This window comes from Malus domestica, chromosome 01 (assembly GCF_042453785.1).
Source record: "Malus domestica chromosome 01, GDT2T_hap1".
In the NCBI taxonomy this organism is placed as follows: Eukaryota; Viridiplantae; Streptophyta; class Magnoliopsida; order Rosales; family Rosaceae; genus Malus; species Malus domestica.
Window position 1 is genome coordinate 26888782 of NC_091661.1, and position 57792 is coordinate 26946573.

Genomic DNA, 57792 nt, shown 5'->3' on the forward strand with positions numbered 1-57792 from the left:
ATTGGTACTAGGGGTGGGTTCAGTTTCAATCGGTTCTTTTTTTGCCGAAACTGAAACCAAATCGAAATTTCTATTTGGTTCGGTTCGATTCATTTTTTTCGGTTTTTATTCAGATAATTTTTTTTTTCAGCTTGGTTTTGGTTCACTTTGGTTTTTTTTATTTTATAAAACCTGATTTTAAAAAAAAAATTGAAAATTGGTCTATGCTCTACAACTTTGCTTCCAGTTTTTCCATTTCAAAGAAAGTAAAGGAAGAAAAAAAGAGAAAGAGAAAGAAGATGCAAGAAGGAACAAAGAGAAAGAAGATGTGGGGAGGGTCGGGTGGGGAGAAAAAAAAAAGGAAGAAAGAAGAGGGTCAGGTGGGAAGAAGAAAATGGAAGAAAGAAGAGGGTTGGTGGGGGAGAATAAAAAGGACTTGGATTATAGGTTAATGGTTGGCCTAAAATAAAATCTTAAAACTTGGGTCTATTTAAAATTGGGCTTTGAATATAAACACTCAAATATTAAATAAATATATAAAATTAATTATATTTAATTCAGTTTGGTTCAGTTTTTGAATCATCAAAACCGAACTAATAACTTTCGGTTCAGTTTGGTTTTCTTAATTCGATTCGGTACTTGGTTTCGTTTTTTTCGGATTTCGATTTTTTCAACCCACTCCTAATTGGTATGGGTAGAGAGGGGGGAGGAAGAGAGAGAGAGAGAAAGTGATGTGACAGTTAGTTTTTTTTTTTAATTATATTAAATTATTTTGTCATGTTTATTAAAGTTTAAGTCTTTTTCATTAAAGTTTAAGTCATTTTCATTAAATAAAGTTACTAGATAATTTTTTGTTAATAAAAAGTTTAAAGAAGCTATTTTCATTAAGCTCCCAAAGATTATTGTTATACATATTTGTGCAGCCACAACTTTGACAAGCTGGCATCTTTTAGTCAGCTTTTGTTCCCTTCACACGTGGCTTTAATGATGAAATTCTTTGAGCACAAACCCCTTGATCAAAAGACAAATCTGAGCCTGGGTTTCAATTCAGTTGGCTTTTATCAGCTACATTTGTTTCGAGATCGATCATGCTTAGGTCTTCAAATTTCCCCTGTAGGGAAGTTAACAAAGATTTGCATGCGTGGTGGCGAACACTTTAAGTCATTAATTTACATGACCTAATAGTACTAATAGCAGCATATAGAGCTGTTAGAGAGCAATGACAATATTATTGGTGCAAAAATTCTTCACCCTTCTGTCTCCAATTTGAACAGGTGTCCATCCCGCTGTTTCTTCATTGGTGTTGATTACAAATTACATTAAATTGTCTTTGTTCTCGTTGATTACAAATTACATTAAGTTGATACATCAACAATTAGATTCAAGTGAGGAATGCCGGATGCATAATGAAATAGTGTTACTATTCCTAGGTGCCAAGAGAATATGGTTCAATTATGCACGCATTTGTAATGCAATTTTATTGTATGTTATATACAAAGTAATTGAATCCTTTAACTTCTGAGTCTAGGGAGAGATTGAGATTCTTAATAGATGAAAGCAAGTCTGAAGGGACTCGCTTTTTGCAGAGGTGTCTTTCAAAGACTTGCCCGATTAGAGAAAGAAGGGATAACTCATGGAATATTGTATCCTTCACAAAGAAGTATTTACCAAGGGTCAAAAGTGACGATATTCAATGAGCCTAAAGAAAATGATATTAGCCAGGAAAGCTTTAAAGGGCAGATAAACGTGTTGGCATCAGAAACTTTTGACTACCCTGGAGCACCGCGTACTTTAGAGTGTAATGACTTCCTCAGACAGGTAAGGAATGATCGAAATGGGTAAGAACAATAAATGAACAAACTTTGTTTTATTTTTGTTATTGTTTAATAGTATTTTTTATGAGGGTGATTTTGTATAAAATCAATAAAAAGTTACAATATTAACAATATATCAACAATATTTATATTAATAAATAGGTCAATAATGTATTATGATACTTGAATGCATTTAAAATAAACAAAAATTACAAAATCTACCACTACAGTTGTCATTCACTTCAATTGACACCCCATTTCTCATATTTTTTTTTTAATATTTTGGAATAGATGAATATGGATTCAGACACTTTGTTACAGTGTCGGTTTCCTGATTTTGTTTTTTAGATTTGGATTCAGACAATGCGTTGCAGTGTCCGTTTTCTGGTTTCGTTTTTTTTTTTTTTTGTCACTCACACGCCTCATATGCTTCACACCTTGCATGACTCTTAATTTTACATTTAGATTTAGACACTGCAATGTAGTGTCCGTTTCCTCATTCTATTTTTTACATTTGAATTCAGACATTTTAGTGTAGTGTCCGTTTTTTGGTTCAGTTTTTTACATTTAAATATCTAGGCTCGAAATATAGTATCGTTGGCTTCCTTCTCATCATGGTTAAGTCACTTTTATTTTGCTAGGAAAGTAATAAATTTTTTTTTCTGCACCATTCGGACGTAATACTCAAGAAAATAAATGCCGTCTGCATATACTCTCACTGGATTATTGTTCTTCTTTAGCTGCAATATGTACTGTACAAAACATATTTCTTCCAGGATGCTGTATCTATGAAATGACTTCTCATGTCACTCTTAATCTGTTTCTGTTGTGTGTATTTTCTTAATCTGTTTCTTGTTGGTCTCCTCCTCATCATGGTTAAATCAATTTTATTTTCATTTACTAGGAAAACAATAAATTTTATTTCTTTACCACTGGGCTGCACAAACTGATACTCAAGGAAATAGAGGGGGCAACAAGCAGCGATTATCGCCTAAAAAAATTTGGAAAAAAATAAAGGCGAATAATAACATCATTACTGTTGGTGGATACCCTACTTGCATTGCAAATCCATCCAAAGTGCTCCATAAAATATATAATTCCGTGGAGAACATGTCTTAGTGGTCAAAAGAGAGTACAATATAAATACGTGTAACATTTGTAAAGAATGTTGTGTTATTCGAGATATGTGACTTCAAAGTCATTGCATGTAAATTGTAATTGCTACAAGGAAGCCATCGTACGTAAAAAGATGCTTACCACCTTGTTTGAACCTGGAATTTACATTTTGGCCGAATCAATGCTTGATCATCGATGACTTGCAATTGAAATAAAAAAAAATATGAGGATGAAATGTTTTTAAAATGTATGAAGTTATCATTGCACCCAAATCTAAAGAGATAAAATGTAATTACCCTTTAATATTTGTGTAGTAAATAAACATTCATCTAACAATAATTAATGCAATTGTATGTAAATATTCAACCTTGGTATTACACGTTATAAGATCAAAACAAGGGGTTTTTGAACTTTAGCCCTTAAAATATTGAAATTTAATAAAAATGACACACCCCGACCCGGGAAGGTCGAAGCATGTTGGCCATCACTATGAAGTGACGTAACCATAGGGGTAAGTTACGTAAAAAGTGAATAAATTTAAATCGAACTAGAACTAATTCAAATAAAAGATAGTGATATAGTGCACATTCGTGGGAGTGACCCACTATAGTTATTCAGAGCTTAAAGACAGAACAACTACCGAAGAGTAGTCAAGCAACTAAAGTACACTTATTACACACGGTGATAAGTTTATACATCAAAAGCCGAAGCTAAAGTCATAAACTACCAAGATTCCTCGAGTGCCACGAAGGAACAGCTATCTAGGTCCTAGAGGGGCGAAAAACAAAGTTGAGTGGGTTAGCAAAGCAAAGCTTATACGAAAACCTTTAGTTTTGAATATACTAACCCCTCACCATAAAACAAGTATAGTTTCCTTTAATGAGAACGTACATCGTAAGTAAGTATGTATCCACAATACTAGCCAAATATAAATGATGATATGTATGCCAAAACATGATATAATCAATGTTGCGGTAGTATAATCATGTGATAAACAATATAATGAAGTACTCATCCATCTAAGCTGACACACGAGTTCGAGTAGACAATATCTGACACAAACAGGACTGGGTGAAATCAATACGCTCTAGTACTACGATCACGTGAAGGCTGGTGCAGAAGCACGATCACATACAAGTCGGATTGCCTAATGAAATCTACCCGACAGGACTAGCACCTAACTTGGATCCAAGACGAGCGAACAGTGCGATATGAACATACACGTGAAGGACTGGCCCTGGCCCTGGGGCGAGTACTAACACCGGTGCAACAGGATGAGCATGTATACATATATGTATGAATGTCATGACAAGTATATCTCAACCATATAGCAGCATTTATCACAATTATCCAGTACTTGGCAACATATACGTAAAGTGAAGCATCTATGTAATTTTAGAAACTATAAATACGTATAGGTATAAAAATAAACTGCTCACTCACAAGTACGTCGATGGGTCGTAATCCTCGAGCCTAGCTTGGCCTCGTAAGTCCTCGGGATAAGTTTCGCCTATATGTGAAATAACTAATATCGAATTAATTAAAGCACATATACATAAACTTAAATAAAACCCCCATAGTTTGCTCAAACCTAGGGTTTAAATATACCATCGTGACCTACTCGACGTCACGAACATCCCCATAATTTTAAAATAATTTTTGGATGGCTCACGCGCCCAAGGAAGAAAATATCGGTAATATCAGAAATATCGGTAGTCCGAAAACACGGAAATATCGATGGAAATATCGGGATAATATCGATATCGATAAAAATTACATGGAAACCACGGAAATTGTAAGAAAAACTTGGAAATTTTTATTGAAACTTTGCAGGATGTTTATTTAGTCAATTATCTATTAGTTTATCACAAAAAATTGGAAGGAAATGCATTGCATGATGGATTTAACATTATCAAGTTGATTATATAGCGAGCTGACAAACATTGTGAGTGTAGAAAATATGTAGTAATTAATGAAAGAAGTCTAAACACACCATAATCATTTATATATAATGAATTAGTACAATATTTTACACTTTATACATTGCATGGTAAGATACATGAGTGACTTATTACCCTTTATTTTTTTATTTAAGAATTATATGTTTGTGGGGGTTTTATTTAAAATTTATATTGAAGATGCTCTTAAATTATGTAAAATTGTGATTGAAAACAATATTTTATTTTATTTTATTTTCAAAATGCAAAATGGGCATTAAGAAAATTGCAAAGAAAGAGTCCCACTTAATTCCCAAAAATGCAAAAAATCCCAACCCATCATCTTTCTTCATAACCTATCAAAATCCCTATTGCCGTCAGACTCTTTCCCTTTTATTCCCACTTTGCCTTTTAGTCGCCTCTCTCTCTCTCCATCCATATTCTCTCAAATTCCTCACTCTCCGCATGTCCGACCCTCTCTGCCCTCCTCCGTTATCCCTCCATTCCTCTAGATCTCGGCACCCCCACCTAAGAAACCACCCCCACCCACCCACCCAACTGATCGTCATCTATGACGCTGGGCTTGGGAGGATCGAGTGCTCACTCTCCGCATGTCCGACCCCCTCCGCCCTCCTCCGTTATCTCTCCCTTCCCCTAGATCTCGGTACCCCCACCTGAGAAACCACCCCCACCCACCCACCCAACTGATCATCATCTATGACGCTGGGCTCAGGAGGATCAAGTGTAGTGGGTGAGTCTATCAAAACCCATGTCGTCGTTCCTCTGTCTTTTCTTCTTTCTCTTCTTCTTCAGTTTTTCTTTTTGCTTTCTCCTGTGTTTTTTCTTTTCCCCCTGCGTCCTTTCCCGATCTGGCCATGTCCTCCTACCCACCCCCAGCGGCGATCATCCTCCTTCATCTTTCAGATCCGGCATGCAGCTGTTTTCAAACCGCGTTTTATTGCGGTATTTCGAGAAGGTGCATTGAGATCTGGTGTTCTCACCGGCTCGGGTGCTCCACACCACCACCCTTTCAATGTCTCTCGTCGTCGTCGATTTCGGGATTCGGAGTTCTGGGTACGTTTCTTAATGGGTGGAGATCCCGAGTCGCCGCCGATCCGCAGTTCCCCTTCAAGGTTCTGATGAAGGAGGTCTTTTACAGTCGGCTGGAGCTGTAGAAGCTCCGGCGTTCGTCTCCGACTTGCACAGTTCTGAAATTTCGTGATAATATCAATAATATCGCAATATTATCGATATTATCGCGAAATTTTGACGAAAACCCCTTGGATACCACTTAAAATATCGGTTTAGGGAAAAACCGATTATATCGCCGATATTATCGATATTTTCTTCCATGCACGCGCCCCCACTCGCCGGCTATGGCACAGCCCAGACACGCCCCCACGCACTGGCACGTGCCGTCAGTGTGACTGACGCCGTTTGGAATATTCCACGGAATATTCCGTTAAAAGCTAACGGAAGTTAACGGCGTTACCTGACGCCGTTAGGAATATTCCGTCAACTCTGACAGAATATTCTGTCTCCTTCTCCGGCGAGCCGCCGTCTACAACTCAATTTTCGCTAGTTTATGGAAAATTTTCAAATCAACATATCTTCTTCATTTCTCATCCATTTTTAGCCCACTTTATATGGATTTGAAGCTTATGAAATGAAGAATGGCGTTATACCTATTTGGGGTCCAAAAAGTGGACAGAGGTTGTCGAAAAATGCCTCGAAAGTTCTGGCCAAAAGTGAACTCGTCAAGACTCGGTCATTTCACGTCGACCTTCTTTTAAAACAAGCCTAGGACCCTTAGAATGTTGTGTAGAAGCCTTCCCAAGCTTCAAAAAATCCTAACTCGTTCAAAATAATGTTGAACTCAACTTGCCCAAGTTCGGACCTTCCGAGTTAACGAGTCAAAACTCGTCCAAACTGGGTTTCATGAACATGGTTGTGATCATGAAGATGAGGGGAGTACAATGGTGTAGTTTTTGCGATCTGGGAAGTTTAGGGTTCATTCAAGGCATTTGCAGAGAGGGAGAGCATACGGGAAAGAGAGAGAGATCTTTTACTTTTCCTTTTCTGATTTTTGATTGGTGAATAGAAATGAGGGAGAGATGGGATTGGTTGGTGAGTGATGAGAGTTGATTGGTGAGTGGTAATAAAGGGGAAATGGGGTGCACGGGTTGGATAGGATAAAAGACAAGATAGGGTTATTTTGGATTTCCTACAGTAAAAGGAAATCATAACCCATCCTAAATAGATATTTCTTACACTGATAAAATCGTGTAATCTCGAAATAACGCGTGAAATTTAATTACGGAGCGAGAAAATAATTAAGGAATAAAATAAGCACGTCCACGTCAATTGCCATTAAGGGCATAATCGTCAATACACATACGCGGGAAGAAATTACATAGGAAAATTAGGGACGGGTCGTCATAAAAAATCCAGAGTTAGATTAAATATTGATTATATTCCCTAGATGTGTACTTTAATTCGTATTTATATTCTATTTTTATTTTATTATCTAATGTGTTTTATTCAATGTTCCCCATTAAATATTTTAATTTATTATGTTAATGCACAAAACCGGATGTCTTGGAACAACGTAAATCCGACCATGAATCTGCATGAAATGTAAATAACACAAAATGTATCGTGATTCACCCCAAGGTTTGGGCTACGTCCACACTGATTGTATTTCTCTGAGAGTATTTGTGAGGGAGAGAGTGTGAGAGCTTTGCTCTAGATAGGAGAGGCTTAGGGTTTGTGAGGGTGAGGATGCCCTTTTATTGAATAAGGGCGCATCCTCTAATTACATATTTTCCCCTTCCTTTATTACATAATTACATTTAAGTCCCCCGAGTATTTATACGAGGTCTAAATACGAGGCCCTAAATATGGTATAAACAGTAGTCCCCCACGTCTTCAGTCAAGAGAGTCTTTTGGTTGGAGACTTGAAATTTAGTCCATGTGTGGGCCGAAGTAACTAGATGCTGTCTTGAACTGATGCTCGATATGAGGCAGTGCTCAATCTGAAATGATGCTCAACTAGAAATAGCACACGCTGCGAGGCTGCTCGGCTCGTGGCTTATGTTGCCTTGGTTGGCTCGACTTGCGGCGTTTGAAGGTGAGGGAGTCCCTTTTATAGAATAAGGGCTCGCTCCTCAATACATGAATGATGGGCTAGGGTTGATGCTCTCTAATGATGGTGAGGGAGTCCCTTTTATAGAATAAGGGATCGTTCCTCAGTACATGAATAATGGGTGCTCTCTAATGAAAGTGAGGGAGTCCCTTTTATAGAATAAGAGCTCACTCCTTAATACATAAAAAATGGGCTAAGTCCCCCAAGTATTTTTCATGAGTCCTAGTTAAGGCCCAATAGATGGTACATAATGTAGGCTCCCAAGTCTTCGGTCAATAGAGTCTATTAGCTGGAAACTTCAAATTGAATCCATGTATGGGCCGAAGTGGCAGTTGTTTGGAGGCGGTATTTGTATACCCTGCACTGAAGCTTTGTAAGTGAAGCTTTAGAGCTGGAGCTCTGTAAATGAAGCTTTCGAAGCTGGAGCTTTTGTAAATGAAGCTTTTGAAGCTAGAGCTCTGTAAATGAAGCTTTTGAAGCTGTTTGACATGAGTGATGCTCATGAATGTTTATGTTAATTGACATGAGTGATGCTCATGGATGTTGTCATGAGTGATGGTCATGAATGTTAACATGAGTGATGCTTATGAATGTTTGACATGAATGATGGTCATGAATGTTTATGTATGATTTTCATGAGTGATGCTCATGAATGTTTATGTATGAATGACATGAGTAATGCTCACGTATAATTTGGAGTACTGGACGTACTTTTAATCACCTGGTTGGTGGCATGAAGGAGAGTACGGGTTGTACATTTCATCACCTGGTTGGTGGCATGAATGGCTAGTTGCCAAATGATATTGGAGTACGGGTTGTACATTTCATCACCTGGTTGGTGGTAATAGCGGCAGGTTGCTGAATAATTTTAGAGTATTGGGCGTACTTTTGGTCACCTGGTTGATGATAATAGAGGCAGGTTGCCGAATAATTGTGGAGTACTAGGCGTACTTTTGGTCACTTGGTTGGTGCTATTTTGGGCTTATGGGCCTTCACCCTCCACAACATGCCAGCCCATTTATTTTGGGCTTTTTTTTTTACTACCCTCTAATGGGGTTTATACAGATGTCTCCAAAAGATAAGAAAAATAAATTACATCATTCAAAAAAATACTGCTGCATAAGGTGGGTATGACAGATGGTTGTAGGAGCTTTTGCTTTTACTTTTTCTTTTCCTTTCTACTTTTCCTTTTCTTCTTTTCTGCATGGTCCACGAGTTCCCCGCAATTATCTCTAGTCAACCGTCTTTTTCTTTTTCTTACTTTTGCTTTTTTTTTTCTTTTTTTTTTTCACTGGACCTCTGATTTCTTAAGTATGAGGGCCTGGCTTGAGCACGTTCTCACCACATTCGAGAGGTAGCAGATAATCCCTCAGAATATATGCACAATGTCATATGCGACTGTCTAGAAAAGCACGAATGACGAAAGCCCACCCAGAAAGCCGTTAAGTCTAATCTGGCTCCAGCTATCAAAGTATGAATGAACTGTAAACTCCGTCTTGGCAATGAATCCAACTGAAGTGACGGTCATGATAAAAAAGTAAACAATAAATCCGGTGAGGCCAGTGAACCCCGAAATTCCAGCAGTGACACCGCCGATGATAGAAAAGCCATTGGGGTGATTATAAGTGAACTTAACGCCTGAGCTACCACCCCCAAGATGGCTGCAGTGCTCATGGAAGCTGCTGATAGGTCGCGCCAGGCATGCATCCCACCTGTCACTCTCGGGCATCGTCTCTGCCACTCAGCACCTTCTAGAACATGATCTTCGGGTCCGACGGCGGAGTCGCCGTAGACATCAACTCTGCCGTGGATTTCACCGGTCCAGACTCTGACACTAGAAATCACGACTGTGAAGATAACAAACCCCACCGCCACTGTCAGCTCATTCTTCGTCAACGCTTCCATGGCTCTGCTATCTCTGCTCTGTCGGGTTCTCACTCCGAGACGGCTGGAGCTGTTGAGTCCAACGTCTTTCGTACGGGATGATTTGACGAAGGAGAAGAGGCTCGGGGTGAGCTGTTCCTGCAGAGCCTGAACGACCAAGTCAGTGAGCTCGAGTCGCGGTTCGATCGGCCGGCGAAGGAGAATTCGGAGAAGGTTGGGGTTCTGCCGGTTTCCAGGTCGGATCCTGAGGTGGGATTCGGGTTCTGGCTGTTGTGAGCTAGTTGCTGAATAATTTTGGCACTGCCGCAAGAATCGTGCTGCACGACTAGAACGAGGGCAGCAACAGCAGCCTCAACAGGCCGCTGATCATCAACTTAGTTTACCCCTAACTGTAGCCACTTTATGCAGAAAGTTATCAACTGAATCAAAACTTGGGAGCTTGTATAGAGATTCGAAACCTGCATCTGGGCCAAACCCACCACTCTTTTTCGCCTGACCTCTCTCTCTCTCTCTCTTCTGTCACGCATTTAGTGAGGTTTCCCGTGACATAGAGGAAAGAGGGGAGTCATTTGATTGGCTGGGATGAGGTATCTTGTTAAAAGCGTTGAGATGTTTGTGCTCTGGGTTTGGGTTTCTACAGATCTACGATGGTTGGAAAAAAATGAAAGACGGCGCCAAATGTTGATGCACAAAATCGGAGGTCTTGGAACAACGTAAATCTGACCGTGAATCTGCATGAAATGTAAATAACACAAAATGTATCGTGGTTCACCCCAAGGTTTGGGCTACGTCCACACTGATTGTATTCCTCTGAGAGTATTTATGAGGGAGAGAGTGTGAAAGCTTTGCTCTAGATAGGAGAGGCTTAGGGTTTGTGAGGGTCAGGAGGCCCTTTTATAGAATAAGGGCTCCTCCCCTAATTACATATTTGCCCCTTCCTTTATTACATAATTACATTTAAGTCCCTCGAGTATTTATACGAGGTCTAAATACGAGACCCTAAATATGGTATAAACATATTAATATACACATTTGAATTTATTAATTTTATTTAACTTTCTTCAATTATGTTTTATAAATGTGCCTAAATGAGAAAATATTAAACTGCATTGACACATAAGAAAAATATGTAAATACATAAGTGTATCGAAAATATAATAAAATGAATTGATGTATCTAAATTTCTATATCAAAATATATTATATTGAATTAATATACCAACATTTTTCCCATTTAGTGGGAAAATGCTTTGTTGTTGTTATTGTAAATTAATATACCTGCTTCAGACACTGCAATGCAGTGTCCGTTTCCTGGTTCTGTTTTTATGCAGTATCTAATTTGGGCTTCAATTAAAACATGTCGAAATCCAATCTACCTTTCTTCCTCCATTCCAAAAAATCAACTTGCACGTTCCAAAAACAAGACCTGAATTGAAAATAAACTAATTTCAATATTGAAAATAAACTAATTTCAATTTTTCCATTCTTTCTCCTTCTGTATGCGAATTCAAACAACAACACCCTACCCTCTTGATCTCTCATTGCTATTATGAACTCGAATGACAGCGGCTTGTCCAGCCAAGAATTGATGAGATTAAGCATGGATTAATATAATGAAATTCAGTGGTAGATCGATGAGATGTAACAGTTGACCGACAAATTTAGTGGCGGCGATGAGATTTTCGTGCCCACTACTACAACCAAAGAGATTTTTATTGCTGGGCTTCCAATTGTGGATTCATGGCAATTATTTTAAGCAACAAGCATTAATCGCGGAGAGGAGAACAAGTCTTAGTCATGGTTATTCTTGTTGATCAAAGAGAAAAATTTACCACAGTAGTGGAAATGTGTAGTGTTCTTACATGATGACGTGAGTTCGAACCCTATTAGTGGCTAATCTGACATCTAACTTACTAACGCTATTGCTCGACTAAAAAAATTTTTAAAATGTGAGTATGTTATCTATATATAGTAAGAATCATTAGCTCTTGATCCAGGTTGTCGGAACTCCTAGCTATATGTCCTGAGCTTCTTGCTGATATACCTTATGGTTCAAAATCAGATATTTGGTCATTGGGTAAGCACCTAGTATGTGCGAATTTTTCGTCATTGATTATTGTTCTTCTTTAACTGCAATATGTATTGTACTAAACATATTTCGTCCAGGATGCTGTATCTATGAAATGGCTTCTCATAGGGCCGCATTTAAAGCGTTTGTAAGTTTTGTAACTCTTAATCTGTTTCTGTTGTGTGTGTTTTTTCAATCTGTTTCTTGTTAAAGAAAATGTTTTATGTTCCTCCACATTTATACCGTCGGTGGATACCCTACTTGCATTGCAAGTCCATCCAAAGTGCTCTATAGAATGTACAATTCCGTGGAGAACAAGTCTCAGTGGTCAAAAGGAGCGTAGAATATAAATACGTGTAAAGATTTGTAAAGAATGTTATGTTGTTCGAGATGTGAGACTTCAACGTCCTTTCATGTGAACTGTAGTTGACGCAAGGAAGCCATCGTACTTAAAAAGATCTTTGTCGCCTTGTCTGGATCTGGAATTTACATTTCGGCCCAATCAATGTTTAATCCATTGATGACTTGCAATTGAAATAAAGATGTGATATCCACACATCATTTTTTACTTCTAACATACATTTTTAATTTTCGACCGTCGAATTAGATGAATTGAATAAGATCAAATGACATAAATTAATAAAAGGTGTGTGAGAAGTAAAAAATGATGTGTGGATAGCACATCCCTTGAAATAATAACAAAATATATAGGGTTGAAATGTTTTAAACATGTATAAGGTTATAATTGCATCCAAATCTGAGGAGATAAAATGTAATTACTCTTTAAGAATAATTAATGCAATTGTACGTAAATATTTATCTAACAATAAATAATGCAATTGTACGTAAATATTCAACATTGTTATTACACATTATAAGAGAAAAAAAGGGGTTTTTGAACTTTAGCACTTAAAAAGATTGCAATTTAATAAAATAATCTATTGTTAGATTACATATTGATTATAGTCCATAGATGTGTACTTTAATTCATATTCATATTCTATTTTTATTTTATTATCTAATGTGTTTTATTCAATGTTCCCCATTAAAGAAGTTAATTTATTAATGTATTTTATTTAACTTTCTTCAATTATATTCTATAAATGTGCCTAAATGAGAAAATATTAAACAACAGTGACACATAAGAAAATATGTATTGATTCATCAATGAGAGAGAGAGAGAGAGATCTGAGTTATCTTCACGAGCATAAAAGAAGCATTTTTGGGAGAGATGATCATGGGAAATGGATCCTCTTTGGATCCATTATGTGGGAATCCTAGGGATCCTCGCATCTCAACGGTTCATCGTGTATCGTGCGGTTAGAAATTATTTAATTTTTATTATTTAAAATTAAACACAAATAGTAACTGACGAAAACTAGCCGTACAATATAAGATGAACGGCTGAGATGTAGGGATCCCTAGCATAAGGATCCAGAGAGGATCCATTTCCATAATCATGGACTTTTTTATGATTTAATTTGGGGCAAAAAAGTAATTTCATAACTATTTATATGGGCTTGAAACTCAAGTAACATTCCTGATGAAGATAAGAATATTTAAAGAGTAAAGTTTTTATTGATTTTTTACTAAATTTACTTAATTAAAACATTAAAATATAATTAATAAATGAGGTGAAATAATGTATAAAAGGCTGACTGATGAACAAGGGGCTCTTGCCTCTTGGGTGATAAATTTAATCAACTCTCTGCGCGCGAGATCACTCAGTATGAATTATATACATTTCGTCAAAGTTATATTAATATTTTTATCTGATTGACCACATCCTGTGGTTGCCATATATTTTTATTTTTTTGAGAAGTCCATATAGTTGTTTATTGTTCTTCATGTTCAAACACCAGTCTCCATTGTTCAGTAGTTTTAGTTTACATGAAATGAAGTAACGGTGGATGTTGTGCTTTAATTTCACAGCAGGGTATGTTATCTTTAGACTCTATTCTACAGAGAGATGGTCTGGAATCTATATGGGATGGCGATCGTCTCAGTGTTAAGTGCCGGAACATAACCAGGTGAGTGATTCAACCACTAATTTGATATCTTAATTAGATTATGATTATTGTATAGGTAATGAATATCATCTAATTGTTATTTTTATTCTCAAGGTTTGTTTTACAAGAATTGTACGGACGTGACAATGATCGTGGCTCCTTGGATCCGAAATGTATCTTTCTAACAAGTGGAGAAGCAAAGGTAAAATCTTTACCAAATTGGCCAGTGACATTCCGAGAAGAATTCATCCGTTTAATTGGCGACATGCTCCGTCCTAGAAATAACCCGGAAGAATCAGAGCTAACACATTTCATCGAGATGGTCAAGAACAGGAAGTAAGGATTTAGTTTATTAGTATTTACGAAATTTTTAAATATCTTTCTTTTCTTAATAGTAGTAATGACTTCATTTATTTTTACTTCAATTAAAAAAACAGGATAACATTCAAAAAGTTGTTCCATCATCCTCTGCTTCAATCAACTACCGAACGATTTCGTTTTCCAATCCGAGCTATACTTCACTTGAATGATAACAGAAGGAAAACTTGGGAACGAGAGTATGAAAAGTTCGACACAACAGTGGTTAACTTTGATTCACAGATCCAACAATCTATTTATAAAGACGCTTTCAAGTCGCTGCTTAATTATGGGCCGCAGCAGGGAACGGGATACAAAAATACCGTCGTGGGTGTCTTGCATTTCTCAAAGAATGCCGCTAATCACATCTATCAGCATTCGAAAACACGCATGGTATGCTTCTGTTCTGCTTGTCAAGGTGTATTACTGATTAATACTACTAATACTAGAAAAGTAGAAATTAAGTGATCTAAATCATATGTTATAATTTTTTTGTTTTTATATTAGGGGTTTTTAGCTTTAATCCTTGAAAAATATTGAAATTAAATAAAAACCTGGTGTTAAATTACTTATTGATTATAGTCCTTTGATGTGTTCTTAATTCAAATTATTTAATGTGTATTTTATCCAATGTCTTCCATTAGAATATTTGAATTTGTTAATATACACATTTATTTTTTTTTTTATCAAAAAAGTTTTTTTTTAATTTATTAATTTTATTTAACATTCTTCAAACTTGAAAAACTCAATTAATGTACCTAAATGTTAATACCGAAATGTATCATCTTGAATTAATGTACCTAATTGTACCGAAATGTATATACTAAAATGTATGTACCGAAATATATGCACCGAAATGTATTATATTGAATTAATGTACCTAAATGTGTTGTACCAAAATTGATGTACTAAAATATATTAAATGAATTAATGTACCTAAATAAAGAAGACAAAGTATATTGAAATATATTGTATAACAAAAATTAGTTTACCTAAATGTTTACAACAAAATATATTATGATGAATGAAATGAAAATAATAATTATAATTAAATATAATTAATACATTAAAATTAGGAAGAAAAAAGAGAAACAATTTTTTGAGTACATCGATATTTTTGCACTAAGGGGAGGAAGAGTTCGGCTAAGCCACACAATGGACAACCTAATTTAGTATCGAATTCGTCATTCACGAGATTCGAACCTAAGACCTTTCACTTCCAAGTGAAGAGGAATATCACCAAACTATAGTATAGAGTGGCAAAAGAGAAATAATTAAAACAATAGAATATAATTAATAAATGAGGTGATTAATGTGTCAAGGTATTAAAATTAAATTTTGATTTTATAGTTTTAGTCTAAAAGTTTTCTTTGCTAAGGATTAGAATAAAGTTTCCTATTTATATTATCATATTATTTGATTCATATGCAGCCTGAAGAGGAAATCGAGAACGAGCTGACCAAAATGTTTCCAACTCGACTGATCGATTTTGTACGAGTTTCTAGTTAACACGACTAGTAGCATGGATTTTCTTCTTGACTGAAATACTGAGGTAATATCTCGTATATGTCTATGCAGATTAACACCGATTGCATAGGTTTTTTTTATGATATCTATTATTATTTTATTGATACAATAAATAGAGATTAAAAATAGTTTTTTTTTTAATGATATCGATTATTATTTTATTGATACAGTAAAGAAGAAAAGAAGAGGAGGAGGAGGACTCTTATTGGGTGTTATCATTTGCTGGCTTCAATGGCATCTGAACCTAGTTTTCATGGAGTAACGTTCACTAAAGTCAGTAATATTGGATGTATCACTTGTTTTTGGCGTTCTTTTTGTTTGGGACTCAACTTTTGGTTGGGCTTCTTTTGGTTTGTTTGGTTGACCCACTGCCGTTTGTTTGTGTGGTTTTTTTTTGTTCTGTTTTTGGGCCTGTGTTATAAAGTTTGTTGTTTGTAATGAAAGTCACCTTTGATCAAAAGAAGTAAAATACCAACCCGGCCTTGTGGAAGAATGAAGACATAATATTCTTTTAGATCTAGGTCTAAAAACATAAGCTGTGTTTTTTATTTTTTTTAGTGAGTCTAGTTATCTAATTAAATGTTTTTATCTTTTATACTCATTTTATATTGAAAAAAATTAGAGAATTCTGGGCCTCCACTTCAAATGCTTGCCTAAGCCCTCAAATTCTCAAGGCCGGGCCCGTATCATACTACTCAGGGTGTGTTGTGTTTCTATTGGGATTTTGGACAGAAAACTAGAACAAGGAATGAATCAATGAGCACCTTAAAGAGAGAAAAAAAAAACAAAAAAAAACTTACCCTGCGTCCGATGGTGGCTCACGATTACTTCCCGGCTGCTTTCGAGACGCTGATGAGTGTATACAAAATTGGCGTAATTCCTTCTTTCAGCATTTTTGTTGGAATAGAATTGATTAATTCGGACACATCTCTATAATTGTAGCATGTATTATAAGAATGTTATTCTCAATTGTAATTAGTATCGGATTCTTACTTAAATAAAAGATCATATATATATATATATATATATAATCATAATACTACTGCATGCTAGTTTCCTAGCCTTGAAGATAGCAAACACTCATACCCAATCAAACAAACAAACTTAATTTTGGTGCATTAACTTTAAACTTAGTTTTGGTGCACTAACGGTATAAACTTAAAAAGCAGATAACAAAAAAGACATCCAATCTGTTTCGAACTCAAAACCTTTAAAAATAGGAAACATTAGTAATATTTTAATTTTATAGATAAAAATTTGAAAAATAACAAATAATAAAGAAAATACAACATTAAAATAATGAAGATCCTCAATTTAAATTTTGTCTCCTGAGAGCAAAAATCTACATCAACAATAACGAGAAAAAAAATATTACTAATGTTTTCCAATCGAAATGCTAATTTATACGTAGCATAACATGAAAAGGCAGTAAAAGCTAAGCTCACTCGTGTACATAATAATATCTTTGATCCAAGAAAACAAAAAAGGAGATCTCGCAAAGGTATCAGACTTGACGCCTCCTACAACAACCTCTATTTTCCCCAATTCAACACAATCCCAGAATAAGCAAATTTATCCCACCATATCGCAAAAGAACTTAAACCCATAAAGGAACAAACCGCTCTCTGTCACCGTCAAATATTTTCCTCTGCGGCATTTCATCACGACGACCTGTGCCGAAATCCGAGCATTTCGAATAGGCACGAGCTACATGGTTCAACACGTCCAGCAAGTTCTGGTCCGAAGGCTCGGATTTTAACGCCGACCCATGAACAGATTTCACTTCTACCACACAACCCATGTCGTCGCAACCATGCAAGATAATTGCTAAAAAAGCTTTGAAAAATGAAGCCAACTCCTTTGATTTGCTGGATACTTTTTCTAAGAAACTCCTTTTACGAAAGAAGCCAGAAAACTTCCTATAAAACTCCTCTTTCAAGAAGCCAACTATAAAACTCATCTTCATCTTTCAAGGCAAGAAAATGGCAAAAAGGAAAAAACTAAAGAAAAACAGAAGAAAAAAAAAGTGTTAATCTTTAAACAGACAAAATTTAGGGATAGGCATATCTGATAAGCATCTTTGATCCGGCATTGATGAACCATTCAATCCAACAAAAATCCACCTCTCAATTTCTCATACTACAAGAACCAGATTAAAAGCTCCACAAATAGCAAAACCAAAGAAAACCCATATCAAATTAGATGAAGATTCACTTAATTAGAACCCAGAAAGGCAGGAAGCTCAAATACCCATGAATAAAGCAAGCATTTTATCCAAAAATAAAAGTTTTGAAGGAGTCTGCAGTAAAAAGACCAAGTTTTTGGTGATGGCGAAGAAGAAAACCCAAAAGGCAGTGATAAGAATTTGTGAAATCAATCCAAAGAGAAAGAAGTAGGAGAAGAAGCAATACCTTCACTTGGGAGAAGCTGGCCAGAGAAGGAGAAGCAATGCTTTCAGTTTTAGCGTATTTTGAGAACCGACTAAATAATACCGAGGTTTTGGAGCAGAAACAGAGCCGTATAAATAGGCTTGCCCTAATAAATTATCCGGTGGCTATTAACATATAATAGCACCAAACACCGGAGTCGTATAAAACTCATCTTCATCTTGAATTCAAGGCAAGCACGGAGGTTGAAAATATATATGTATTAAACAATAAAAGATAAAACTCCTTTCAGTTAGAGAAGAAGCAATACTTTCAGTTGGAGAGACGATGGCCGCACAGGCAGATCTCCAGAGAAGGGTTGGGGAAAGACGCAATGCTTTCAGTTTTAGCGTATTTTGAGAACCCGGCTAAATAATACCGAAGTTTTGCAGCGAAGTTAAACGGAGCCATATAAATAGGATTTGCCCTGACAAACAAACCAATGGCTATTTAATGCGCAACAGCACCAAACACCAGAGTCCTATAAAACTCATCTTCATCTTGAATTCAAGGCAAGCACGGAGGTAGAAAATATAGTATGTATTAAAAAATAAAGGGGTTTTATTATAAATGATTTCTGAAATTGAAAATCAATCAATGTAATTCTTGAAAATAGATGTATCAAATCAATGTGGTCATTTCGTCACAATTCTGTTCAGTGTTGATGTGACGTAAATGAGCCCCACAAGATTTACGGGGTTTTATTACAAATGATCCCTGAAATTGAAAATCGATTAATATAGTCCCTGAAAATAGGTGTTGCAAATCAATATGGTCATTCTGCCATTCTGCCCCAATTCTATATAAAAAAAAATATTATGTACTGATATGGGTTTAATAATTTAATAATTAATTAAAAATTTGTCTAAATATTTTTTCCACAATAGATTTTTTTTCTTCTTATGATAGGGCCTATTCCAAAGAGATATCCTTTAATAAATTCTCAAATGCACAAGACTTAACCAAGGTCTAAGAGGGGGTTTGGAAATAATTTTTAACCAACAATAGATGCACCTTTGTTAAAACCTTATTATTTCAAGGCAGATCTCCTTGTTCCCTGTGTCACCAGACCACCAGGGAAGCGCCCAACAAGCTATCCAATATTAAGGTTGTGAGGATGTTAATCGTCTAAATATTAACAGTGATGTCACAGAAATCGTCACCAATCCAAGTTGTCACCAAAGGTAATCTCGATCTAGGTCCAATTAGGTGAAGGATGTCAAAGTGTGTAAATATGGGTGTATTAAGATTTCTTTTAGAGAATAGACAGCAAATGCTACCATAGATGGAGGTAGAGGAATGTGAACTGAGATCAGAGGTGATTGGGGGACTAGGTTTTTGGGTTGACAACATTTTTATTAATTATTAAATTATTAACCTATTTGTAATTTTTTTTAATTGAATTAGACTTGTGTGACATATTTATATGTCACATCAACACATAATATTTTTTTTTATCTATAGAATTGTGACGGAATAACTACATTAATTTGAGAGACTTACTTGCGTGACTACATTGGTCGATTTTTAAATTTAAGGGACCATTTTGATGTCTCGAGTCAATTTTAGAGACCATTTTGATGTCGCAAGTCAATTTCAAGGACTAGTTGTGATTAAAAAAAATAATACTTATGTGGCCCATTTATGTGCCACATCAACATTTCACATAATTTTTAATATAATTGTGGTGGACGGACCACATTGATTTGCGACACCTATTTTCAGGGACTACATTGATCGATTTTCAATTTCAGAGACCATATTGATGGTGAGAGTCAATTTCAGGGACCATTTGTGATAAAAACCTAAAAATAAATAAAAAAGCTCCTTTATTAAAGAAGCCAGCTACTTTGATTTCAGATATACTTGATTGAACTGCGAAATTAAATTGAACCGCTACAAAATAAACCATTAAAAATCGTGTTGACAAAAAAAAATCAACGTAGGTTCAAAAACCGGACCGAACCGTTCATACCGGTTGCAGTTCTTATGTTGGTAGAACCGTTTAAAACCAAACCGAACAGTGAATATAAATAATTAAATAAATTTAATAGTTATATACAGATGTCACTAAATGAGTGTGAAAATCAAACTGGTTTTACCTAGTGCGATGCCACGTGAGCATTTCTCAATTAGGTCTTTCACTTGCATGGTTCACTTATTGAGATAAGGCACATATTAAAAAAAAAAAAAAAAAAAAAAAGAAAGAGGAGGTAATTTTCTCTCCTACTTTGACATTCAGGTTTGGATTTCATATTTTTCCTAGATAGAATGACCTAAAGGTGTTAAGTTACATCATACTTTTTTCTTTCCCTTTTTCCTAGGCCTTCTTTTTTATTCTCTTGATAAGTCCCTTTTGTACTTATAATATTGTATTTATACTAACATTTTTACTGCATGGTGGATATATTTGTATGTGTGAATGTATATTTGTAATATGAATATATATGTACATTTGAATTGTGTTTTTATTTTTGTTTGCTTGGTGTGAAATTTTGGTTTAGTATTTGAAAATGATATGTTGTGTTTGTAACTTTGTATAATCATTTTAGAAGTCGTATTTGAACACTAGCATGCAAAAAAACAAGAAAACGAAAACAAGTAAACTTTAAAAATCATTTTGATTTGATATTCAAAGGATTTAGTATTCGAAACTGTAAACCAGTATAAGAGTGTCTAAAACTAACGAAATAAAATCAGAGTTTTCTAGCCACTTTCTCTGAAAACAAAAAGGAACTCTCGGTACCGTGGATAACTGACTAAAAACCAAAAGAAACGGGTAATAATCTGAAAATATACGAGACAAAGTATTTAGATTCAGAAGAAGCCCGTGAGTAAACCAAATTAAAATTACCACAAAATGCATTTCAACATTTCAACCATTGTAGGAAAGTGGCTTCTTTTTTTAAAGCCAGCTCCTTTGGTGTTTTTTTTTTTTGGGGGGGGGGGGGGGAACCATTGTAGGAAAGTGGCCTTTTTTTTTTTAAAGCCAGCTCCTTTGGTTTTTTATTTTGGGTTAACGCCAACTCCTTCCGATTTCGCATCTACTTTATGACAATGTAATCATATCCCACCTCTTTTACTGAAGCAAATTCCACTTTATTATAGGCAACTGCTCTATGGTAGTGGCGTAAAGTCGTACCACTACTACTTTATTAAAAATTCCACTCTCTATAAAAAAAACTATGATTATCTTCTCTTTTTTTTCATCTCTTTTCATTCATTCCTCTCATTAAAAATTACACTCTCAATAAAAAAACTATGATTATCTTCTCTCTTTTTTCATCTCTTTTTATTCCTACCTCTCATATTATCTTCTCTTTTCATTCATTTCTTTCACATTTTTATTATATCTTTCTCTTTTTATAAAAAAATTCATATATAATATTAACGTGATTTAATTATGATCGTTCAAATAAAAAAAAGATAAGAGGAAGAAAAAAAAGGAAGAGAATCCTTCTCCCATGAAAAAGCCAACTTCTTTGAATTCAGACCTACTTTATGACAATGTAGTCATATCACATCTCCGTTTATTAAAGAAAATTTCCCTTTATTAAAAGCAAATACTTTTTGGTGGTGGGGTGACGTCGTATAACATCTACGAATGCTCGATTACAATTTTCCCTCAACAAAGTCTAGATTTAACAATTTTTTATACGATCTGTTAACAAGATATGTAAATGGTACAAAAATAATAAGTTTCGAATCTACATGATAACTAATTGGGTTGTTATTGGGTCACATGATAAGAATCCGTTAATAATGGGTTCTTAATAGGTTTATATAAGAGTGACAAGCGGATAACCCGTTTCGAAACGTTAAAAAAAATTTTATTTTAATAGTTTTAATTTTTTAAACTACTAAAAAAAAACTTACTAAAATACAATAGGCACAGTGTATATGTGACATCCCACATCGCCCAAGGGAGTGATCCTTAAATGTATATTCTCATCTCTACCTAGCACGAGGCTTTTTGGGAGCTCACTGGTTTCGGGTTCCGTAGGAACTCCGAAGTTAAGCGAGAAGGAAGCCAGAGCACTCCCAGGATGGGTGACCCACTGGGAAGTTGCTCGTGAGTTCACAAAAATAAAACCGTGAGGGAATGGTAAGCCCAAAGCCGACAATATCGTGCTACGGTGGTGAAGCGGGTCCGGGAAGTGGTTCGCCCCGAGGCGGGATGTGACAGTATATGTATATATTGTATATTAAAATAATTAATATTCTATATAAATTTAAAAATTTTAAGTTTTATTTATTTTTATGATATATTATAGGCAAAGAGTGAGATTAGAAAAATTATAAAACACATTAAAAACAAAAATATCAAGTAAATTAAAAATACTAAACACATTAAAATAATATATAATAATTAATTTACAAATGCGAAAAATGTGAAAAAAATATGCAAACCATACAAAGCCTCATGAATAATATTTTTAAGGTAGTTCAAAATAAACCAATATTATTTTGAAAAAATAACAGCCAAGTGGTCACTCGGACTTGTCTGCTTCTGTAAGTAAGGCATCCGGATGCCGACCCTATGGTTAACAACTTTACAAAGATTCTACGCCAACACATGCGGCTGCCTAGGCTACGTGGGCATGTCTGCTTATAAAAAAAGTATCACGCCTGCCTCTAGTCTATAAAGTCTAAGGTTAAGGTACGAGCAAAAGAAGCGAAGATGGAGAAAAACGAAGGAAACAAGTTTATTAAATTTTCTAACAAAATTGATAAACAACTTGCAAAGACTGAAGGAGTTCAAGCAAAGCAAATGCAGCAAGGAAAACAAAGAAAATCCTAAAGACTACCTAGAAGATTACTATTCAACAGCTTGAACACTCCACAACTACTCGGTCGCCATACCTTCAGCAGTCGCGACCTCCTCAGCAGCGGCACCATCCGACGATTCACCCCCGGCTGCTCTAGCTTAGGTTTCAACTTCTTCAACTACTTCACCAATATAAGACTCAAAAGTAAAGGCGAGTAAGTCTTCCAGAGAAATAAAGAAGGTCTCAAAGTCTTTACCAGAAAACCCAAAGTTAGACGGCCGCCCAAAGAGATGGTCTACATAACCCAGCTTGTAGAAATCAACTTGACTCTGAGTAAATGAAGCCTCGAACCATTTCTTCTCACCCTTTAAATGCTCATTCTCCTCGAGCAGATGAGCACAGACGCGCTGCAACTCCTCCACTTCCTTCTTCAAATTGTCATTGATCTTCAAAACGCCCTGAAGCTCCAACACTTGAGGTTCAAGCCTATCAACGACCTTCTTGAAGTGGATCACTTGGTTTTAAGTAGCGATCAATTCTTCATCCTTTGTATAAGCAGCAGAGCGGAACTCAGAGACGGTACGCTCAAGATCTTGAATCTAAGGTACGTAACACTCAAGCTCATTCTCTGCACTTTCATACTTAACTTGGATCGCGTCAAGCCAAGTCTTCAAATCCACAATCTCTTGGCGAGCGGTTTCAAACTGCAAAGAAGTGGGGGCAGAGATATTAGACCCCTTCAAATCTTTTAAAGCTGTGAGCTCAGATTCCAACATTTTGACTTTTTCGATCAAGGAGTACGCCTTGGCTGCCACATACCTTGCCACTCCCTTGGCATCCTTGATGTCTTCTTGATTAAGGAGCATAGACTCGGTTGTATGCTTCGCAAATAAACTAGGGCCAACAACCCCTTTGATGCCATCAACAAACTTGGCACATGTCTCTATGTCCTCAAGCAGATCTGGTTTCAAAAGCGCACAAATCTCAGCTATTTCCCTAGAAACAGACTTGGTGGATTTCTCACATCTGCCCCGCACGAGCAGTTTCCTTCTTCTCAGCGGACGAATCAGACTCAACAGCAGAGGGAACGAGTTTTGACGCCACTGTAGTAGGCAGGGGCACCTTGTCACTCTTCATAGAAACAAGCCTCTTTAAAGGTGAACCAGATTTAGCTCTAGATGGACGTTTTGGCACGAATTTCGACACCAAAAGCTCGAAAGAGCTTCTACGTTGGGCAATCCTATCAACAATCGAACTAGCAGCCTTCGGAACGGCAGGCGTCACTGGCACAGATCTAGTAGTCTCAGTCGCAACTGGTACAGATCTAGCAGCTTCCTCTTTCTTTCCCTTGGAAGACGTCAAGTCAATCACAAGCTTGGGAGCAGCCGGTGAACCATTGCGAGCAGTAGAAGAAGTCTTTGGCTTCTTCTCAGCAAGCGTCTCTTGAGCAGGTAGGGAAGGTATCTTTTTCCCACCTTCATTTGCAGCAGGCTCCACCACAATGATAGAACGAGCCAATGCATCAGCCTTAATTCGTTTTATCTTATCTCTCGAAGGCAGCCTACCTTTATCCTTACGAAGAGGACTAAGCAGCCAACGTCATTCCCGGTACTCGGAGGGGATACCCAGAACGACATGCACTTTCTTCATGTCTGGAAAAGTCTTAGGAGTGGAGCCGAATTCTGAATTTGCAAAAGCAGCGTGAGACAATCAGCAAATTAAATATCAGCTTGGCACAAATACAAATCAGCCGAGAGATTAAACAGTTTACTTGTTGGATATGAGGACCGTTGGAACATGCAGCTCGGGGGAAGAATCAGACTCTCATTCTTCACTTATCTCCAAAGTCTCATTGGCCCAGTCATGATCTCCCTTGCTCGAGTTATCAAAAAGCCTATGGCGAGATCGCAACTGCCCAACTCCCTCAATGTGGCCTATGTCAAAAAAGTACCAAAATTAATTGACGGTTAGATCTAAGTAAAAAAATTGGCTTAGATTGTGGAATCACACCATTACACGGACCGCATTCAGAGAACATTGAGTAAGGGCACACCATCATCATTCTTGTCGCTTGAGGAAGACATGCTTGAAGAAATTCTACAAAGACACAAGAAAGATTCGTTATATGGCTGCAAAAAAATTAAAATAAAAAATAAAGATGAAGGCCTAAGCCGCAGGAGCCAAGCACCCATACTCCCACAGCGTGACCTGTCCTCCCTCGCCCGCAGGCCTCACGGCCCGACTCCAGCTTATCCAGCGCCAAGCTCAGACCACCAAGCCACCCAAGGCAGCCCTTGTGCTGAAACCTTTCCCAAGTTTTCTCAAGCCTCCTCAACCCCCGTCGAGCCAATTTCAAGCCCCGAGGCTCCCAAAAAATTAAGAGGACAATAAAATTAATTTTTTTCCTTAACTGGAAGTAATGAGAAGATAAGGCAAGCAACGAAAGATGATCATTTGCATAGACAAGATGTAGAAGATTGCTAGAGGAGGGGGAACAAATATCCTCTAAGCTCTATCTCTCTCTTGTAGAGTAGAATAAATCGCTCTCCAAAGTTGATTTAATAATCTACTTAAGGTGGATTTAATAGGCTTTGAGAGAAATTTATTTCTCTTTCCTAGACGGATCTAATTTCCTATTAAAGAGGGAATCTACATTAAAATAGGAAACAATCTTATGTTTCTTAAAGCAAGAAGATCTCTACACCTGCTGCCCTTTCCTACGAGCAGCCCAACAGGTGTGGGGGCATTTGTGGAGCCAAAAATAATCAAGAGGAATATGGAGGTAACACGTGGATTTTAGGGTAAATATGACAAAAATACCCTTGAGAAATACCGAAACTCCTATGCTCGAGCAGTTGACAATCATCCCTCAATCAAGTCAAAAGTGCCCAAAATAAGTATTTATTCAAAACCTATATCATCCATCCTCATCAAATCTTCCCTACAAGGTAACTCCCAAATTATTTCTTTCAAATTATATTAATTGGCTAATTAATTGATTTATTACTCAATTAATTCATTAATTAGCTAATTGATAACAATTAAACCCAAAAAATACCACATATGGCCGGTCCCTATTCTCTTAATAGGACTGGCCATATCCCTATATATAGCTCCTCATTCTCTCCAAAACATAGGTTCTACACTCTTGCAAAATTCTCTAAATTCTCCAAACACTTTTCCCTTAAAATTCTAACTTTGGCATGAGAGGTTCTTCGGCCAAAGCCCCCCCCAATTCATCGTGGAAGCGTGAGGCTCTTGGCCTTGACCTAAGGTGTTGTTTGTTTTGTAGGTGTAATTTTGTCCAATAACAAGAAGGAAGAAATTTGCATCTACAGCAACAACGAAGTATTATTTGACGTATTTCTTCTTAACATACTGCATTAAATATGATAGGCCTCAGATGATGGGATTGAAGGTTCTCCTTCCACCAAAAAGCTCCGGATCCTCTTTGTGAGGATTTCGAAAATCCGTGAATCGTGTCCGTTCATCGTACATCGTGCGGTCAGAAATCATTCTAAATATTTTTATTTAAAATTAAACATAAACAGTACCTAATAAAATCTGATGGCACGATGTATGATGAACGGACAAAATTTACAGATCCCCAAGATCCTCACCAAAAGAACCGGAGAGGATCCAACACTGTAAGTAGTACCAATTTTAATAAAATACAAAAAATACATTAGTTTTCGTTTCTGGTGGAACTTGCTTATCATACTAAGTTTCTTCTCGTTTCCAGAAAGAGAATGGACATTCTTCCCTTTCTTCTCCGTCTCAGCAGTTAATTAATGAGTTCATCAGCTCTAGTGTAATTATGGTGCCTGATGTTGACAGGGATTCGCTTCCTTGTCTTATTAAGGTACATGGGACAATCAATTGTACTAATAGAAAATTGATGAACCGAGATTTGTTCTCTATTTTCGTGAAAGCTTATGAAACTCTTGTTGCTTTTAGATAATATGATTGTCCAGTGTCTGACTTAAAGCTAAATGAGGTTTTTGAGTTTGTTGGAGTTTTCACTTTCGATTCAGAGTTTAAAGAGGACAAGGATGAATCAGATGATTTCACAAATGGTTTTAGCAAAGACGAGCAACGGGTAATCGTTAGTGAAGGTGACAGCAGCCGAATACTGGGCATACAGGGCCTCCTTCATGTTCACCTCAGCGAACTGGCTTTGATATTTGTCAGGATCCAGCAGCGCCCGCACGATGCTGCGGGGTTGAAAATACTACGAAAATTTTGTATAATTATGTACAAAAGATAATATACGTGATGTGTACGCATACTATTTACGTATAAAAGTATGTCAATAGATTTGGTGGTAGTCTTATTTACATACAAAGGATAAATACTCAAGGTGTATGCACACAATATTTACATAACTATAGATTTACCATATTGTCCTATTTGTACAGCAAACGTCTCTTTGACCGTCGGACTCGTGAAATTTAAGAGATCTGTCAATTGGTCCCTTACTTGGATTGCACACTGCATCAAGTTAAAGCTCGCACCAACAGGAGAAAGATACCATGCTACATCTTATTTGTGTACCACAGATACAGTCAAGCAGTTGGGATTTCTGCCATCTTCAATAAGGAAAATTGCAGCTTCTGGGACATGAGAAACGAGGAAAAAAAAAGTTGGACTCTATAATGTGTATTTGCTTAATGGTAAATCTGTGGTGCAACTATAAATAACAGCGGTACCTTGAGGTGCAATTATAAAATTACAGTAGAAATATAAACTTGCAATTCAAGTCTATGCACCTGGTAGAATTTAAAATGTTTACCTATTAATCGTCTACCATTAAGTTGTTAAACTCCAATTCCACCAAAACGAACACTACTGTTCCCCTTGGCATCAAATGAAAGCTGCATATGAAATCAACGTCGTATAGTATTATAACATTTAACCATATTGATGATGTTGAAGTGAATAATTAAAATGAAGAGTAAACATAGGCATACAATAGACTAGAAGTATCAATATTAAGGACATAGGTGTATTTGTACCCAATTTTGCAGTTCCTTGAGAAGTGTATGTATTGAAAAATAAAAAGCTAAATATAGAGAAACTATACATTACATGACACAGAAAAAGCGCCACTTTGTAATCACTTTCATATATAACTGGGAGAATTTACCCAAGAAATGGGTTAAAAAATTATGGAAAGATGAGAACATGAGAATAGGACTGATACCAATATGGACTACCCATTTCAATTTTTGTGCTTTGTTAAATTGCATACCAAAGTAGTATTTTAGTATTACTGCTTATTCTAATAAGTAATGATAAACAAATCACTGTATTTCCCAAAACAACAAATTAGAACAGAATGTAATCAAATAACATCGTAATGTCAAAGGGATGTCCTCCACCACTCAAACTCTCCACATCAAAATTGAAAATTTCATTGCTTTCAAACAACAACAAAAAAAAAAAAAGCTGAAAAGAGAGAAAAATAGTAAATCAACTTAATTCCGTAGAAAATCGAGAGACACACTGCAGGACTCCGTGGTTGTTATAAGTGCATTGTATATGAAGACTATTGTTGCTAATCTAGAAATCCAGGATTGGGTGTAGCTAGTGGTACTGACATAGAGAAGGAGTAATCCACCCTTATTGAAAAAAGGCTATACATGTAGTTTGTGTAGACTACAAAACCTTTTTGAGTGGTGGATTATGTGGAAATTTATTTGATGATAATATAAAAATCTTCTGGACTGTGCATACTAAAATGAGAGATTGCGAAGGTGTAGAGATGAGCCAAGGATTAACAGACTCGTACCCAAACAGTTTTGACACTTTCTTCTATGTATGCTTTACACACACACACACACACACACACACACACACACATACTACAGACATATCAATTTAATACATGTCTGCAATTGGGAACGACTTGCACAATTCAAATGGATCAATTCTGCAATGGAAATATCGATGGCAACCAAGTTAGTAAATTTAGTATTAAAGTTTCAAAGTTCTTACCCAAGTTTGACCAAATTCCAGCTTGTCCACAACAATTTCAGTTCGTACAGCCTCAGATGACCATCACGAAGACAAACACGCAACACGAAATGAATCAATTACCTAAAATTTTATAATTATATGCATTAAATGGCAAAGGCTGTTGAATATGTCACGTGAACTTAAGATTTTCTTGGTCTTGGTTGTTGGCATAATTGCTGGTGTATGCCTATAAGTGAAGGCAATATTCATGCATTGTATAAGCATCTGGAGGAGAACACAGAGGAGAGAGAACAGAGAGTGAGAGTGAGAGTGAGAAACTCTTCGGGTAGAGTGAGCTTTTGGGAAAATTCTGCGAGTGGGTGTACAAGGGATTCGGGTTTGGGTTATGTCAATTTAACTCAAGTGTATCTTGTACTAGTTATTCTCATAGTGAAAGCAATATCTCTCCAGGGACGTAGGCAAGATTTTGCAGAACCTCATAAATCTCTCGGTGTCCTTATTGCTTGTAATTTATTCTATTCAACTGTAAGTTTGTATTTTGGTAAGGTTGTAATCGGAATCTCGCACTGATAGGCCAAAGCACAACACACTTGCCCCCTAATAAGGTATTGGTTCGTCTTGCATTTATGAAATTGTTGGTCTCCATTTATAAGAAAAGACTAAATCTTGCACGTTTTGTTTTGTGCAGCTTGTTTGTTTGTACTTGTTATTGGACTATATATTGTTTCACATTTTTCCCTTGGTGCAGGTACCACGTCTCCACTGCTTTATTCACAGGAAACTTGCAGCTCACGACTTCCTTCCTTGTTCCCCTACAATCGAGGTGATTTTGTGCTCATTATGGTCTCATATTTCCTCAAACAAAGGACTTCTATGCCTGTCTGCGTGTGTATATGCTAACCTGGGATCTGTCAATTTCCCCCTTCCGCATTCTTCCCTTAATTACGTAGATATTGTGTTTGACAATGCTATTACTGTCTATCTTATAGCCAAAGCCCAACTTGGTGAAAGAGATCAGGGAATCTCTCTTAAGGCATCTTACCGCTGTTGTTGGTAATGATGGCATAGCTGCTAATTTCATGCTGTTGCATCTCTTGTCCAAGGTAAATGGTCCTTCTCATATCAAAATTTTCGGTGTTGGATCCACATGATGATGCTTTAACATTTTTTTTGTTTCATCGTGTCGTTTGATTCGTGTATTATTTCAGTCCCTTATATGAAGATTATCTCAGCTTGGCCTTGCTCTCAAGAATCTTTTACCTTTCACACAATGTATATCCCTAACAGTGGATTATCTCAAGTCTCAACATTGCTTCCCTTGCGCCAAGAAAGGATTAAGAGACCAGCAGGTAATGAGATTTCTAAGTCTGTACCTTAGTGTCAGTTTTGTTCTAGTTTTTAACTTTTCACATTGCTCCAGGCTGATAACCGGAGCCCTGCAGCTGGCTGAGGGTTCACACATGATATTTGATGAGACCCGGTTGGAAGCTGGCATTCTTAACTCTGTTGGGGTTGAAAATGCAAGATTGCTTAAAACTTTAATAGAGTCGCAAAAGGTGATTTTTCTATTCTATTATACATGTGTCAGTTTATAGCACCGAAATGCACACTGAGGCATGATACTTTTTAATTTGTCCTCTTCAGGTGGAATATGATTTCAAGTTCTATAAACTGGACATGCCAGCAGACATCCAAATCCTTGTTCTTTCGGAAGGCAAATCAAACATTTTGCCAGCTGATGTAGTGTTACCTTTCCATCCTTCTTCAGTGGCTTCTGTTGACATTACTGCAGAGGCACTAGAGGCTTGGAGATGGTACTTGGCTTCTCTTAGATCATTGCCACATTCTATTGAGCCAGAAATACAGAAGGTAAGAGTTGCTTTGGATGATTTTATACCCTGAAATTGCTACTTCAATAGAGTTAGGAACTTAGGATTACTAATTTAGTTCAGAAATGTTTTTCTCCATGTACAATGAAATGATGGATCCGCCTATAGTTTATGTCGTTGTCTGAAACCTTACAGGTGATAGAAAATGACTTGGTTGCGGCAAGGCAGGAAGATAGGACACTGGGAACCCAAGATTTCAGCAGGTTAGGGACTGAAAGATATGCAAAATGTTCTTTCTTCTTTCGAGATTAGTTAGTCATTCATTATTTTCTTGCTCGTGCTTGCAGATTGCTGACAATGGGTCGATTGATGTCTATGAGTTTCGGTGAAACCTCCCTATCATTAGAACACTGGCAGATGGTCAAGGAACTCGAGAGGTTACGAAGAGAGAGACTCAAGTGAATGTACTATTCACCACTGAGATTTGTTGTTACCGGCCACAGGTGCAGATGTTTTTGTAAGAAAATATTGTGCCATTAATGTTAACATGCTCTGCCAATTTACATCAAATTTCATACTCTTCAAACTCTGGAGTGGACCCTTTTTGTCTGGTTTACTGAAATACCTCTTTAGGTTTTCTGATCGAATGAGGAGTAACACTAACTTTCTTCAAAACTTAATATGTTGATGTCCAAAATCGGATCAACGATGTTAAAACCGCTAAACGCAAGTGTTAACGTCGATCACCCAATACTATTCAAGTTCCGCACACAAGATACGACCCAATTCTCAATTCCCTTAATCAACTTGCAAGTAACACAGAGGATAGAGAGGGAGGGGGAAGGAAGAGAGAGAGCAGAGCTCTTGAATATTTTTTGTTTATATTTCTGTTTTTGTAAATTCTGATCTGCCACATTTGAGGGAGCTGGGCTTCTTTTATACAGACTCTACTTCTTAAAACGCCAGCTGGCATATTTAACAATTCTTAACACTTCAATTAAAGCATAAACCTCAATTACATTTTGGGTTAACAAACGAATTATATTCAAACCGTCTTGAGAACCTGTCTACTATACAGGTAGAGAGATTTCACAGGCCATCTTATTTCTCATGTCAATCACTTTGGTTTAAAGCACGAGTACATGATCACTTTTTTAGAGTATCGATAACAGTTTTTAAAAACGAAAATTAGTGAAACAAATAAGTCTTCGTACTAAACTAAAGCATATAATTTTTTTTTTTGAACAAATGATATTATCTATACTAATGGAAAGGAGGTGAGCTTAGCCTTACAATGGACTAACAATAATGTGGTTCAAATTCGTCTTTGTCGAAAATCGAACCTAAGACCTCTCATTTATAAGTAAAAATGAACATCGCTAGACCGTAGTAATAAATGGGAACCAAAGTATATAATTAAGAGGGAAGTACAATTTTGCCCCAACTGGGTTCAGTACCTACTTTAGGGTATGAGTGATAAAATCTGCATACCACATCCAAAGGTACAAAATACATCGTCAAATTTGGAAACAATAGTACTTGTGTTCCTCTCATAGAAGAACTTACATGTCCCTCTATTTACGATTAACAATTTTTTAATAAACTAACTTTTTTTTTTGAGGGATTTAATAAACTAACTAGACATGGCATTCGTGTCGTGTTTTCCGTGTTCGTGTCGTTTTCGTGTCATACCCGATATCTTAACGGGTCGTGTCGTGTAACACCCGTTAAAATAAACGGGTAAAATGACCCGACCCGAAATCGACCCGATAATATTAACAGGTAATATGACCCGACCCGTTACCCGTTAAGGAAAATATATTTTAAACCAATAAATAATCAAATGAAAAACATAATACTAAATAAGTATATACATTTCATATTATCACATCCAAAACATAAAAACGCAATTTTGTTTTAAGTATATTTTCGCTTACCTAAAGTCTTTAATAGTTTTTTAATTAATGTAGAAGTGTAAAAAAATATAGAAAAAATATGTAAACACTCGTAATGACAAGCTTTTTTCAACGATCCAACTGTCAAACTTATTTGTACACATTCCAAGATTGCATACGTAAAAAATTGTAAAAAAACAAACATTCAAATATTACGTAATGGAACAAAAGTTATCGACGGTTATAAACGAAAAATCACAATTTAACGGTTATTTTAGCTCCGATTTTGATGATTTTTTTACAGATACACTCCTCGACCCTATAAGAATGTAATGAATAAATTTGATCTTTAATTTAAAGTATTTACACTAGTAGATACCACAAAAACTTATTTTATACTTAATAGAAGTATAATATTAACTTTAAGTGTTTGTTTAATCTATTGTTTTGACGCAATATGCATTCTACCAAACTTTTTTCAACGATCCAACCATCAAACTTATTTGTACAAATTCCGAGATCGCATACATAAAAAATCGTAAAAAACAAACATTCAGAGATTACGTAACGGAACAAAAGTTTTCGACGGTTATAAACAAAAAATCACAATTTAACGGTTATTTTAGCTCCGATTTTCATGATTTTTTATAGATACACTCCTCGACCCTATAAGAATGTAATGAATAAATTTGATCTTTAATTTAAAGTATTTACACTAGTAGATACCACAAAAACTTATTTTATACTTAATAGAAGTATAATATTAACTCTAAGTGTTTGTTTAATCCACTGTTTTGACGCAATATGCATTCTACGAAACTTTTTTCAACGATCAAACCGTCAAACTTATTTGTACACATTCCGAGATCGCATACATAAAAAATCGTAAAAAACAAACATTCAGAGATTACATAACGGAACAAAAGTTTTCGACGGTTATAAACGAAAAATCACAATTTAACGGTTATTTTAGCTCCGATTTTGATGATTTTTTTACAGATACACTCCTCGACCCTATAAGAATGTAATGAATAAATTTGATCTTTAATTTAAAGTATTTACACTAGTAGATACCACAAAAACTTATTTTATACTTAATAGAAGTATAATATTAACTCTAAGTGTTTGTTTAATCTACTGTTTTGACGCAATATGCATTCTACGAAACTTTTTTCAACGATCCAACCGTCAAACTTATTTGTACACATTCCGAGATCGCATACATAAAAAATCGTAAAAAACAAACACTTAGAGATTACGTAACGGAACAAAAGTTTTCGACGGTTATAAACCAAAAATCACAATTTAACGGTTATTTTAGCTCCGATTTTGATGATTTTTTACAGATACACTCCTCGACCCTATAACAATGTAATGAATAAATTTGATCTTTAATTTAAAGTATTTACACTAATGGATACCACAAAATCTTTTTTTATACTTAATAGAAGTATAATATTAACTTTAAGTGTTTGTTTAATCTACTATTTTGACGCAATATGCATTCTACGAAACTTTTTTTAACGATCCAATCGTCAAACTTATTTGTACACATTCCAAGATTTCATACGTAAAAAATCGTAAAAAACAAACATTCAGAGATTACGTAACGGAACAAAAGTTATCAACGGTTATAAACAAAAAATCACAATTTAACGGTTATTTTAGCTCCGATTTTGATGATTTTTTACAGATACACTCCTCGACCCTATATGAATGTAATAAATAAATTTGATCTTTAATTTAAAGTATTTACACTAGTGGATACCATAAAAACTTATTTTATACTTAATAGAAGTATAATATTAACTCTTAAGTGTTTGTTTAATCCACCGTTTTGAGGCAAAATGCATTCTACGAAACTTTTTTCAACAATCTAACCGTCAAAATTATTTGTACGCATTCCGAGATTGCATACGTAAAAAATCATAAAAAATAAAGATTCAGAGATTACATAACGGCACAAAAGTTTTCGACGGTTATAAATGAAAAATCACAATTTAACGGTTATTTTAGCTCCGATTTTGATGATTTTTTACAGATACACTCCTCGACCCTATAAGAATGTAATGAATAAATTTGATCTTTAATTTAAAGTATTTACACTAGTGGATACCACAAAAACTTATTTTATACTTGATAGAAGTATAATATTAACTCTAAGTGTTTGTTTAATCTACTGTTTTGACGCAATATGCATTCTACGAAACTTTTTTCAACGATCCAACTGTCAAACTTATTTGTACACATTCCGAGATCGCATACGTAAAAAATTGTAAAAAAAAAACATTCAGAGATTACGTAACGGAACAAAAGTTTTCGACGGTTATAAACAAAAAATCACAATTTAACGGTTATTTTAGCTCCGATTTTGATGATTTTTTACAGATACACTCCTCAACCCTATAAGAATGTAATGAATAAATTTGATCTTTAATTTAAAGTATTTACACTAGTGGATATCGCAAAATCTTTTTTTATACTTAATAGAAGTATAATATTAACTTTAAGTGTTTGTTTAATCTACTATTTTGACGCAATATGCATTCTACAAAACTTTTTTTAACGATCCAACCGTCAAACTTATTTGTACGCGTTCCAAGATTGCATACGTAAAAAATCGTAAAAAAAAAACATTCAGAGATTACGTAACGGAACAAAAGTTATCAACGGTTATAAACGAAAAATCACAATTTAACGGTTATTTTAGCTCCGATTTTGATGATTCTTTACAGATACACTCCTCGACCCTATAAGAATGTAATAAATAAATTTGATCTTTAATTTAAAGTATTTACACTAGTGGATACCACAAAAACTTATTTTATACTTAATAGAAGTATAATATTAACTCTAAGTGTTTGTTTTATCTACCGTTTTGATGCAATATGCATTCTACGAAACTTTTTTCAACGATCCAACCGTCAAACTTATTTGTACACATTCTGAGATTGCAAAAGTAAAAAATTGTAAAAAACAAACATTCAGAGATTACGTAACGGAACAAAAGTTTTCGACGGTTATAAACGAAAAATCACAATTTAACGGTTATTTTAGCTCCGATTTTGATGATTTTGTACATATACACTCCTCGACCCTATAAGAATGTAATGAATAAATTTGATCTTTAATTTAAAGTATTTACATTTTTTATATATGAGTGATTGTATATATATTTTTTTACATTTTTTACACTTCTACAATAATTATTATTAATTTTATTAATTTTGCCCTCAAATAAAAAACATTATTCATGAGGGTTTGAAGGATTTTAAAAATCTAAACGATAATATAAGTGTAACAATTATCTATTCGTGAAGGAATAATGATAAATCACGAGTGTTTATATATTCTTTCATATTTTTCATACTTGTATGTATGTCTTCTTAATTCTTGCATATACAAATACTATACTAGTATATTTTAATTTTGGACAAGAATATGTTATGTAAAATTTATCCTAGTAATAATAATAAGGAACTCTCATAATAAAAATAAATAATGACTAAAACTTTTTTTATTTTTTTATAATTTATATAGAACAATAATACAAAACTATATATTTAATATAGAATATATTGTATATATTAATATGATTATTGTGTTTTATAATAAATCTTTTAGTAATTAAACTTTAAAATTATTAAAATATTTTTTTTCTTAACGGGTCGAAACGGGTTACCCACGTGTTACCCGCGTGTATACCTGTTAAGAACCCGTTATTAACGGGTTCTTAACGGGTCACCCGATAGTGACCCGATAAGTTATCGTGTTGACCCGAAACCCGTTATTTTCGTGTCGTTTTCGTGTCGTGTCACCGTGTCGTGTAAAAAACTGCCAGGTCTAAAACTAACTATAAACTCACAATATCCTCACTATGTATAAATAAATAATATTATTATTTATATATATAGGACTAGCGGGTGCCAGTTAATTAGCCACCTCAGCAATCAGTTGCCTCTCCTAAAACTACCCCCCAACTCTCCTCTTCCCATCCACGTACAAATTACCATATACAATTCACCCTTCACCATTGACCATTCACCAGACTTTTTAACTGTTTTACCGCCGGAGGAGTCTCAGAATTGACTGCCCTCAAATGTTTGTCCGAACTGCCAGTTTCCCGGCGCAACATTGTTGGCGGTGAGAGTTCTGCCGTCGCTGGTGGTGACCTGGAAGGAGAGGCTCTGGCCGTTGAGGTAAGAGTTGCTCTGCCAGTTCTGGCCCCAGTTTCTTGACATGGCTTGCCACCCTGTCTTGGAACCCTTGATCGACACAGAGTGGACGTCTCCTGCTCCTCCGACGTTGGTGATCAAAACCAAGTTGAAGTAAGAGTGGCCGTTGATTGTGAACCTTATTCCTCCCTTCTTCACACACGAAACCCTACAAAAATACCAGCACATGCATGTCAGTGTCACCACCCTCACAAAATATTAGTAACTTTTAACAACAAAACAAATAAATTATTATGTGTGACCATTCCACGACTTTCGCGACAAAAAATCCAATGTAACAGTTGTATATCGTCTTTTTCGTGTCCCACGTGACGTGGTGAGCAGATGGGTGAGGTAGAAAGAGTGTATGCAAGTGTTTCCATACAAAGGAGATACTATTGTGAGTCGGTGACAATGTTTTAGTGAGGTCAATCACACATTTTCATGCAAAAAGGTTAAGATGTGATGGACTTTATATGCTCCCATATTATCATTTCCGTTGTAGGTAAACTTCAAGGTTAAATGTAAGAGTCGCACAGAAAAATTACTGAGGCAGTTCAAGTTAATGTTGTTTTTACCTTCTGAAGGAGACGGGGACAATTCCAGCTCTGTATTGGGCAATTTTCAAGAAAGCAGGCTCAGCCAAATCAAAGTGCTGGAGAGGAGGGTTGCACCAGCCACCATTGTCGTTGGCCTGCGCAAAGTTGGGAGGGCAGAAGTTGGTGGCGGTGACGATGATGCTGCCGGGGAGGCACCATTTGGGGTCACTGCCACATTTCATCTCATAGCAAGACCCGCAGCTCAAGCCATTGTTGAAGAGAGCTGTGCTCAGTGCTGCAGTGTTGGTTCCGTACCCTTGGCTGTACAAGTTCCCATATCCACAAGCACCTCCTGCAATATCCAAATATACAACCCCATCAACATTCATGCTAAAAAATATTTACCATCTTGCATCTTGGGTTTTTGGTTTTTTTCCGTACAAGTGATATCCTACTTTAAACTAATCTAAATTGCAGCGAAACAAATTTAAAGTCAGGTTTATAGAGAGAGTATATTTGCTCTAATCAATGTGTGACTATGTCCACGTCTGTGGGATTTGGGTTTAACATATTGAAGCTCAAATTACAGTAAAGTTTTTACCTTTACCACATGAAGTTACCCTAAAGTGAAAAATAAAGTGAGTTGGGACTTACCCATTGTGCCAGAGGCATCACCACCACCATAAAATGTGGCATGGCCACCCTCCCATCCACCTCCATAGTCACCAAAAGTACCTTGAAGACATAGATTGAGGACAAAGAACAGAAGAGCAAAGGTGGAGTGAGAAGTAAAAGCCATTGTTTGTGTTTTTAGAGAGAGAAACTAAGGAGAGAGAGGATGAGGAGGAAGTATTGAGTGCAAAGTGAGAGGTGAGTTGTTGCATTGGGGATGGATTTGGGGTTTGCTTATATAGGAGAGTTGAAGGCATTTGGGGTTGTGTGTGATGGGGCAGAGGCAGTGTGACCAGAAAGAGACAAGTTTAGCACAATGTTGATCACCTTTTAGAGAGAGAGAGAGAGAGAGAGAGAGAGAGAGAGAGAGAGAGAGAGCCACATACCACAGATTCGTATTTTCAGGTCATGTTACAAGAATCGATGTGCACATGCAAATGTTCCAGTTAGACTTACCAACTGCTAAGCTCGATGACCCTACCTGCACATGCATTTCTCAACCGTTTTCTACAACTACAAATTACTTGTAGAAATTGGTATTTTCTTCTTCTTCCTAATTTGCCTGAAGTTACGGAGATTAATTAACCAACAACCTTATCCCTTCAATTTGGGGTGTATAGGTTCGATCACAAGTCCAATTTGGTGGCTTTGGAAATGAGAGAATCTTGGTTTTCTTAAGTTTGCGTTCTTACGTATATAAACTCAGTCTGTAAACATGAACTTGTAACTAAAAAGGTCAATGCATATGTTAAGTCGAGTGGGTGAGATATTCACCATTACGTTCTGATAAAGTCAAATTAAACATGTGTTGCTTCCTCATGTTAATAGGGTGACCTCGCCCTTATAAGTGGGTAGCAAATCATTTTCAAAGAGAGATGAACGCATGAGATATACAACCCGTTGCAAGATAGATAAAACTTGTATTATAATTTTAACATGTTTTACACATCATGATAGTTTAAACAGAGATCCACTCCAGATTTTACAATCCGAACCCCAGGGACCAAGCAACTTGGAGCACTTAAATTGAATCTGACGATCCCTATTAACTTATTCCGTACTCACACAAACCAAGAGCTCTGATTTCTCTTTCACACAAGTCAAGAGCTCGAATTTCCTGATCCTTAAACTCTGAACACAAAAATCAAGAGAGAATTCATATATGGATTTGCTTGGTACCCTTTCTAAAAGACCTAAAAAAAAATATCATTTGCAGAATGCACTGAACATTGTTGTACGGTGCAGAGGATCTACTAGAAAATCCGACATGAAAATCATTACCATCTTTACGAGATGCTCGAACAATATCAGTTCCCACGTGTGTTGATAATTTGAAGAGATTGAGAAGAATCTGTTGAAGTGTTAATATGCTTGATTTGTAAGACATTAGTCAAGTTAATTAAACAACTGAATCTACTAATCTAGTTCATTTCTTCCAATAAATTTTAAATAATTAGAGGCGAGTCATCGAATCATTAGGAAAATGAAAAACCAAAGAGTAGATAGATGATCTGGAATAATTTGTCGGTTGAAATTATGAACATTATTAAGAAAGAGTAATTGTCAACCCAACCAATTATGGTTCATATATAATTCTCAACCTTACACGTTTGTTGCCTTCAGGACGACGAAATTAAGAAATTAGAATATGATTAGCTTGTTTTCTGTTGACAATGTAATCGTATCATCAAGATTACGAGAGTACGTGGATGACAATTATTTTAAAGCATATGCTTTTTGGTATGTCGGAGTAAAAATGGTGGGTTAAGTCGGGTATAAGGTTGGCGTACTGTGTTAGACTCTATTAATCGTGTAGAACAGAAAATACGTGCAACGATTTGTGAAGAATGTCGGGTTATTCGATGTGTGACTCCGCCTAGATCGCGTCTAAGCGCTGGGCAGCAGGTCACCATCCTGATTAATCTTTAAGGCTTTGAAAATTAAGAAATAGCGTCTAAACCTGCCTAGCCTGTCTAGTCCCACCTAGGCACCTACTGTCACATCCCGACTCCACTGTAGCACGATATTCTCCGTTTTGAGCCATGCCCTCACGGATTTGTTCTTGGGCAAGAGAACCTCACTACCCAAAACGCGCTATGCTAGGAAGAGAGGGGCATGTACATATAAGGCCAGGGACCAACCTTCATCCCGTCGATGTGGGATTTTACAATCCACCCCCCGTTAGGGAGACCGACTTCCTCGTCGACACATCCGAACGGACGATGAGTCTGGCTCTAATACCAAACCGTCACATCCCGACTCCGCCGTAGCACGATATTGTCCGCTTTGGGCCACGCCCTCACGGATTTGTTCTTGGACAAGAGAACCTCACTACCCAAAACGTGTCATGCTAGGAAGAGAGGGGCATGTACATATAAGGCCAGGGACCAACCCTCACCCTGCCGATGTGGGATTCTACACCCGCCTAGGTCGCAACTCTCACTTAAACATAAAATAGTAACTTTCATTTTGCATTTTATTTTTTCAATAAATTGTGAAAGACGGTTGAATACTCGGATGAACACTCATTATATGTTTGTTACCTATGTTTTCAATATATTTTAATAATTTATAATTTGTATATCATTCTCTTTTGGGATTTATATATTTCAATACAATTATGTATTTGTTTTATGGGAAAGGGATCCTCTGGATCCCTTCCTTCTAATCCACCAAATCAAGGAATCTGTGTCGTTGAAATTTGATTAAACAACTACAAACAGGGGCCCACTTTAAAAGTTATAATAACTTCAGTCGTTGGATCAAATTTCAACGGCACAGATCCCCTAATTTGGTGGATTAGGAGGAAGGGATCCGGAGAAGATCCCTTTCCTGCTTTATGTATACATAGACAATTATTTATATATTACATAATAAATTTAATTATAAAAATAAATAAATAAAGCCAACTAGGCCTTCCCCTAAACGCCTAAGCGTTAGACAACAATGGAGATAAGTATTATCCTTTTATAATCGAGACTTTATTCTTTAAATTAATGATGATTTTATTTAATTGAAAATTTGGAATATATTTAGATGATGAACCCTACCATGTTAGCAGCACATGCAGTTCCCGGGCTTGGCGGTCCCTATAATTCACGTATCATTTTCAGATGATTTTTGGCGATGCTTTTCGGTTTTCTAAGATAATGATAAATAAATAAAACATGGAGGAAACAGTAACTAGAGAGAAAAAAATAAAAAATAAAAAATAAATATTTGACTGTGACTTTTAGAAGATAAAAAACAAAGAATAATTATGAATTTTATAAATAAATTTCGAAGAAAAGGACATGATTTAACCTCAACAAAATCATCAACTTTTTGTCTCTTCTGTAAAGGAAAATCTTGGGGATGGATTTGTCGAATCAAAGTCACTAGGATTGTTACGTCACACACATTTTTCTCGCATTTACATTTTCCATTTTGTTGATGTCTAGGCCGATTTGTTTGGGCATTATGTATGTCTTCTTCAATAAAATAAAATATCGTTTCATCACTTAAGTTATCATGTTTCGATCTTGAAATTAGTTCATAATCGATATGTTGACGTTGGGACACCATAATATGATAAAAAGTAAAGTTGGTCAAGTGGGATTGTTTCCCACCAATACATGAGGAATAGGATTACAAATTTACAACATAGCGAAGTTCCTCACGGGAAGAATCACGCATGTACGCCCCGGATAAATAAGCACAAGAATAAATAAACCCTAAACGCTCTAACACTCGGCCGAATATCGTTACACACGAAGTCTTCGTGCTTAAAAAATGCTTACCATCTAAGAGTGATTTGATTAAGATCATTTCAGCTTCGCATGAGCAATCTACGAATGTGTCTGATATTGGACCTATCATGGAAGATACTAAGGCTCTGTTTGGTAGATCGGATAGGACTAGTTATACGGACGCCGGTGTTTGGCGTTCACTCGTACTAAATAAGCGTCGGATTAATTTAACCGGTCTGTTTATTTAACACGGTATATGCCAGATTAATCAAACCAACCAAAAGGCTCGGATTATTAGTCGGCCCTCTCTCTCTCGCCTTCTCTCGGCCCCCCCTCTCTCTCGACGTCATCGTCCTTCCCGTCACCTTCTCTCGGCCCTCTCTCTCGCTCTCTCTCGCCTTCTCTCGGCGTCATCGTCCTCCCCATCACCTTCTCTCACCATCGTCATCCTCCTCGTCGCTTTCTCTCGCCGTCGTTTTCTATTGCCATCGCTTTCTCTCGCCATCTCTGCTTTCTTAGTCCTCGTCGTCCTCTCCTTGTGGCCTTCCTCATCGCCTACTCGCAGTCCTTCCCTGCAACTGGGTCTTGCAAAGAAACATGGTGCGGTGGAGAGATGATTTCAATTTGGGATTCTTCCGCAACTAGCTGTTTGAATTTATTTGGGATTCTTCTGCAGTTGGGGAAGAAGAAGGGAGAGAGAGGGAGGGAGTTTTGGGGGTGCGACAAAGAGATATGGGGAACAATTATTTGGGATTCTTCTACAGTCGGGGAAGAAGAAGGGAGAGAGAGGGAGGGAGTTTGAGGGGTGCGGCAGAGAGATCTGGGAACAAAAGTGATGGTTTCTGTTTTTTTTTATAATTTTTTTTAAGTTTGATTCCTCCTATCCAGTATAAAATCAAACACATTATAAATAATACAGTTATTAATCCGATACTGCATCAAACGCCCGACTAATTTAGTCAGTACTATCCGGTGACTATTTGTCACATCCCGGCCCGGGGCGGACCACTTCCCGGGCCCGTTCCACCACCGTAGCACGATATTGTCCGCTTTGGGCCCCGACCACGCCCTCACGGTTTTGTTTTTGGGAACTCACGAGCAACTTCCCAGTGGGTCACCCATCATGGGAGTGCTCTGGCCTCCTTCTCGCTTAACTTCGGAGTTCCTACGGAACCCGAAGCCAGTGAGCTCCCAAAAGGCCTCGTGCTAGGTAGGGATGGGAATTTGCATTTAAGGATCACTCCCCTGGGCGATGTGGGATGTTACAATCCACCCCCCTTAGGGGCCCGACGTCCTCGTCGGCACACCACGGCCAGGGTTAGGCTCTGATACCAAATTGTCACATCCCGGCCCGGGGCGGACCACTTCCCGGGCCCGTTCCACCACCGTAGCACGATATTGTCCGCTTTGGGCCCCGACCACGCCCTCACGGTTTTGTTTTTGGGAACTCACGAGCAACTTCCCAGTGGGTCACCCATCATGGGAGTGCTCTGGCCTCCTTCTCGCTTAACTTCGGAGTTCCTACGGAACCCGAAGCCAGTGAGCTCCCAAAAGGCCTCGTGCTAGGTAGGGATGGGAATTTGCATTTAAGGATCACTCCCCTGGGCGATGTGGGATGTTACACTATTTATCATATCCGACAAAAATAATTAGTACAGTCCGAGCTGTCAAACGATGCTTAAGTGTTTACTGTAATAGGTTGCTGAAGCTTTTGCTTCCCATGTCCGCTGGCAAGCAAACTGTGGAGCGCATCGGCTTGCTCGTTTGCCCTTCATGGAATATACATTTTATAATCATGATCATTATTTTATTTTTATTATTTTGGAATTTTTGTAAATAAGTGAAAAAAATGACAACGGTCCAAAGTGAGTGATGCTACACGAATTCGGTGCAAAGTCAAAGTTTGTGGCTTCAATTTTAACCAATCGAAATGTCGTAAGAGAAAAATACATAGTAAACATATAAAATGTGTATCGGGTTTTGTGGTCATGGAGTTTGAACAAAGTTGTTCTCGATCGAGAATCCGAAGTACCATTGCATTGTATTGATGTTCATGATGTTCCTGCATTTGTTACCGACACCTAAATATGTTCTCTTGCACTCTATTTTTTGAAAAACACAAAAAAAGGGAAATTTTATTTATACTTATGCAACCTCTTTTTACACCTAACTTAAAATTTTGAATGTTAATTGTCTATTTTATCTTATTGCATAATTACTATTAAATACAAAATGAAATTAATAATAAAACTCAAATTTATCAATAAACCCAAAACCCCATTTTCTCTCCATCTTCTTAGTCTTCTTCTTCGATTTCAATCTTACATCTGTTGAAGAATCAATGAAGGGTGGTGGGAGAGATGTAAAAAAACGCATAAGGAAGGGCACGCACAATAGAAACTAAAAATAAAGAATGATATTTAGTTGTTTTTTTCTCTCTCTCCCATCGCCCTTTAAAGTTCCTTCGTGTATGAAGAATACACTTGTAAAGGGCATGTAGTTGCGTTCATCCTTGCAGGCAGAGTCATGTGGTTGAATCCTCGTGGTTGTTTTATTCTTTATCAAGACCATCGTTATTGAAAAAATCTTCATCTTTCTAGAAATGTCAGATGCATGTTGTAGATGGCTCTTCACATGCCAGAATTTGAGTTTGATGCAGTTCGTCTGGAGTAGGAACTGTTTAGCCTTGAAATTGTTGAAAAGCCTTATGTAGTTACATTTAACAAAATGGACCTTCCAGATGCATATGAAAACTAGTCATCATTCAAGGAAAATTTAGAAGCTCGTGGGATTCATGTTTTTGCATGAGTGCAGTGAAAAGAGAAGGTAGTCATGAAGTGAGCTATGCTGCTTATGAGCTTCTACGAGAAAATAAAGTGGCCGAGGAGGAGTTCCCAAGTCTATTTACTTTTTTTTTTTTGTATTAAAAAGGTTTTTGAATCTAAATGCATACATATATTATCTTGTGGATTGAATTGAGTTTATGGGGGTATATTAGGTATTAAATTTGGGTTTAAAGAGATATTAATAGTTTAGTTAAAAATTAAATGGGTGCAAAGAGTAAGTTGGGTGTATAAATAGGTTAGATGGGTTTAAATAAAATTTCCCAAAAAAAAATATCTTACTCAAGTAGTCGAATTGCTACATAATGATTCTTTTAAAGTGTCAATAACACCGTCTTTTAACAATTTATATATCTTTTATCCTCGTTTTCTCTTTTGAACAAAGGTAGAAAGAGCTCAAATTGAGGTCCACAAAAAGGCATGTGGATGTTGTCCAAATGTCGAGCGTGGAGGACCCATGCAAGTGCCCTTCACTTGGGGTTGTCTACCTAATTTAGTCGCCCACCTATGAACAATCCCAATTGCATGAAACTGAAATCCCAAAACAAAGGTAATGGACCCATTTGGTCATTGGCAAGAAGGATTTGAGTGGTCAAATTTTTAGGGTAGTTAATAACATGGTCTGTTGTAGCAGCGACAACTAGTCCCACATGTATTGCCACCTTCCAATTTAGGGCAAAGATTGTTCAAACTACAAGGTCTCATCCAACACCAGGCATGTGAATTTAGTGGATATCTTGTAGTGTAGGCCATTGCAAACCTAGTGACATGTTACCTGTGTCTGGTGTCATAAAACCTCTGCCTTTTATGTTATATAAAACGATGTTGATATAGGTCTTGGGCTAGTGATACTTCTTTTTCATGTGCCGAAAGAGATTCAAAGATCAAATTCTTAGAAGCAAGTCCTCTCGGAGCAAAAGTAACATGACGTTGCAAATCTCTCCCTCCGTCGCTCTCTCCTTCTCATCTCACCACAAAACCCCAAACGCGCCGCTGCTAGCCTACTATTGCAAAGGCCGCCTCCTTTTTCGCCATTGCAATCATCGATTTTGTCTATGACTTAGCCGAACTCTAGCGATTCCAATCGATCCTGCACCCAAAAAAAGGGTGGGAGTGGAAAGGCAAGGGAAGGACCATTGGCCACATATACCCGTTGGTCCCTTGCACCCAAAAAACGGGTGGGAGTGGATCCTTCCACAATTTCGACAAAGCCATGGGCTGTGGGAGTTCAAAACCCAACACAGAATTCGTGAGTAAGAAAAGTAAAATTAACAATTGTTCGAGTCAGGCTAATGTTTCATAGCGTTATAAGATAGATCGGTGGTTAAAAATCAGACTGCATTTCTCACCAGGAAGGGAAGAAGCTAAAACAAACATCAATTGTTGTTACATCAAAAGCAAGTTAATATAATTTGAGAGCGACAACGGATGAACAACACAACACAGATTTCCACAGCATGTCAAATTATCTATGGTTACAAACGAGGAGAATACATGGGGGAAGGGGGATCCCCAGCATGAAGAGCCGCATCTCTTAAAATCACCGGGAAGTGGGAACAACACTCTATTCCCACATGAGCAGCCCGAACGAATGAATTTGGAATTCAATAAGCATTCATGAACAACTTACGGCCTAAAGCAGCTACCAAAATTTTTGGGAGCAATCAATTCAAAGAATCAAAGTCCAGTAAAAGAAGTTTAAACCATACCTTTGGCTGAGGTCAGTCTATGAACAATCCAACAAATAAGGTGGACCTGAGGTAGATTAGGTTTTAAAATCTTCTGTTACTTTCGCCGGCAGATATTGAGGGCCCTTCAGGCCTTACTAGATGAGAACCTCTGTTATTGATGTCAAGCCCCTGAAATCGGCCAATAGGATCCTGCTGTGACATATCTAAGCAGGCATGTGACAGGGATGATCCAAGCATAGGTTGATGGGGAGCTGACATATTAGGCTGGAATTGATGGAACTGTGGCATGTGAATGTTCTGGGAATCCCGTGACCCGGTCTGTGACTGACTGGGAAAGAAGGGGGACTGCGAATATGGAAAATGGTGCATTCCCAGATTGTATGAATCAATGTGTGTTAATTGTTCTCCAGTTGCAACCTTGAGCCTCTCAAGTTCTTTCTTCAGTGCATCATTGAGAGCTGTATTATGGGAACAGTACAACAAGAGTATCGACGGTTAGCAATTACCATAGTACTATTGGGGAAAACTTAGTTTACGGAAATGGAAAAGATACTCGCACAGTTTTAAGTACAGTTACCCGATTCAACCCAAAGGAGATAACCAAGAACAAAATAGTAAACCAGTGAATTGGTTAAGAGTACAACAGACCCAAAGGTAGAGCTTTTAAATTTTCGATACCTCAGACTCAAAGAGGAGGGTGCTATACTAGTATTTTCTAAATATGGGCTAGCAATCGACTTAACGCATCTTAACTGGTATTAACCACAAATATAGCACCGAACCACCTTAGACCAATATCCAGATGATGATCCATTGTACACATGCATAACAAGTAAAACAATAAATGGAGCCTGGAACTGAGATCTACAGTGAAAAGTGACAACAATTGCAAAACTGGGTGGATGACACATACCATCACGTAATTGAGCTTGTTGTTCCATAGCTTGCACCCGAAGCTTAAGCTCTGTGTTCTCAGAAGATAAGCCCGATGTGTCTCTCTAGAAAATAACACAAGGAAACAAATAAATCTCTCAGAGAGCAGTAGGTGAGAACAAGCAATATGCGGGTACTGAGTACAACGTCAAAAACTCCTAACTACAAGTCCTGTAAAACGTCAAAATAATCTCTTGGAGGTGGCATGAAGCTAATGCATGCCACTCAACTGTATTTTTATGAACTACATTACTAGATAAGACAAGCCATATGAGCATTTCCGTACAAACCTGGAACAAAGTGAGCTGTGCTGATAGAGTAGTAGCTTCTGTTTGTAGCGTCTGAACTTTTCTTTCAAGTTCTGATATGTACCGGGCCTTCCTCTCTTTTGACCGAGCTGCAGACTGCCGATTTGCCAAAATCCTGGAACAATATGTACATGATGTACATTTTTTTTTAAAACACAACCATGAACTTCACTCTAATAATTAACTTTACAATTATCCATATGTTATAGATATGTGTGTATCTAGTTGAGTACTTTATCGAGATACATGCTCTATGCTAAGCTGTATAATGAAGATCCAAGTGTGAAGTATTTCAACCCCGATACAAACAATATTTTAAGCTTCTGGATGGTAATCAAAATCCTAATAATAACTTACATGCTTAAAGCCTTTGACAAATATTAGGATAACACTAATCATTTATTTTGAGAATTGCCCTTTTCCGGATGTATTTGAGAGAGAATTTCCTCGGCTCTTTGTCTCTTTGTACTTCAAATCTAGGTTTCTCGAGTTGTTACAAGACATGAAAACCATAATGTTCCACTAAACATCCTTAAATCTTTGAAAATTATGTTGGCCATTTGTTGGTAAATTTCGGAACCATGAAAAGCATTATCTTTGAGCGAATCTAGAGTAACCGTTGTTTTTTCCACTAGGAACAACCCGCTCATAAATGGTTGTCGAGCAGCTCGGTTAAGAAAGATCATAAATTCACAATGCTTCCTCAGCATTGTTGATAAAGAATGATTCTTCAACTTATGGTCGTACCCAATGCACAAGGCTCCCACTTTACGCAGGGTCTGGGAGAGGTGAATGTCCTTCAACTTATAATTAGGAAAATGATTTCCGCAAAATGCAGATTATGGTGTTTCGGCATCTGGATTAGTTATTTCTTTCTTACTAGCTTCATTCATCGGGTTTTAACAATCACAAATCCCTCCAAAGATTTGTTCTTTATTATACTAATTGTTTCTAAGCTGATTATATCCAACTAAAACAAGAAAGAAGGAACAACTAAAGTCAAAGAAACACAATTTCAATCGAAACAGATTGAAGAAATACCTCTTAGCTCGTTTGGGATCGACGGTCCAGAGCTCGGCCAGCTTATCGGGAGCCATGGCCTTCTTAGCCTCTATGCTATCCAAAGACGCGTCCACGGAGTTGCTATGACGATGTCTCGGCCTCGCGCTCATATCTCCACCAAACCCGCCGCCCTCCGACTGCAGGGAACCGCCGGCATTCTCGGGTTTCAGGTCGGAGGGCCCGTCGTCGAGTTTGGATCCGAGCTTCTCCATGTCCATGTAGGTGCCGAAGATATCTTCCTCGGAGCCCCCCAGCTCCTCGAATCTGCCGGACGGGCCGTCGAACGGGTCCTGGAGCAGATCCAGGTCGTCGGGGATCCGGAAATGGACCTCGGATTGGGCTCGACGGTGGTAGGAGCCCCGGAAAGGAAGGCTCGGAGTGGCGTCCTGAAACGGCGGCGCCATGCGTGGGCGCTGAGAGTCCTGAGAGCTGGAGCTCGGATCCGGTTTCGGGTTGACCGGATCTTGCATTTTTTACGAGTCTGGAGCTCAGCTCTCTTTCTCTCTCTTCTCTCTCTCTCTCTCCTCGCGACCGTACTAGATGTGTTGACAGTGAGTGTTCTTCACTCGAGATCAAGTTGGAGGGACATTTCGGAGCGAAACTGAGAAACGAATGAAACGGCGTCGTTGTCATGTGGCTTGGGCTTAAAGGTTCAAGATTGTACATTTATGATTGTAGCCCAATGGATTCTAAATGTCACCAAACCCAAAGCATGCTTTAAGTTAAGGCTCGTGCGTTACGCCAAGGGTTCAAAATATTAATCAAATTATCAATATTTATGTCGAAATATTCGAAAAATTAAAGATCTATATGAAAAGGTGTGGGAAGAAAAGATGAAATGTAAACTTCACTCTATGTATAGGTAAAAATATAAGAAAATCAATTAATATCGATGATAATTACCAATTCATTATAGAAATTCTAAATTTAAATGAGTTCATGTATGCACTCCATTACAATTTTTCATAATTTCTACTGAAGGCAACTGATATCGATATCGACATCAATATCAATATTTTCACATATATCAATATAAGATAGTAGATCGCAAAAAACTAACTTGAATATAAAAATTAGCACAACATTAAAAAAAAAAAAAGACATGCGGTCTGATCACCATCAAGGGCGGATTGTTTAAATTTGATGTGAACAAAATAGTCATAGAATTCGAAAGGTTTGGTTGGAAGTAAGAGGCTTGGGGGAAAGCATGCGACAAGCGATAGTGATACTAGTAGTACTTGTACTACAACAATGAGGGTTTTTTGAGTAGGCTCCCACATAACCAAGGTACAAATGTTTCAAAGTCTCCATTTTACACGTTAGGTTGTCTTAGATGCAGGCAAACACCTAGGTCCAAACAACTATTTGGGCTTCTTTTATCAGCCACTTTCATATGTTTCTCTATTTTTCTCGTCAAATGACGTTATAGGACCTTATCCAACCTTGGGCTAAAACTCAAATTTCCACTTTTATTCCCCCTCAAAACTCAACCCAACCTAATGCTAAAATGTGGTCTAAAACTTAAAACTCAAATGGAAGCCAAATTTAGCTCAGGATTTAGCCCAGGATTAGTGGGGCTGGTCCACTATATATGTATATTTTATTTAGTTTTATATTTATAAATACAGTGAATCCAACGGTTAAGATCTGTATTGATGAAATTCAACAGTAAAAAAAAATTAACGATCCAAACTTAAATCTAAAAGCTAAAGTAATTAAAAAAAATCTTTTATTTGTTTCATATTTTTTTCGTAGTGTTTAACGAGTTTCATGGTGTCGGTTAGGCCAAGGGTTGGAGATGGTCTAATTAAAAGCCGATCGACATTGAGGCTAGAGTGATCCCAGGACTACTCTGAGTCCGAGATATATACATGTGAAGACCTTCAACAGATCCTCTGAATGTTTAGTCAGGTTCTTTTTGCGTGCACTAAGTGTTTCATATAATATATGTTAGACATATCTATACAAGTTATGTCGACAAGACTCAACAAAACCTCTCGAATATCTATATTACTCATCAGATTGTTTCAACATATGTCAATATATGTTGATATTGTGCAACATGCGGTCTGATTACCATCAAGGTCGGATTGTTTAAATTGATTCAAATTGTCAGAAAATTTGATGTGAAAAAGTTGTCATAAAACTCGAAAGGTTTGGTTGGAAGCGAGAGAGGCTTGGGGGATAGCATGCGACAAGCGATCGTGATACTGGCAGTACTTCTACTACAACAATGAGGCTTTTTTGAGTAGGCTCCTACATAACCAAAGTATAAATGTTTCAAAGTCTCAAATTTACACGTTAGCTTGTCTTTAGGTGCAGGCAAACATCTAGGTCTAAACAACTATTTCGGTTTGGGATTGTAATTTTCACACATCCTTAACTATTTTTCTCACACTCATTCCTATTTTTTAATAGTTAATTGGTATCATACTATTTAATCTTCCATATATACCCTTCCCACTTTTTTATGGTAATTAATGAAAGATGAAATAGGGAGGGGTATATATGGAAGATTAAATAGTAGGATACCAATTAAGTACTAAAAAAATAGGAAGGGATGTGGGAAAAGTAGTTAAGGGTGTGTGAAAATCACAACCCTTTGGGTTTCTTTTATAAGCCACTTTCATATGTTTCTCTATTTTTCTCGTCAAATGACGTTAGAATCAAAGACGGCTATTTTTGTCGTCAAATAACGTTATAATTAGAGGCGGATGGACATTGAGACTAAAGTGATCCTAGGACTACTCAGAGTCCGAGATATATACATGTGAAGATCTGCAATAGATCCTCTAAATGTTTAGTCAGGTCTTTTTTGTGTGCACTAAGTGTTTGATATAATATATGTTAGGTATATCTAGACAAATTGTGTCAACAAAACCTCTCGAATCTCTACATCGCTCATCAAGTTGTTTCAGCATATGTCAATATATGTTGACATTGTGCAACATGTTTTGGCTGACAATAACAGGCTTACCAAGTGTCAAAAGAAATGACTCAGTAAAATAAATTGAAAAATAAAGTTTGAGCGCCTCACTCTCTATTTCTATCTAAAAAACTTGAATCATTAACACTAGGATCCCATGGTTCACATATTGCTTGAATCTGCCACTGACTAGAATTCATAATAGATACAAACAAACGTTAACGTGTGAGGAGAGACGTTTTGATAGACTTTATTAGGATCGTTCTTACATCAACAAAATCGGCGTGCAATTAAATGAAATCAAAATACAAAGAATCTCGTATTTTTGTGAGGACTATTGTTCGAATCACGTGATTAGACATTCTTATTTCATGCTTGAGAAGTTAGCTAGTATGATCGGTTGAAGCTGCTCCACATGTTCACCTAATCAATTAAGGTGTTGAAGACCTGCGGAGGCTAGCAAAGTCGGTAGGCCATTCAATTTTTTTAACAATTGTACATGGATCTTGATGGAACTTGTATGGGTTTACTCAATCCAAGCGTAACGTGTGTTTATCCCTTGAATTTTGAGGGCCCATTGGGACACTTGGACTAGACATGTGTGGACCCATCAACGCCCCCAGTCATCTGATCTCCAGAATGAATGATCACGTGCTTCTCACGTGCCCTACTCATGATCACGCACTCACAACTCACAGGTATCTGGACGGTATAAACATGTAATTGTCAAGAGAGTGATTAATGTTGAATTTTATATGATTTCCAATTAGTATAGAGACATGGGAAATACCGACGAAGCTCTCTCAAAGTTACTTTTATTGGGTTTCTGTCAATTTACAGTTTTACATTAATTTTTTATAATAATATTATAAAATATTATGTTAAAATATAAAGTGATAAATAATATATAAAGAATATCATTTTGTTAACAAATAATATTATATATACTAAAAGGATGATGAGTGAGCTAAACCTCATAATAGGCTAACAATAATGTGGTTCAAATTCATTTCTCTCACTTACAAGTAAATAAGAATATCATTAGACCGTAGTACTAAATGAAAAATCTCACTTTTAAGAGGATATTTGTAACGTTTCTCATAGTCACAATTACTTGGTCAAATTCCATGATTTGCTGACAATTAGAATTTTTGCATGTTCATGTGTCAATGCCTACAATTTAGGTTCGAAATCTTCACGTTTTATTAGACATACTCTAAAACTTTTAGAGTAAAACTTAAATTTTATATTCTAAATTTATCTCAACTTGCTCAAACTCTTAGGGCAAATATAAGTTAAAACTCAAAACTCATTTCTGAGTCATATTTAGCCCAGGATTCGCCCTTGAGTTAGTGGGGCTGACATACCATATATGTATATTTTTTTTAGTTTTATATTTATATATTCATTAAATTTAACGGTTAAGATCTAATTTGATGAAATCCAACAGTAAAAAAAAATCTAATGGTCAAAATTTAAATCCAATGGCTAAAATAATTAAAAAATTCTTTTATGTGTTTCATATTCTTTCATAGTGACACACCCCGTCCCAAAGGAGGGCATGCTGGCCGTCACGTGAGAGTGACGTAACCATTTACACAGTTCGGAAGCTTTTAAAATACAATTACTAAAATGGAAACCCCCGAGGGTGAGTCCTACATTTGTGAATTCTGTCAGAACGCCGTTGGGTTCCTCGTGGCCACCAAAGCTTTGCTAACTAGAACCTGGAGAGGCGAAAAACAAAATTGAGTGGGTCAATAAAACCAAAGCTTTTCAAAAACACTTCGCCAAAAATAATTATAACCCCTCTCTGTAAAATCTGTATACTTTTCCCAGAAAATAACATAATAGTATAAAAAAAAACCTCATATCTCAAATCATTAATCTATATCAAAATCCAGAAATCATGTCATGCCATAAAGTCAATACAGAATATGGATGCATCAATATAACAGATGACATAATGAATCAACCGGACGTTCACTGGCTTCGGGTTCTGTCGGAACTTCGAAGTTAAGCGAATAGCGCGCGAGAGCAATCCCATGATGGGTGACCCACTGGGAAGTTCTCGTGTGAATTCCTATAAACAAAACCGTGAGGGCGTAGTCGGGGCCCAAAGCGGATAATATCGTCCTACGGTGGTGGAATGAGCCCGGGAAGTGGTCCGCCCCGGGCCGGGATGTGACACATAGTGTTTCACGAGTTTCATGGTGTCGGTTAGTGATTTTTCAATATTTATCGGAATCTAAAATTTTTATAAAATTAAATTACAATAGTATACATTTTTTTTTTCTTTTTAAAAAGCTACTTTAAGAAAAAAAAAATTAGTCTAAATTTATTCTTTAATAATATGGGGCTACAACTTTAACTCATAATGGTTGGAGTAAAAAAAAAACTGTTTCTAGGTTAAAACCTAAATTTTCTGGGCTAAAAATTTTAGGTTTTAACCCAAGGGTTAGAGATAGTCTTAGGGTAAAACACGAGCTACCCACAATTACTCATTTAGTCTTTATTTATTGAATGAAATATTGAGTTTAAATCTCATAAATGACAATTGTTCATTGAGAAATACACGATCCAATATACATTGAGTCCTATAACGCATCGGCTAAATTTTACATGTCTTCAAACCCCAATCGCTCTCGGAGATATAATATTGTAATAATATTAGTTATTTCGAAGTGGGGTTAACTTTTTCTTATTTTTTTTGGATAAAGTGAGGGTTAAGTTTTACATGTATAATATTGGGAGCATTTTTTCTCACAGAAGGGGGTCCTCTCCGGATCCCTTACCATCTAATCCATTTAATCCGAAATATGGACTGTTGAAATTTGATTCGACGGCTACAACTATTATTACTTTTAAAGGGCCCCTTGTTTGTAGCCGTTTGATCAAATTTCAAGAGCCCGAATCTGGACTAGGTGGAAAGGGATCCGGCTTTATTTTGCTCACTACCATACGTCATACACCTAATCATTTGATACGTGTCATTTCTTTTTAATTTTAATTATTTTTTTTAAATTCAAAAAGTAATATTTAATGTAAAAGTTAACTAGAATTAAATGAAAAAATACATGACAGATGATTAAGTATATAGTAAACATATATCATAGCTATGGTGGTGAGAAAAATATTCTTATAATCTTGGTAATCCTCTTACAAATTGCAAATGTGGACATTTATCATTAATTAATAATTATGTCATCTAAATTGGGGAACAATGATTTGACTTTTCAATAAGAGAGAGAAGAGTGAAGAAGTGGAAGGAGGATTGGTGATTGGAATCATTAAGGGCCCTTCTTTCTTGTTGAAGCCACAATTGAGATTAGGACAAGGAGGGATGAGGTAAATTAGAGCTTAATCAAACGTTTTCGAGAAATGCTGGCAGCTTTCTTAAAGTGTGACGCTTTATTGACTATTTATCACTTCACAGTTTAATGTTAATTTTCATACTAATATTATAAAACATTATATAAAAAAATATAAGGTAACCGATTGTCCATGAAGAATCTTATTTTTTAGAGAATCTTCATAACATTTCTCAACATTTTAACTTTATTTTGTTGAATGATTTTTGGTAACAGGTAATGTTATGAAAACTAAATTTTTTAAATCAAATTTACAAACCAAATGATTTGATTGTTGATGATTGAATTATTATTTGAGCGTTAATTAACGTGCTTATTTACTATTAATGATATATTATTTAATGTGCAAATACTGTTTAAAATTTTGATTTACCTCACATTATTCGGGTAATTAGAGCACCACCTTTTTCCCCACTCGATTCTACTTAAATCCTTTGCACTGCATGTCTACCCACAATAATGCACACACTGGAATTTGAAAGGACAACCATCTTTATCTCGTTTGGCATCCTCTTATCTGCAATCCCCTCAACCACAAACAATCCAAATATTACAAAAAGGTCTCTATATAACTCTCACATATCTGCAGAAAAATACCAAACTCTCTCTCTCTCTCTCTCTCTCTCTTGAAATGAAGGAAAGCAGAACAAGCTTCATTCTTTGAGCCTCTGAGTTCTGGATCTTCATCTTGTCTTTTCCGAGTTTTAGGGTTGTTCTTCTTAGGAATTTATTGGGTTATTAGTAAAAGTGATTATTTACCTTAAAAGCTTCAGCTTTTTTACTATTCACCACCTCCTCCCTCATGATCACCGACACCACAATATCTATATATATGCTTTTCTAGAAAGTGCTTTTATCTAATTGCAATCCTTATAGACATTGCTAGCAACCCTAAAGGCCTCTATCTCTCTCTCTTTCTCACAGCTAGCTAGAGAGTGGAACAAAAAATAAGAGAAAGCCTTGGCTGTACATGGGGAAGATCAAATCCCTTCTCTCTGTCTCCTTTGTCGTGCGATTTGGCGCTAAAAAACCACGGAGACCTTAAACTCCAAGCTTATGTGCCTAGCTTCACCAAAAAGGTACCTTCTTTTACCTTTTCTTCAAGTAGAGGAAATTGGGTTCTCTTAGTTTTGGTGAACTGATATCTAGGGGGAGAGCGGAATCCAACTCAGAATCTCGGATTGTATGAGTTGAATGCTCTCAACCAATTAAGCAGTACGTCCCTAGTGAATTGATATAGCGATATTGAATTGGTGAAAAACGAACTTGAAACCTCAGGTGCATGAAGTGAATACGGTTAACTATCTGAGCTACAAGTCTGTTGTTTTAATTTTGGTGAATTGAAGTAACCCATCAAAAGTTCATCATTCATCACTCAATGGTAACTCTTCATCACCACCGTCCACACCGCCTACTTCTAGACCAACCAACAACACCACCAGCATCACCAACCCATGGGAGCAGACCACGTGGTACAAACTCCGATGAAGCCAATGGGAGCAAGGCACGTGATACATACGCCAATGATGCCAATTTTGACACCAACATGGTCATCATCCTAGCAGCCTTGCTGTGCGCTCTGATATTTGCATTGGGACTAAACTCAATCGTCCGGTGTGCGCTGAGATGCAGCAGAAGGTTCTCTTCTGAGACACCAGACCAGACGGCAGCGCGGTTGGCGGCCACGGGGCTTAGAAAGCGCACATTGCGCCAGATTCCCGTCGTGGTATATGGGACTGGACAAAATATTCCCTCCACAGATTGTCCAATTTGCCTTGGAGAGTTTACAGATGGGCAGAAAGTGAGGCTGCTGCCGAAATGCAGCCATGGATTTCATGTCAGGTGCATAGACACATGGTTTTTGTCACACTCGTCGTGCCCAATTTGCCGCCATTCGTTGCTTGAGCAGCCTGCTGCAGGCAGTTTGGATTCGGCCGAAAATGTTGATGGTGGTGGTGCTAGACATGCTGGAAATGTATCATCAGGTGGACAAGGTGATGCGACAATCTCTGTTGATGAGGCTGGCTAGCTAATAGAATGTTATATTTTTGTATTTTATTAAGAATAGTTGCTAGGGCAATGCTTATATATGGACATTTGGAAAGGATTTTACCGGAGGATACAATTGTGACAGTATTTTTAAGTTAATCACATATTGCAATTTGATTAAGTTAAAATGAATGACAATGCTTAATTTTAACAGAAATTGTCATAATGTGGTATCCTCGTAAGTTTCTCTGTTGTATGTGAGGATCTTGAGGAAATACTATTGTGTATGTATACTCTTTAATTACATGTGTAAAAGAAGGAAGATGGAGTTTGTCAAACTAATGTAGGTCCTCTGATTATTTTGCAATTAGTTGAGGAATATAAAGTTAGGGATTGGATATGTACATGTATTTAATACAACCACAATTTGACAATTAGATATAATTCATGTGAATATATGTATTAAATACAATAATTATTTGATGATCAAGATGATGATTATATTAGATACATGTAAGTAACATGAAAATTTTCAATTTCAAATCACAACCCAAACTTTTTAGAATGGATCTAGTGGTACTTGTTCTAGTTTCCACCACAAGAATGTAAATCACCCAGATATTGGTCTAGTGTTAATTCTCTTCATGGTGTTGAAAAACATCTGCATTTCGAATCTCCCTCTTTGCATTGATGAAAAACTGATAGTAAAAGTTTAGAAAAGTGGGAAGCTAATGAAAACATAAGCATTTCTCATGAGCTGCATTTGATCTGACATAGTTAATCATC

General features: G+C 36.7%; 3 protein-coding genes, 2 long non-coding RNA genes and 1 pseudogene across 7 annotated transcripts; 3 read left to right on the forward strand and 3 right to left on the reverse strand.

Moving 5' to 3' along the window:
- Positions 1 to 3437: 3437 nt before the first annotated feature.
- Positions 3438 to 18745, reverse strand: LOC139194821 (uncharacterized). 2 transcript variants are annotated; one of them, XR_011579601.1, is made up of 2 exons: positions 16636 to 18745; positions 3438 to 3677 (listed from the first exon to the last, which is right to left on the reverse strand). It is a non-coding gene; the product is annotated as an uncharacterized lncRNA (long non-coding RNA). The 2 variants fall into 2 exon arrangements; XR_011579600.1 differs by lacking the exon at positions 3438 to 3677 and adding an exon at positions 12268 to 12421.
- LOC103438003 (uncharacterized) lies at positions 13609 to 16498 on the forward strand. Of its 2 annotated transcripts, none has more exons than XM_008376539.4 (6): positions 13609 to 13669; positions 13875 to 13972; positions 14066 to 14287; positions 14389 to 14701; positions 15740 to 15860; positions 16006 to 16498. In XM_008376539.4, the coding sequence occupies exons 2-5, from the start codon at positions 13881 to 13883 to the stop codon at positions 15815 to 15817; spliced, it is 705 nt and encodes a 234-aa protein (XP_008374761.2). In that variant the 5' UTR covers positions 13609 to 13669; positions 13875 to 13880; the 3' UTR covers positions 15818 to 15860; positions 16006 to 16498. The 2 variants fall into 2 exon arrangements, with proteins under 2 accessions (XP_008374761.2, XP_008374769.2); XM_008376547.4 differs by having other exon boundaries at positions 13622 to 13669; positions 13878 to 13972.
- Positions 18746 to 26605: 7860 nt separating the features above from the next.
- Positions 26606 to 31428, forward strand: LOC103406461 (mini-chromosome maintenance complex-binding protein-like; annotated as a pseudogene).
- Positions 31429 to 32231: 803 nt separating this feature from the next.
- LOC103438035 (expansin-A8) lies at positions 32232 to 38502 on the reverse strand. The gene is made up of 4 exons (XM_008376572.4): positions 38141 to 38502; positions 37526 to 37838; positions 36584 to 37116; positions 32232 to 32441 (listed from the first exon to the last, which is right to left on the reverse strand). The coding sequence occupies exons 1-3, from the start codon at positions 38283 to 38285 to the stop codon at positions 36813 to 36815; spliced, it is 762 nt and encodes a 253-aa protein (XP_008374794.2). The 5' UTR covers positions 38286 to 38502; the 3' UTR covers positions 32232 to 32441; positions 36584 to 36812.
- Positions 38503 to 46050: 7548 nt separating this feature from the next.
- On the reverse strand, positions 46051 to 49337 carry LOC103423513 (transcription factor RF2b-like). Its single transcript, XM_008361600.4, has 4 exons — positions 48703 to 49337; positions 47644 to 47776; positions 47334 to 47418; positions 46051 to 46878 (listed from the first exon to the last, which is right to left on the reverse strand). The coding sequence occupies exons 1-4, from the start codon at positions 49191 to 49193 to the stop codon at positions 46502 to 46504; spliced, it is 1086 nt and encodes a 361-aa protein (XP_008359822.2). The 5' UTR covers positions 49194 to 49337; the 3' UTR covers positions 46051 to 46501.
- A 6263-nt stretch (positions 49338 to 55600) lies between these two features.
- Positions 55601 to 57223, forward strand: LOC103430447 (uncharacterized). Its single transcript, XR_011579602.1, has 2 exons — positions 55601 to 56096; positions 56296 to 57223. It is a non-coding gene; the product is annotated as an uncharacterized lncRNA (long non-coding RNA).
- The last annotated feature ends 569 nt before the right edge of the window (positions 57224 to 57792 follow it).

Bases quoted from the DNA above. Each gene is read 5' to 3' on its own strand.
- LOC103438003 (XM_008376539.4), top strand. From the start codon at position 13,881: ATGTTATCTTTAGACTCTATTCTACAGAGAGATGGTCTGGAATCTATA. The intron at 13,973-14,065 runs GTGAGTGATTCA...TTTATTCTCAAG, and splicing joins AAGTGCCGGAACATAACCAG to GTTTGTTTTACAAGAATTGT. The intron at 14,288-14,388 runs GTAAGGATTTAG...TTAAAAAAACAG, and splicing joins GAGATGGTCAAGAACAGGAA to GATAACATTCAAAAAGTTGT.
- LOC103438035 (XM_008376572.4), bottom strand. From the start codon at position 38,285: ATGGCTTTTACTTCTCACTCCACCTTTGCTCTTCTGTTCTTTGTCCTC. The intron at 37,839-38,140 runs GTAAGTCCCAAC...TGGATATTGCAG, and splicing joins TGATGCCTCTGGCACAATGG to GAGGTGCTTGTGGATATGGG. The intron at 37,117-37,525 runs GTAAAAACAACA...GTATTTTTGTAG, and splicing joins GTCCCCGTCTCCTTCAGAAG to GGTTTCGTGTGTGAAGAAGG.
- LOC103423513 (XM_008361600.4), bottom strand. From the start codon at position 49,193: ATGCAAGATCCGGTCAACCCGAAACCGGATCCGAGCTCCAGCTCTCAG. The intron at 47,777-48,702 runs GTATTTCTTCAA...ATATTGTTCCAG, and splicing joins GATCCCAAACGAGCTAAGAG to GATTTTGGCAAATCGGCAGT. The intron at 47,419-47,643 runs GTTTGTACGGAA...GTTATTTTCTAG, and splicing joins CACAGCTCACTTTGTTCCAG to AGAGACACATCGGGCTTATC.